At 50.4% G+C, this 60,948-nt stretch overlaps 1 protein-coding gene, 2 non-coding genes and 2 pseudogenes across 3 annotated transcripts; 4 read left to right on the top strand and 1 right to left on the bottom strand.

Annotated features, from left to right (window-relative positions):
• The first annotated feature begins 3,286 nt into the window (after positions 1-3,286).
• Positions 3,287-3,477, top strand: LOC147121287 (U2 spliceosomal RNA). Its single transcript, XR_015077795.1, has one exon. It is a non-coding gene; the product is annotated as a U2 spliceosomal RNA (small nuclear RNA).
• A 7,656-nt stretch (positions 3,478-11,133) lies between these two features.
• On the top strand, positions 11,134-11,324 carry LOC147121286 (U2 spliceosomal RNA). Its single transcript, XR_015077794.1, has one exon. It is a non-coding gene; the product is annotated as a U2 spliceosomal RNA (small nuclear RNA).
• Positions 11,325-23,355: 12,031 nt separating this feature from the next.
• Positions 23,356-24,417, top strand: LOC147121285 (uncharacterized). The gene has a single exon (XM_085977744.1). It carries the CDS (start codon positions 23,356-23,358, stop codon positions 24,415-24,417), a length of 1,062 nt encoding a protein of 353 aa, XP_085833870.1.
• Positions 24,418-24,875: 458 nt separating this feature from the next.
• On the top strand, positions 24,876-25,050 carry LOC147121284 (U2 spliceosomal RNA; annotated as a pseudogene).
• A 34,337-nt stretch (positions 25,051-59,387) lies between these two features.
• On the bottom strand, positions 59,388-59,516 carry LOC147121283 (U2 spliceosomal RNA; annotated as a pseudogene).
• Between the last annotated feature and the right edge of the window lie 1,432 nt (positions 59,517-60,948).

Below are 60,948 nucleotides of genomic sequence, written 5' to 3'. Positions count from 1 at the left end.
CCCGAGGATAGAAGATATTTTCGCCTCACTATCTGGAGGGAAGCGTTTTACAAAAATTGACCTAGCACAAGCATATTTGCAGATGGAGGTTGAAGAATCCTCTAGGAAGTATCTCACGATAAACGCTCACAAAGGTCTTTACCAGTATAATCGACTGGTATTCGGAGTAGCATCAGCTCCGGCGATATGGCAAAGAGCGATGGAACAAGTCCTGCAAGGGATTCCGGGGACTCAGTGTTACTTGGACGACATCCTAGTGACAGGTGAAGATGACAGTGAACACCTTGCCAACCTAGAGCAGGTGCTCACTAGACTAAGAGAACATGGGCTACGAGCCAATCGCCCCAAGTGCGAGTTTTTTAAGAAACAGATATCGTATTGTGGCCACGTGATTGATGAAGAGGGGTTACATAAGTCCCCATACAAAATTGAAGCGGTAGTTAAGGCTCCAGCGCCTGAAAATGTGTCGCAACTGAGGTCATTCCTCGGATTGGTGAATTACCACCATAAGTTTTTGCCGAATTTGTCCACAATTCTGCACCCACTGAACGCCCTACTACAAACTGGAGTAGCATGGAAATGGAGCGATGAATGTAAGCGGGCCTTTCAGAAGAGTAAAGACCTAATCACTTCAAGAGAAGTATTGGCTCACTACAACCCATCATTACCGATAAGACTGGCGTGTGATGCGTCTCCCTACGGCATTGGAGCGGTACTGTCACGTAAATTCCTTGATGGTTCAGAGAGGCCGATAGCTTTTGCGTCACGCTCGTTAACTTCAGCCGAGCGTAACTACGCCCAGATTGACAGAGAGGCCCTCAGCCTGGTGTGGGGGGTGAAGAAGTTCAATCACTACCTGCATGGTCAGAAATTTACTTTACTAACTGATCATCAACCTCTTGTCTCCATTTTCAACCCTCAGAAGGGCGTCCCGATAATGGCAGCACAACGGCTACAGAGGTGGTTCCTTTTCCTAGGGGCACACCAATATGACATCGAGTACAAAGGAACTAAACAGCATGGGAATGCTGATGGATTGTCGCGCCTACCGTTGCCGACGGTGGAAGAAGCACCTGCAGTGGATCCTGTGGAGATATTCCACTCGACCATAGTCGAATGTCTACCTGTGACGAATGCAAACATAGAAAAGGAAACACAAAATGACCCGACACTCTCCAGGGTCTATGATTTAACGGTGAAGGGATGGCCAGCACATGGCGAACCACTGTTGCCAGCATTCTCGCCGAGAAGAGAACAGCTGTCGGTGTGCAGAGGAACCTTGATGTGTGGATCCAGAGTAGTAATTCCACCCAAATTGAAGGATAGAGTGCTCAATGAGCTTCATGAGGGTCACCTGGGAGGGGTAAAAATGAAGAACTTAGCCAGAGCGTTTGTGTGGTGGCCGGGAATCGATAGAGAAATCGAAGAGATGACCAAGAGCTGTACAGGATGCCAGAAGGTCCAAAACGCCCCACCACAAGCCCCTCTACATCCATGGGAGTGGCCCTCATCTCCATGGCAAAGGGTGCACATTGATTTTGCTGGTCCATTTATGGACTCAATGTTTTTAATTGCGGTGGATGCACATTCAAAGTGGCCAGAGGTAATAAAAATGTCCTCAACCACCACAGAAAAAACTATCACAGTCTTACGAACCATATTCGCCAGAAATGGGCTGCCTGAATAGATTTGCTCCGACAATGGACCGCAGTTTGTGTTTGAAGAGTTCCGGAGGTTCTTAAAGAACAATGGTGTTAAGCATTACACATCCGCCCCATATCATCCAGCCACCAATGGATTGGCTGAGAGGTTCGTTCAAACATTCAAGAAGGCTATCAAGGCAATGTGTAATGAAGACATACCCCTACAACACAAGGTGGATAACTTCTTGTTTGCCTCCGGAATGCGACACATGCGGTTACCAACCAAACTCCAGCCATGATGTTCTTCAATCGAAGACCACGATGCCGCTTGGATTTGGTTAAGCCAAACATCAGAAGAGATGTGGAGAACAGGCAGTTTCAGAATATGAATGAAAGGCCGACCAGGAGTTTTAAGATAGGTCAACCAGTTTTGGCCCGGGACTACCGCACAGAGAAATGGCAGCCAGGAACGATCTGCACACGGCAAGGACCTCTAATGTATACCGTGGATGTTGGAGAGAGCATTGTAAGACGCCATGCTGACCAGATTCTAGAGTCGCTGGAAAACGTCAATTCCACACCACGATCCGATACACCTGGTGATGAAACCGAAGTACCAATTGCATCTACCTCAGAATCGGTGATATTGGAAGCAGACGAACAAAACAACGACGTTGATTCTGAATCAACTTTGCCAGAAGAACCTGATACCCCAAAGAGGCGTTATCCAGACAGAATCAGGAAGCCTCCTCAAAGACTGAACTTATAATTGCTTAACTTCAGCTAATGTATAGCGACTGTAATTGTAAATATGTTATTTAGTTATTAATCGAATGTTATGTACTGTTTAGCTAAAAGGGGAGGAATTGTAGTGTATGTACTTTGCAGAAGGAACTATATTCTGCAGCCCCTGTATACTGCAGTACCGGTAGTGACCACCCCTGTATATAAGCCTGTGTGGTAACTTTGCATAGTAGTTCCAGTGTTGTCTCCACTCAGTAAACATCTGTTGTAACCAACTCCTGTAGTCCGTGTCTCAATTACACACGGACATAATAGGTTCCATGACGTATTGTTCTAGGAAACTGTCCCGAATGCATTCCATGAAGTCGTCCTCCAGGCTACCTTTGCCAATTTGATTTGTCCAGTCTATGAGAAGATTAAAGTCCCCCACGATTATTGCATTACCTTTGTTACAAGCTCCTACTATTTCTTGATTAATATTCTGTCCAACGGTATAGCTACTGTTAGGGGGCCTATATACTACTTGATTCAAAAGCTCTTCAACATAGGTAAGTGTGCAGTTATGCACCCAGATCACCTCAGCACTTTGTCAGTTGGTTGTTGCATTGTCACTCACGCAACTGGTGTAAAACGTTTTTGTTGCACAGCAGCCTCTGACAGTGACGTACATGCGGACAGGCACAACCCTCTCCCATCTGATTGGTGGAATACTGTCAATTTACATATCTATGAAGCAGTTTCACTGAAAAAGGAAAAAAGGCAACTTCTGTAAACTAATCTTCTGTTAGAAAATATCCCAACAGTGAAAACATCAGCAGTTATACGTCTTTGGGCACAGTCAGCCTGACTTAACAGAGGGAGGGCAAACAGGAGCTGAGAACAGTTTGGGCCGCGCGGGTATCGCTTCTCGGCCTTTTGGCTAAGATCAAGTGTAGTATCTGTTCTTATCAGTTTAATATCTGATACGTCCCCTATCTGGGGACCATATATTAAATTGATTTTTGGAACAGGGAGATGGAATAGGGGCTTGCTCCGTCCACTCCACGCATCGACCTGGTATTGCAGTGCCTCTGGGAACGGTGCACCTCCCTCTCGGGAGATTTTCAAAAATTAAAAACAGCTTCATGAAAAACATCCACTTTCTTTTCTTTACTTTTTTTCCCCACCACGTGTACATTTCAAAATCTAACACACCAAGGAACAATTTCAAAACAAACACAGGCGACCGCTCTGTACATTCGCTCTCAAATTTAAAACCACTAAATGCTGCTGACAAACCTTGCATGCTGCTACGCTCACACTCTCAGCTCAGTCTACATTCCAAATACCAAAAGTCATTTCACTTGCAAATACAGCTCACAACTTGTCTTTCAGCAGAAATAACAACAGAAAATGCTGGAAAAACTCAGCAGGTCAGGCAACATCCGTGGAGAGAAATTTGAGTTGACGTTTCGGGTCGAAACCCTTCTTCAAAACTGGAAAGAAAAGAAAATAGATCGAAGGCAAGACTGCGATCGAACAAAAGAAGAAAAAGGAGACAATAAAAGGTATTCGAAGCCAGACGAGATGGTAATAGGCCCGTGGAGACAAAAGGCAGCTGAGATTAGGTGTGAAGTGTACTGGCAGGTAAGAGACAGCTGCCAGGTGAGAGAGAGAAACAAAAGGAAACGCGGGGGTGGGCAGGGGGGGGGAAACGAGGACCCAAAACAAAGGGGTGGAAAAAATTATAAGTAAAAAAGTAATAGGGGCCGAGGTTCTGGTGACATTTCAAAGCAGCTCTCTGCTGCTGCCGCTGCTCTGCTCTGCTCTTAAAAGTACAACAACCCATACAACAATGGGCTCAAAGCTGCCACAGTTTACAGCTAGTCACAAATGTGTAAATCCACAAGATCATACATACTCTGCAAATGATTGAAAGGTCAAAGACTCAACAATCAAAAGTAGCCATCACTGGTCACATTCATGTATTTCCACACCCAAAACTTACGCAGAAAACTCCGTCCAAACCAATTAAAGGCATTTAACCTGCAGCCAAGCACAAAGAGAGGCAGAGTATAAGGGAATAAACCAACAATTCTCGGCCTTTTGGCTAAGATCAAGTGTTAACTGCTTGATTCTAATGCTAATTGACCTTGAGTTGCGATACTGGTTTGGCTGCACTTTCATGCTGGCTTCGGCTTAGACCCAATCAGAGCTCAGTGGGAGCACTCTCTCTCTCTCTGTCCCAGTGGGAGCACTCTCTCTGTGTCTCAGTGGGAGCACTCTCTCTCTCTCTCTTTCTCTCTCTGTCCCAGTGGGAGCACTCTCTCTGTGTCTCAGTGGGAGCACTCTCTCTCTCTCTCTCTCTCTCTCTCTGTCATTTCATATTCCCCATAATAATTTCTCCTGTCTCAGCCTCTAAGGGACCAATGTTTACTTTTGCTACTCTCTTCCTTTTTACATAATTGTAGAAGCTCTTAAAATCTGCTTTTCTATTTCTTGCTAGTTTTCTCTCATTCTATTTTTTCCCTTTTTATCAATTTTTTGGTCATCCTTTGCTGGTTTCTGAAACTCTCCCAATCCTCAGGCTTACTACTATTCTTCGCAACATTATAAGCTTCTTCTTTCAATCTAATGCTATCCTTAACTTCTTTAGTTAGCCACGGTTGGATTACTTTTCCCGTGGAGTTTTTGTTTCTGAATGGAATGTATTTTTGTTGAGAATTATGAAATATTTATTTAAATGCTAGCCACCATAACTACCACCATAACTTTTAATCTATTTTTCCAATCTACCTTAGCCAACTCGCCCCTCATACCTATGCAATTGGCTTTATTTAAGTATAAGACTCTAGTTTCGGACTTAGGCAAGTCACTCTCAAACTGAATGTGAAATTCTATCATATTATGATCACTCTGCCCCAGAGGATCCTTTACTATGAGGTTGCTAATTAACCCTGTCTCATTACAAAATACAAGATCTAAAATAGCCTGTTCCCTGGTTGGTTCTGCAGTGTATGTGCTTTGCAGAAAGAACTATATTCTGCAGCCCCTGTATACTGCAGTACTGGTAGTGACCACCCCCGTATATAAGCCTGTGTAGTAACTTTGCATAGTAGTTCCAGTGTTGTCTCCACTCAGTAAACATCTGTTGTAACCAACTCCTGTAGTCCGTGTCTCAATTACACACGGACATAATACTGGCGACGAGCAGATCCGAACTTACCTACAGTTCTGCATCACCTCATGGGTATCCATCCCTGAAGCGAAGTTGTTAGAGGTCGAGGCCAGAAGGAAGAAAGAAAAAAAAACAAACAGAAGAAACGGGCGTCGACCGTGGGCAACCGCCTCTGATTCATCGGAGTTGAAGATTTGCAGGAGAGGCTGTCGAGAGCGGGGCTTGGTTATCCTGTCTATGGTGTTCCAGCTAATCGGGCTGGTGGCAGGTAGTACACTGATCCTTCCTGGGCTGCGGCGGGCTAGAGCTCGATCAGGTGGCTTTTCAACGGGGCCGAGCAGCGTTGTCGGGAAGAGGAGAGAGAGAGAGAGGGTGGAGCACACAGGGCGCGGCCGCTGCTACGAAGCCGGGCAGCGTACAGACCCGAGAAGAGGGAGGAAAGTGTCCCGTAGGGTTTGCTCTGATGACGGGAAAATAAAAGAAATTAGAAGTGCAGAAAGCCGCGAGGAGCTGCAGTTTGCCACGGGGACCGCGGAGAGCGGCGTTAGCAGCAGCGCGGGGGGGAAGTGCGCAAAGAACATAGGGCGTCGCCATCAAGGCATAAAAACGCCAGCAGCAGCGCTAGCAGCAGCGGAGAAGACAGAAAGCGCGGGAGGCGCCATCTTAATCCAGTGGGGAAGAAGGCAAAGCGCGGGAGGCGCCATTTTGTTCAATCGGGGAAGAAGGCAAAGCGCGGGAGGCGCCATCTTAGATTTCCAAGATGCCGAAGACTGGCAATATCACTGCCTTTGATAATGCAATAGAAGACTGGACCACGTATGTGGAAAGAGTCGAAGTATATTGCAAGGCAAACGAAGTAGCCGATGAGAAAAAGGCATCGGTACTACTAAACTTAATGGGCGCAAGAACGTACGGCCTATTGTGGAACCTGATTACTCCAGCCAAACCGATGGCGAAGAGTTTTAACGAAATTGTTGATATCCTACAGGAACACCTAAATCCTACACCGCTGCTGATAGCAGAAAGATTTAAATTCCACAAGAGAAATCAGCATAAAGATGAGAGCAATGCTGATTACCTTACGGAACTACGCAAGCTATCAAAGCACTGCCAGTTCGGAGCAGGACTGGCAGATACCCTACGGGACAAATTTGTCTGTGGACTCCTGAGTGAAGGAACCCAGAAGAGGGTGCTCTCAGAGAAAGAGCTGACGCTAGATAAGGCTTTCAGCGTGGCAGTATCGTACGAAGCAGCAGCAAGGGGAGCTGCGGAAATACAGCAAAAGCCACAGGAATACGGCACCCATGAAATGACACGGGAATTTGAAAAATTTTATCGCTGCGGCAGAACAACCCATGACCAGAAGGACTGCTGGTCCAAGGACAAAATATGCAGGCAATGCGGAAAGATGGGACACATTGCACGAGTTTGCAGGTCTGGGAAGAAGACTAACGACAACAAAAAGGCTACTAAGGAACAGTACAGGAAAGTACAAAAGATGACGGACAGTAGTTCCGAAGACCAGAAGAGCGATAGTGACTCCGGGAACAAGAGACTAAGCTGTCTCAAACTTCACAACGTAATCGCAAAAGAGGATCACCGAACCATTTGGGTCACCCTCACGATAGCAGGGTCCCAAGTCAAAATGGAATTGGATACAGGATCAGCCCTGACCGTCATGAATCGACGAGACTACGAGCGGCTATTCTCACACATACCCTTGAAAGAGACATCCATTGTATTGAAGACGTATACGGGACAGAAAGTATACCCCAGAGGGAAAATAAGGGTGCCTGTCGAATACAACGGCAAGGAAATACAGAAATTGTATCTGTACATACTGCAAGATGGTGGACCACCGTTATTGGGACGTGAATGGATCAGAAAGATAAGTTTAGACTGGCACTCCATTCAGGCACTGACTGTGGCTGGTAAAAAGGATGACGACGTCACACCTGGACGATTGTCAAAAATCTTAGCTACCGCCAAAGAGGTATTTCAACAAGAACTGGGAACTCTTAAAGGCGTAACGGCCTCGATAAAAATAGAAGAGAATGCAATTCCCAAGTTTTTCAAAGCAAGACCGGTACCGTATGCAATTCGCCCAGCCATCGAGGCAGAGCTGGAGAATCTGGAGAATGCAGGCGTGTTATCTAAGGTGGACTGGAGCGAGTGGGCGACACCCATCGTTCCTGTCATGAAGAAAACGTTAAACAATACGTCTGAGGAACCAAGGAAGGTTCGCATCTGTGGGGACTTCAAGGTGACGGTGAACCCAGTCCTTCACACAGCACAGTATCCTCTCCCGAGGATAGAAGATATTTTCACCTCACTATCTGGAGGGAAGCGTTTTACAAAAATTGACCTAGCACAAGCATATTTGCAGATGGAGGTTGAAGAATCCTCTAGGAAGTATCTCACGATAAACGCTCACAAAGGTCTTTACCAGTATAATCGACTGGTATTCGGAGTAGCATCAGCTCCGGCGATATGGCAAAGAGCGATGGAACAAGTCCTGCAAGGGATTCCGGGGACTCAGTGTTACTTGGACGACATCCTAGTGACAGGTGAAGATGACAGTGAACACCTTGCCAACCTAGAGCAGGTGCTCACTAGACTAAGAGAACATGGGCTACGAGCCAATCGCCCCAAGTGCGAGTTTTTTAAGAAACAGATATCGTATTGTGGCCACGTGATTGATGAAGAGGGGTTACATAAGTCCCCATACAAAATTGAAACGGTAGTTAAGGCTCCAGCGCCTGAAAATGTGTCGCAACTGAGGTCATTCCTCGGATTGGTGAATTACCACCATAAGTTTTTGCCGAATTTGTCCACAATTCTGCACCCACTGAACGCCCTACTACAAACTGGAGTAGCATGGAAATGGAGCGATGAATGTAAGCGGGCCTTTCAGAAGAGTAAAGACCTAATCACTTCAAGAGAAGTATTGGCTCACTACAACCCATCATTACCGATAAGACTGGCGTGTGATGCGTCTCCCTACGGCATTGGAGCGGTACTGTCACGTAAATTCCTTGATGGTTCAGAGAGGCCGATAGCTTTTGCGTCACGCTCGTTAACTTCAGCCGAGCGTAACTACGCCCAGATTGACAGAGAGGCCCTCAGCCTGGTGTGGGGGGTGAAGAAGTTCAATCACTACCTGCATGGTCAGAAATTTACTTTACTAACTGATCATCAACCTCTTGTCTCCATTTTCAACCCTCAGAAGGGCATCCCGATAATGGCAGCACAACGGCTACAGAGGTGGTTCCTTTTCCTAGGGGCACACCAATATGACATCGAGTACAAAGGAACTAAACAGCATGGGAATGCTGATGGATTGTCGCGCCTACCGTTGCCGACGGTGGAAGAAGCACCTGCAGTGGATCCTGTGGAGATATTCCACTCGACCATAGTCGAATGTCTACCTGTGATGAATGCAAACATAGAAAAGGAAACACAAAATGACCCGACACTCTCCAGGGTCTATGATTTAACGGTGAAGGGATGGCCAGCACATGGCGAACCACTGTTGCCAGCATTCTCGCCGAGAAGAGAACGGCTGTCGGTGTGCAGAGGAACCTTGATGTGTGGATCCAGAGTAGTAATTCCACCCAAATTGAAGGATAGAGTGCTCAATGAGCTTCATGAGGGTCACCTGGGAGGGGTAAAAATGAAGAACTTAGCCAGAGCGTTTGTGTGGTGGCCGGGAATCGATAGAGAAATCGAAGAGATGACCAAGAGCTGTACAGGATGCCAGAAGGTCCAAAACGCCCCACCACAAGCCCCTCTACATCCATGGGAGTGGCCCTCATCTCCATGGCAAAGGGTGCACATTGATTTTGCTGGTCCATTTATGGACTCAATGTTTTTAATTGCGGTGGATGCACATTCAAAGTGGCCAGAGGTAATAAAAATGTCCTCAACCACCACAGAAAAAACTATCACAGTCTTACGAACCATATTCGCCAGAAATGGGCTGCCTGAATAGATTTGCTCCGACAATGGACCGCAGTTTGTGTCTGAAGAGTTCCGGAGGTTCTTAAAGAACAATGGTGTTAAGCATTACACATCCGCCCCATATCATCCAGCCACCAATGGATTGGCTGAGAGGTTCGTTCAAACATTCAAGAAGGCTATCAAGGCAATGTGTAATGAAGACATACCCCTACAACACAAGGTGGATAACTTCTTGTTTGCCTCCGGAATGCGACACATGCGGTTACCAACCAAACTCCAGCCATGATGTTCTTCAATCGAAGACCACGATGCCGCTTGGATTTGGTTAAGCCAAACATCAGAAGAGATGTGGAGAACAGGCAGTTTCAGAATATGAATGAAAGGCCGACCAGGAGTTTTAAGATAGGTCAACCAGTTTTGGCCCAGGCTACCGCACAGAGAAATGGCAGCCAGGAACGATCTGCACACGGCAAGGACCTCTAATGTATACCGTGGATGTTGGAGAGAGCATTGTAAGACGCCATGCTGACCAGATTCTAGAGTCGCTGGAAAACGTTAATTCCACACCACGATCCGATACACCTGGTGATGAAACCGAAGTACCAATTGCATCTACCTCAGAATCGGTGATATTGGAAGCAGACGAACAAAACAACGACGTTAATTCTGAATCAACTTTGCCAGAAGAACCTGATGCCCCAAAGAGGCGTTATCCAGACAGAATCAGGAAGCCTCCTCAAAGACTGAACTTATAATTGCTTAACTTCAGCTAATGTGTAGCGACTGTAATTGTAAATATGTTATTTAGTTATTAATCGAATGTTATGTACTGTTTAGCTAAAAGGGGAGGAATTGTAGTGTATGTACTTTGCAGAAGGAACTATATTCTGCAGCCCCTGTATACAGCAGTGCCGGTAGTGACCACCCCTGTATATAAGCCTGTGTAGTAACTTTGCATAGTAGTTCCAGTGTTGTCTCCACTCAGTAAACATCTGTTGTAACCAACTCCTGTAGTCCGTGTCTCAATTACACACGGACATAATAGGTTCCATGACGTATTGTTCCAGGAAACTGTCCCGAATGCATTCCATGAAGTCGTCCTCCAGGCTACCTTTGCCAATTTGATTTGTCCAGTCTATGAGAAGATTAAAGTCCCCCACGATTATTGCATTACCTTTGTTACAAGCTCCTACTATTTCTTGATTAATATTCTGTCCAACGGTATAGCTACTGTTAGGGGGCCTATATACTACTTGATTCAAAAGCTCTTCAACGTAGGTAAGTGTGCAGTTATGCACCCAGATCACCTCAGCACTTTGTCAGTTGGTTGTTGCATTGTCACTCACGCAACTGGTGTAAAACGTTTTTGTTGCACAGCAGCCTCTGACAGTGACGTACGTGTGGACAGGCACAACCCTCTCCCATCTGATTGGTGGAATACTGTCAATTTACATATCTATGAAGCAGTTTCACTGAAAAAGGAAAAAAGGCAACTTCTGTAAACTAATCTTCTGTTAGAAAATATCCCAACAGTGAAAACATCAGCAGTTATACGTCTTTGGGCACAGTCAGCCTGACTTAACAGAGGGAGGGCAAACGGGAGCTGAGAACAGTTTAGGCCGCGCGGGTATCGCTTCTCGGCCTTTTGGCTAAGATCAAGTGTAGTATCTGTTCTTATCAGTTTAATATCTGATACGTCCCCTATCTGGGGACCATATATTAAATTGATTTTTGGAACAGGGAGATGGAATAGGGGCTTGCTCCGTCCACTCCACGCATCGACCTGGTATTGCAGTGCCTCTGGGAACGGTGCACCTCCCTCTCGGGAGATTTTCAAAAATTAAAAACAGCTTCATGAAAAACATCCACTTTCTTTTCTTTTCTTTACTTTTTTTCCCCACCACGTGTACATTTCAAAATCTAACACACCAAGGAACAACTTCAAAACAAACACAGGCAACCGCTCTGTACATTCGCTCTCAAATTTAAAACCACTAAATGCTGCTGACAAACCTTGCATGCTGCTGGCATGCTGCTACGCTCACACTCTCAGCTCAGTCTACATTCCAAATACCAAAAGTCATTTCACTTGCAAATACAGCTCACAACTTGTCTTTCAGCAGAAATAACAACAGAAAATGCTGGAAAAACTCAGCAGGTCAGGCAACATCCGTGGAGAGAAATTTGAGTTGACGTTTCGGGTCGAAACCCTTCTTCAAAACTGGAAAAAGAAAATAGATCGAAGGCAAGACTGCGATCGAACAAAAGAAGAAAAAGGAGACAATAAAAGGTATTCGAAGCCAGACGAGATGGTAATAGGCCCGTGGAGACAAAAGGCAGCTGAGATTAGGTGTGAAGTGTACTGGCAGGTAAGAGACAGCTGCCAGGTGAGAGAGAAAAACAAAACGAAACGTGGGGGGGGGGGAACGAGGACTCAAAACAAAGGGGTGGAAAAAATTATAAGTAAAAAAGTAATAGGGGCCGAGGTTCTGGTGACATTTCAAAGCAGCTCTCTGCTGCTGCCGCTGCTCTGCTCTGCTCTTAAAAGTACAACAACCCATACAACAATGGGCGCAAAGCTGCCACAGCTTACAGCTAGTCACAAATGTGTAAATCCACAAGATCATACATACTCTGCAAATGATTGAAAGGTCAAAGACTCAACAGTCAAAAGTAGCCATCACTGGTCACATTCATGTATTTCCACACCCAAAACTTACGCAGAAAACTCCGCCCAAACCAATTAAAGGCATTTAACCTGCAGCCAAGCACAAAGAGAGGCAGAGTATAAGGGAATAAGCCAACAATTCTCGGCCTTTTGGCTAAGATCAGGTGTTAACTGCTTGACTCTAATGCTAATTGACCTTGAATCGCGATACTGGTTTGGCTGCATTTTCATGCTGGCTTCGGCCTAGACCCAATCAGAGCAGAGCGATCTGCATAGATGGCGTCCAACGGAGCAGCGAGCGAGGGAACCCAAGAAAAGAGCTATCGGGAGCCGAGGCCAGGGCCAACGGAGGAGGAGCGATTTCGGGAGTCCGGAGCGGAGAGTGACCGGCAGGGCGAGGTGTCGGCCAAGAGGGAGCTCGAGAGCCTGGAGCGGAGAGCGATCAGCAGACGAGGGGGCGGCCAACCGAGCAGCGAGCTCGAGAGCCTGGAGCGGAGAGCGATTGGCAGGTGCGACGGCGGCCAATGAAGGAGCGAGCTCGGGAGTCCAGGGCGGAGAGCGATTGGCAGGCGCGACGGCGGTCAATGAAGGAGCGAGCTCGGGACTCCGGAGCGGAGAATGATTGGCAGGCGTGACGGCGGCCAATGAAGAAGCGAGCCTGGGAGTCCAGGGCGGAGAGCGATTGGGAGGCGAGACGGTGGCCAACGGAACAGCGAGCTCAAGAGCCTGGAGCTTAGGGCGACCCGCAAGCGAGATTGCAGCAAATCGAGGAGCAAGACAGGGAGTCCGGAACACTGTCCGAGTCACAGTGAAGAAGGTGGAGGGACAATCGCTGATCGATCGCTCCCTTTTCGTGAAGAGGATCTTGACTGGATGCTGCGGATTCCAAGTTGCGGACATCTTCGCTCTGCAGGATTTCCCCAGCAGTGGTTAATTCGATGTTGAAAGGATTCGCAAATTTCATGCCTCCCCCGAAGATTTACTTTTGGCTTATTGAAGAAACCCTGGCTGGACTGAGTTTAAAATCCAGGGCTCAACAAGATGGCTGCGGTCAACCTCATGGCCAAGGCCTGTAAGTTTCAGTTTGGACTGACAAAGAAGGAACTTTCCAGAAATTAGAATGCAGACAGACCTTCTGCAGTTATGCATGAGAAGCAAACCCAGTGGCATTCGGGCCTCTGATTAAAGCCCATCAGGGTTGTTTGCACAAGCAATCAAGAGCAAGCCAGGCCTATTCAATATGTAATGGGACAAGCTTAGACCTTCGTTAGAGAACATCGACACTGTTTACAAACGATCAACGGGGCATTCAAACTGGAATGGCCCCATCACGAAACCAGTTGGACAAAGGGGAACACTGATGAGACGTTTAAAACCGATTAACCGGCCATCCAGGTCGATGGGCCCAGATCGGTTTCCTTTGTATAAGCTTCAACACGTCCAGGTCAGACAAAGAAATGAGCTGATCTGGCGTGGGATAAGGGCTACCGGGAGGGATATAACTAGTCCCTCAGGAAGCCATCTCTCTCTCTCTCTCTCTCGCCTCGCCTCCAGTGCCCTGCCGTATCATCAACCCAGCGAGAGGATCGTCGACGAAGAGCCCGTCCAGGGAAGTAGGACACCTGCAGTTACGTTTGAATTACTGGGGTATCTCTGCTCTGAGGCGGTGAAAACCTAAAAACATCAACAGGCAACAGGGCACGGAGCAGGCGTTTCAACATCCTAGCCTGGTGAGCATCAATTTTCTGGCCCATCACAAGACAACCTAGATGGGTGTAAAAGGGTGGGAGTTAAGGGGAATTGTGTCATTTTAGTCATTTTCCCTCGATGTGTCCGTTTCTCCTCCCCTGTTAAGTGTAATTGTGTTGCATCCATAGTGATTTGTCTCTGTATAGTAATTGTTTCTCTATTTTAATAAACATTGGTTTTATTTGCACCGAACCACTGGTCTCGTTTGTCTATATCGCTACTTGTAAATAAGTCCGGTGGTCAGAACCAAAGGGGAAGCGATTCGAACCGCACGGGGCTGGAGCAGCTCAGATACGACTGACTGGCCAGACACAAACCCCAAACCAAAACCCCCTACAATGTGACATTCAGGAACATCGCAGCATGCCTGAAATTTCTGCAGGCAGTCAAAGAAAAGGGGTGTGAAGCGCTGCTTTCAGTTATGACTGCAGAGCCTCTATTCACTCGCCCAACACAAAGAAACCGGATTGTCACTGTACACATGTACAACCCGCACATCCCTGTTGTTGATGTGCTGACGTTCCTCGGCAGATACGTCGATAGCGTCGGGCACAGCATTGACATCAATGACCTGTTTGGGATCTGGACCAGCAAACGCCAGATCAAAGTAACCCTGAAAGTGGATGCCAAAGGAGCCATCCAGCACCTCCCTCCAGCTTTGCCATCGGTGGAAGCCGGGGCTACATGGTGTATGTGGGACAACCCAGGGTGTGTCGAACCTGCGGGAGATCCGGGCACGTGGCGGCGACTTGCACGGTCACCATCTGTCGGAACTGCAAGCAGGAAGGCCACCAGATGAAGGACTGTGTCATAAATCGCAACTTCTACAAGAAGTAACTCAGGAAGTACTATTGAACGGCCAGCTCAGGGCGCCGCCCAAGGAGTATAAATACTCAGGCGTGGGCCCAACTTGGCCAGAGACAGTCTGGAAACAGGAAGCTAGTGACTACTAACTAGACCTCCATGTTTTGTTACAAGTCGACTAAAGCCTTGCTTTATGTACAACCAAGTGCATAGTGAGTCTTTATTACGTCAATTTAATCGACTTGTTATCGTCTCCACGCCTTGGGTGATTCGGAACAACCAGTTGCAACTCGAACTGCAGAAAGGGACCTGGGCAAGAAACTGATCCATCATGGAAAAACTCCTTAGACCTGCTCGTCTCGACCTGGACCCGAATGCACCTGCGGCAGCGAAGGTATGGAAGCATTGGTTTTGTACCTTTAGCAACTTTCTTGAAGAATGTGGGGCGGGTGCCTCTAATAAGTTACGAATGCTTATTAACTACGTATCCCCTCATGTGTATGATTATATTGAGGACTGTATAGACTACGGCGCTGCTATCGAAATTTTACAGCAGCTATGGGCCAGTAATTCCTGTCCCAACGCGTGAGTACGGACGGGGTACTCACGCGTGGGCCCGGAGGAATTGCCGGTTTTCAGCATGCACAGCGCATGCGGGGAAAACCGGCATTTCCTCTCCTCTGACCCAAGGGGTTAAGAGGCAGAACGCGTGCAATGTTTCAGGTAGCGCGTGCGCGCTGAACTTCCCTTTTTTTAATTAGAGTTGCCCGTGGGGAAAAGACTCCGGTTTTTACGCGTGGAAAAAGCAGCCGTAAGTACTTACTTTTAACAGGTAAGTGGTCTATTAAGTAAAATTAGAAAAATTTTCCACAGGTTCATTTTTTTTGAAGACTTTACTGTAAGGTAAGTGTATTTTTAGCCCCGATTTTTTATATAATAATTTTTTTCAAAATTTAAAATTATTATTTAAAATAGTTTTTTTACAGTTATTTATAGTTTATTTAAGTAGTGCGATGTTTTTTTAAATTTTCTTTCAAGTTTAATTAGTGTTTTGGGGCCAGGAGTTTTCATGAGTTTGACAGTTCTTACTATCAATCTCATGAATGAACTTTTGCAACCTCCCATTGGTTGCCCAGTGCTCACGTGATCCCAGCCAGCTCATCGCACTAAGTACGCCGCTGGGTCACGCACACACAGCGCGGCAGGACCTGAAGCGGGCCAGTGACAGGAAATGCAATGCGGGCCAGGATTGAAATGTCAGCGCGCCGGGTAAGTGCACATCGGGGGTTTGAACGCGCGGCAAGCCCCCGAACCTAATTTCTGGCCCTATATGTCAAGTCCCCGAATGAAATCTTTGCTCGACACCTACTGGCCACAACTCGGCAGCAGCCTGGGGAATCACTCGATGAATTCCTCCAGAAACTTCGCAGGCTCAGCAAAGATTGTAAACTTAAAGCGGTTACAGCTGAACAGTATCAAGAGGAACTAATCCGCGATTCCTTTGTCAATGGGATTGCGTCCCCTTTTATACGTCAGTGCCTGCTGGAAAATAAAACCCTCAATTTACGGGCTGCTTATGACCAGGCGTGTTCCCTGGACTTGGCCAAGAAGAATGCAGACACTTATCTCCCACCACGTGCACGGGCGGCAGCTATCACCCTTAATAAGTCTTTCAATAGGTCTCGGGTGGATGCCCCCACTGATGATGACTCTACTCTAACGGACGATGACCCTACCCTAGAGGCCTTTGCTGATGACGACCCCGCCCTAGCAGCATCCTGGTAATCAGGAAGAAAGTGTTTCTTTTGTGGAGGTACGTTCCATTACAGAAAATTTTGCCCGGCTCGTAATGCGACCTGCAATCATTGCAGCAAGGACACTTTTCCAAGGTATGCCAGTCACGGGCCTCTGCTAACAAGGCTGCTCCTCTAAAATATACCGGTCGAGAGCTCCTGTTAGCTTCACATCTGCTATCTATGGAGCTGCTCCTCCCCCAAGAACCACTGCTAAGGCTACAGCTGCCGAAGGAAAAATTACCCCTCCTCCCATCACAGCTGTTTTTCCCCAAAGTTTGTCCCATGCAGCTACGAAGGTTTCAGTAAATGGGCACACTCTAAGCGCGCTAATCGACTCCTGCAGCTCTGACAGCTTCATTAGTAAGCGGGCTGTCAGCAGGTTAAAACTGCGCATTTATCCCTCGGACAGGGAGATTGCAATGGCTCTGATGACTCTGACCACCAATTCTTCTGGCTTCTGTCTTGTCAACCTCATCCTCAATGGTCGCACGTATCCCTCCACCTGGCTCGGAGTACTCGAAAACTTATGTAGCGATGTGCTTCTGGGACAGGACTTCCAGAAGCAGCTCAAAAGACTCACTTTTGAGTTTGGAGGGTCGAAGCTGGAGCTTACCATTTCTGAGGTGCCATTTTGTGCGCTCTTGGCGGCCTTACTCGTTGAGCCCTCCCTGTTGCCAATCTCTCCCCCTGCTGTAAACCCATAGCCACCAAATCACGGCACTTTAGCCAAGACGAATGAGCATTTATCGAGGCAGAAATCTCTCGCCTTTTAGCTGACGGTATTATCGAGCCGTGTTTATCCCCCTGGCGGGCTCAAGTCATCATTGTGAAAAACCCTTTAAAACAACATAAGAAATGTCTGTGTATTGATTATTCGCAGACTATTAATCAATATACCGATCTGGATACTTACCCGCTACCACGCATAGATGACATGGTCAACAACCTTGCCAAATACAAGGTATTTTCAACCTTCGATTTAAAGAGCGCATACCATCAGGTACCGCTGAAAGACTCTGACAAAAAGTATACGGCCTTTGAAGCCAATGGTCGGCTTTATCAGTTTCGTCGCCTTCCATTTGGGGGTCACCAATGGGGTGGCCGTCTTCCAACGGGCGATGGATGGCCTAGTCCGGCAAGAGAACTTGACGGATACCTTTCCGTATTTAGACAATATCACTATTGCCGGCCATGATCAAAAGGAGCATGACGCCAATCTTCAGAGATTTTTTGACGTTCTCCGTCGTCGCCACTTAACGTTAAACGAATCCAAATCGGTGAAATCGGTGCCATCAGTGAACATTCTCGGCTACTGAGTGGGCAACGGTGTTATTAAACCGGACCCAGAGCGACTTCGTCCACTTCATGAGCTCCCTCCCCCTACAAATCTCGGCTCTCTTCGTCGGGCACTTGGCATGTTTGCTTATTACGTAAAGTGGATACCTCACTTCTCCGATAAAATACAGCCCCTGCTTCATGCACAGTCTTTTCCATTAGAAGCAACGGCTATTTCTGCCTTCAACCTCCTCAAACGACAGCTGGAGAAAGCCACGCTTCGCTCCACTGACAAAAACCTTCCTTTTGTGGTCGAATGCGATGCATCGGAGGTGGCGATCTTGGCTACCTTGAATCAAGGTGGTCGGCCCGTGGCATTCCTATCCAGAACCTTACAGGGTAGCGAGCTCCATTACCCCCCCGTCGAGAAGGAGGCTACAGCCATCATCGAGGCTGTACGCCACTGGAGTCATTTTCTTGCTCGACGTCATTTCATGCTGATAACCGACCAGCGCTCCGTGGCCTTCATGTTGGATAACCGGAAGCGCACGAAAATCAAAAATAATAAAATTCAACTCTGGAGGATGGAGCTGGCCGCCTTTGGATATACTATCCGTTACCGACCCGGCAAACAGAGTGTGGCCCCAGATACCTTCACACGGGCATTTTGCTCTTCAATGTCAACGTCGACTCTGGCGGATCTGCATATGGACTTATGCCATCCTGGCGTTACCCGTATGTTGCACTTGGTGCGCTCCAAAAATCTACCATTCTCAACGGAGGACGTAAAGAAAACATGCTCCTCCTGTAGGATTTGTGCAGAATTGAAACCACAATTCTTCCGCCCATCAGATGGCTTACTCATACATGCAATGCAGCCTATGCAGAGGCTAAGCATAGACTTTAAAGGGCCATTGCCTTCGTCGACACGGAACACCTACCTACTTACGATGGTAGACGAGTATTCACGCTTTCCCTTTGCCTTCCCCTGTCCTAATATGTTTACCTCTATGGTAATTAAATGCCTCGATCAGGTCTTTTCCCTTTGCGGGACGGCCAATTTTATCCACACGGATCAGGGTCCCTCCTTTATGTCGAGTGAACTTAAAAGTTATCTCTCCCAACGGGGAATCGCCTCGAGTAAGACGACACCATATCACCCAATCGGCAATGGACAGGTTGAACGATACAATGCCATCATCTGGAACGCTGTTCGTCTGGCACTGAGGTCACGCAACCTACCAGACCAGCAGTGGGAAACTGTGCTCCCCGACGTGTTACACCCTATCAGATCTCTTCTCTCCACATCCACTAATGTCACACCTCATGAGCGATTCTTCAAGTTCCGGTGTCGCTCTACACATGGGACATCTCTACCGTCATGGTTGGTGGCTCCAGGCCCTGTGCTACTCCGGAGGTTCGTCCGGTCGGCCAAGAAGGACCCTCTCGTTGACGAGGTGGAGTTAACGGAGGTAAACCCCACGTATGCGCATGTGCAGTACCCCGATGGCCGGGAGTCCACCATCTCGCTCAGAGATCTGGCACCCTGCCCAACCGGTCACACGGGCCCGAATGATGTAGGGTCCCACGATGATGATGTCAACACTCCGCACCCCTATGAAGATGACGCCCTACCTGGGACATCGAGGGATCTGCCGGCAGTGCTACCGGATCAACTCAGGGAGCCGAACGCTCCCCGTAGGATGGCCACCCGAAATCAGGACGCCGGACAATCTCTGGCTACGACCCAGGATGAGGCCAGCTCTGCGCCTGTGGGGACCCGCACCCGGAGTCATGATATTCCCAGGCCTCCACAGGACAATCAAGACGACATGGACTCCACCGACTTACCGGTACGGACCAAGCGACCCAGGGACCAGGACACAGTCCAGGGCGACGTGCCTTCCAGTCACAAGCAGAAAGCTAAACGACTACGGCTATTTTTGGTCCGCCTAGTCCGTTAAAGGAAGACTGGACTTCCAAACCTTTTAGGGAGGAAGAATGTCATAAATCGCAACTTCTACAAGAAGTAACTCAGGAAGTACTATTGAACGGCCAGCTCAGGGCGACGCCCGAGGAGTATAAATACTCAGGCGTGGGCCCAACTTGGCCAGGGACAGTCTGGAAACAGGAAGCTACTGACTACTAACTAGACCTCCATGTTTTGTTACAAGTCGATTAAAGCCTTGCTTTATGTACAACCAAGTGCGTAGTGAGTCTTTATTATGTCAGACTGTAAGGAGTGCAAGTGCTGCAACTTGCGTGGGGAGACAGGCCATCTTTACAAGGCCCAAAGCGCAGCAGCAGCTATGCGCAGGCAATTAAAGGACCTGTCAACAAGGCCGCCTCAAAGGAGACCAACACCGCTCCCACCGCAGAGGCCCTCAGTGGAAACGACCAAACCCCGGCAACCAGCACTCAGCCTCCTCCCCAACAGCCAGAGCTGATGGAAGAGGAGGCAGCAGGGGAACAACCGGGAGAGTGGCAGGAGGTCAAACGAAAGACCAAGAAAAAAAGCCTCACACAAAGAAGAGAGATGCTGCCAAAACCCAGGCCTGTGGAAAAAAGACGGCACACGTCCCAAACGGGCAACAGCAGCAGCTGCTCATCTGATGAGGAAGGGCAAGAAAAGAACAGCCACCACCAACAGAAAAAGCGGCCAAGCGCAAGGAAAGAGACAGAAACGACCACCACGTCCCAGAACACCGGAGACAACGAAGGGCACAACGCAGCCAATCTCCAGACCACCGGGAGCGGCCAAGTGCCCGACGCACCCCAGCTCCAGACCACCGGGAGCGGCCAAGTGCCCAACACACCCCAGCTCCAGACCACCGGGAGCAGCGGAGCGTCCAGCACACCCCAGCTCCGGGAAACCGGGTGCAACAAAGCGTCCGACGCACCCCAGCTCCGGGAAACCGGGAGCAACGAAGCGTCCGACGCACACCAGCTCCGGGGAACCGGGAGCAGCAATACCACAGGCGACAGGCTGAGGGAAGAACCACCCACGAATGAGGAAAACTTCTTCACACCACCATCATCACCCCATCGGTACAGCACCCCCTCAAGAGACCAGGTCGAGTTCCTCAGCCCAGGGCAAGTACAGACTTTCTTTGACATTGTGGGTATGCAGGTACAGCCCCAAGGGCTGGAAACAGCATAAAGGACTGCTTGTTAAAATGGGACTTGAACTCTATTTAAATTTTAAAATGGGTTTAAAAATTGCAAGCATAAACGTGCGTAGCATCAAGAGCACTACGCGATGTGTTTCCACCTTGGGGTACCTCGCCAAGGTCAAGGCCGACCTGTTGTTCCTGCAGGAGTGCGGCCTACCGCACTTCAGCAACTACAGGCAGTGGTCGCGATGGTGGTCCCATGGCCAGTCGATCTGGTCAGGAGGCAACGATTGCCGTGCCTCCGGCCTGGGTATTCTGCTGCGGGGAGGCGACTTCACCATCACCGAAGTTAAGGAGGTGGTGGGAGGCCGCCTCCTCGTAGCAGACGTGTTGTACAAGAACGCCCCACTCAGGCTGATCAATGTGTACGCCCCGGCTCTCAAGAACGAGCGGCTGGCCGTTTTCCAGCAGCTGCCGCTGCTGCTGGCGACGTCCAGGCCGGTTATTCTGGGCGGTGACTTCAACTGCATCATCGATGCGGCTGGATGATCCGGCAGAGCCGACAACAAACTGGACGCCACGTCCAGACTCTTGATGGAAGCGGTAAAAGATACCAAACTGCACGACGTCTTCAGCAACCCTGCAGACAGAGCGCCGCGCAGATACACCTGGTCCAGACCAGATGGATCCGTCCGTTCCAGAATAGACTTCCTGTTTGTGTCCCAAACACTCACGGTCAGATCCACCGACGTCACGCCGGTGTTCTTCTCTGACCACTGCCTCTTACTGGCCGACTGTCACCCACAGGAAGACCAGAAAGTTGGCAGAGGGATATGGAAGCTGAACGTGAAACTGTTGACCCCAGAAAACATTGAGGAACTCAAAAGGGATTACAAAGCTTGGAGAACCGTGAAACCCCTCTTTGATTCCCTGGCGCACTGGTGGGAAACGATCAAGACGAACATCAAGAGGTTCTTCATCCTCAAAGGTGTTCAGAAGGCGAGAGAGAGACAGAGGGAAATGTCCCGACTCCAGAAAAGTATGCAGAATCTGCTCCTGCTACAGTCGATGGGGGTCGATGTCGGGGAGGGGGTCAATGTCGGGGAGGAACTCCAAGAGGTGAAGGGCCAGCAAGCCTCGCTCTATGCCTCAGAGTCCTCCAAGATCATCTTCCGCTCCAGAGTCCACTCCGTGGAGCAGGATGAGACGGCTCGCGTTTCTTCTTCCAAAAGATACACAGAGTGAGCTCTGTGATCGACAGCCTGTAGGAAGAAGACGGTTCTGTGACGTCCTCGCAGCCTGACATACGAAGGATCAGCAAATCCTTTTATGCCGGGCTGTACGACGCGAAGCCCACAGACAGCGCAGCCTCCCAGTCTTTCCTGTCGTCTATCTCGGAGGTGCTAGACGACAGCAAGCGGGAGAGTCTGGATCACCCGCTAACTCTGGACGAGCTGACAAAGGCCGTCTGGTTCTTCGAGATGAGTAAAACTCCCGGAAGCAACGGCTTACCGGTCGAGTTGTATTCGGCTCTGTGGGACTGGATGGGCCCAGACCTGCTGGAAGTGTATGGGGGTATGCTTCTGGCCGGCAGCATGTCAGAATCGATGAGGAAAGGCATCATCACCCTCATTTACAAGCAGAAGGGGGAGAGGGAAGAAATCAGAAACTGGCGGCCCATTTCGCTGCTTAATGTGGACTACAAGATTCTGTCCAAGGTCATCACCAACAGGGTCAAGACTGCTCTGGAGCTGGTGATCCACCTGGATCAGACCTGCGCCGTACCCGGCAGGAAGATCGCTGATAGCCTCGCGCTACTCAGGGATACGATCGCCTACGTGCGGGACAGGAGGATGGACACTTGCTTAATCAGCTTGGACCAGAAGGCTTTCGATAGAATATCGCACACGTACATGATGGACGTGCTCTCCAAAATGGGATTTGGGGAGGGAATCTGCAATTGGATCCAACTGCTCTACACAGACATCAGTAGCGCAGTTCTAATCAACGGGTGGGAATCAGAAAGCTTTCGGATTAAATCTGGAGTCAGGCAGGGCTGTCCTCTCTCCTCTGTCTTGTTCGTATCGAACCCTTTGCCGAGTCAATCAGGAGGGATTCGGGCATAAGAGGGGTGACGATCCCAGTCAGCGGAGGCACTCAGGTTAAGGCCTCCCTGTACATGGACGATGTCGCCGTCTTTTGCTCGGACCCGCTGTCAGTCCGCAGACTGCTGAGCATCTGTGACCAGTTTGAACTGGCCTCGGGAGCGAAAGTTAATCGCAGCAAAAGCGAGGCCATGTTCTTTGGGAACTGGGCCGACCGATCCTTTGTTCCCTTCACCGTCAGGTCAGATTACCTGAAGGTGCTGGGAATATGGTTCGGAGCGGCCGGGGCGTGCACCAAAAACTGGGAGGAGCGTGTCTCCAAGGTATGACAGAAACTGGGAATGTGGGAGCAGCACTCCCTGTCGATCGTGGGCAAGAACCTGGTCATCAGGTGCGAGGTGCTGTCGGTATTGCTGTACGTGGCACAGGTGTGGCCCAAACCCCGACCATGTGCCGCCGCAGTCACCCGAGCCATCTTCCACTTTATCTGGAGATCGAAAATGGACCGTGTCCGGAGGGACACGATGTACAAATCTCCAAAGAAAGGGGGAAAGAACGTACTCAACGTCACCCTCATCCTGATGGCCAACTTTGTGTGCGGCTGCATCAAACTGTGCACAGACCCTCGGTATGCAAACACCAAGTGTCACTATGTGCTGAGGTTCTACCTGTCCCCGATGTTGCGAAGGGTGGGTCTGGCTACGCTGCTGCGGAACGCTCCATCCAGTTGGACCGTGCCAGACCACCTGTCCTTCGTGGAAAAGTTTGTACAGGGAAACACCTTTGACCACAAGGCCGTCAAGCAGTGGTCAGCACGTATCGTCCTCAAGACCCTACGAGAAAAGGAGATGGTGGATCCTGTCGGATGGTTCCCCGAGCAGACTGTCGAAGTCATCTGGCAGAATGCCTCATCGCCAGAACTTACAAAGAAGCACCAAGACATAACTTGGCTGGTGGTGAGAAGGGCCCTCCCCGTCAGATCCTTTATGCACTCCCGATGTCTCTGCTCCACCGCACGCTGTCCGCGAGGAGGCTGCGCTTGGGACGAGACCGTCATCCATCTCCTTCTGGAATGTGCCTTTGCAAAGAAGGTCTGGAAAGAGATGCAGTGGTCTTTGTCGAGGTTCATCCCGAGCAGCTCCGTAACACAGGACTCTGTGCTCTATGGACTGTTCCCAGGGACGCACACCGAGACAAACATCAACTGCTGCTGGAAGATCATCAACTCGGTGAAAGACGCTCTTTGGTTTGCCCGAAACTTGCTGGTCTTCCAGAGCAAGGAGATGTCCACGACCGAGTGTTGCAGACTGGCACATTCCAAGGTCCAGGAGTACGTGCTGAGGGACGCACTAAAGGTTGGTGCCGCCGCCGCAAAGGCACGATGGGGAAGGGCCACAGTTTAAGGCCCTCCCGCCAGTGCACGCCGAGGGGCTGAAACCAGTAGAAAACCCCCCCTTGGGCCGTATGATGTACAAGTGTGTTAATTGTAAAGCACTTGTAACCTGTTGATGTAAATAGAGTACCATGTACTGCATTCATGTGTATTATGCCATATGTAATATGATTGATGGATTGTAATGTCATGTATTTTGACAAGTGTTGGAATGTATCTTGGCCCCCCTCGGGCTGTATGACTTATAAAATGTGTAATGAAAATGCACCTGTTTTTGTAAAGAGAGTACCATGTACTGCTTTCATCTGTAATATGATTTGTGGAGTGCATTGCAACAAGCTTTGATATATGTAATGATAAATGTAATGTAATTTGTAAATTGAGTGCCATGTACTGAAGTTAATTTGTATTGTACCAGATGTGGACTGTATTGTCATGTACGTGAACAAAGATTTTTATGAATAAAGTATATATTTTTGAAAAAAACAAATCTGTTCTTATCAGTTTAATATCTGATACGTCCCCTATCTGGGGACCATATATTAAATTGATTTTTGGAACAGGGAGATGGAATAGGGGCTTGCTCCGTCCACTCCACGCATCGACCTGGTATTGCAGTGCCTCTGAGAATGGTGCACCTCCCTCTCAGGAGATTTTCAAAAATTAAAAACAGCTTCATGAAAAACATCCACTTTCTTTTCTTTACTTTTTTTCCCCACCACGTGTACATTTCAAAATCTAACACACCAAGGAACAACTTCAAAACAAACACAGGCGACCGCTCTGGACATTCGCTCTCAAATTTAAAACCACTAAATGCTGCTGACAAACCTTGCATGCTGCTGGCATGCTGCTACGCTCACACTCTCAGCTCAGTCTACATTCCAAATACCAAAAGTCATTTCACTTGCAAATACAGCTCACAACTTATCTTTCAGCAACATTTTAAAGCAGCTCTCTGCTGCTGCTGCTCTGCTCTGTTCTTAAAAGTACAACAACCCATACAACAATGGGCTCAAAGCTGCCACAGTTTACAGCTAGTCACAAATGTGTAAATCCACAAGATCATACATACTCTGCAAATGATTGAAAGGTCAAAGACTCAACAATCAAAAGTAGCCATCACTGGTCACATTCATGTATTTCCACACCCAAAACTTACGCAGAAAACTCCGCACAAACCAATTAAAGGCATTTAACCTGCAGCCAAGCACAAAGAGATGCAGAGTATAAGGGAATAAACCAACAATTCTCGGCCTTTTGGCTAAGATCAAGTGTTAACTGCTTGATTCTAATGCTAATTGACCTTGAGTCGCGATACTGGTTTGGCTGCATTTTCATGCTGGCTTCGGCTTAGACCCAATCAGAGCAGAGCGATCTGCATAGATGGCGTCCAACGGAGCAGCGAGCGAGGGAACCCGAGAAAAGAGCTATCGGGAGCCGAGACCGGGGCTAACGGGGGAGGAGCAATTTCCAGACTCCGGAGCGGAGAGCGACCGGCAGGGCGAGGTGTCGGCCTACCGAGGAGGGAGCTCGAGAGCCTGGATCGGAGAGCGATCAGCAGACGAGGGGGCGGCCAATGAAGGAGCGAGCTCGGGAGTCCAGGGCGGAGAGCGATTGGCAGGCGCGACGGCGGCCAATAAAGGAGCAAGCTCGGGACTCCGGAGCGGAAAGCGATTGGCAGGCGTGACGGCGGCCAATGAAGAAGCGAGCCCGGGAGTCCAGGGCAGAAAGCGATTGGCAGGCGTGACGGCGGCCAATGAAGAAGCGAGCCCGGGAGTCCAGGGCGGAGAGCGATTGGCTGGCGTGACAACGGCCAATGAAGAAGCAAGCTCGGCAGCCCGGGGCGGAGAGCGATTGGCAGGCGAGACAGCGGTCAACGGAACAGCGAGCTCGAGAGCCTGGAGCGAAGGGCGACCCGCAAGCGAGATTGCAGCAAATCGAGGAGCAAGACAGGGAGTCCGGAACACTGTCCGAGTCACAGTGAAGAAGGTGGAGGGACAATCGCTGATCGATCGCTCCCTTTTCGTGACGAGGATCTTGACTGGATGCTGCGGATTCCAAGTTGCGGACATCTTCACTGCAGGATTTCCCTAGCAGTGGATAATTCGATGTGACGTTCAGGAACATCGCGGCATGCCTGAAATTTCTGCAGGCAGTCAAGGAAAAGGGGAGTGAAGCGCTGCTTTCAGTTATGACTGCGGAGCCTCTATTCACTCTCCCAACACTAAGAAACCAGATTGTCATAGTACACATGTACAACCCGCACATCCCTGTTGTCGATGTGCTGACGTTCCTCGGCAGACACGTCGATAGCGTCGGGAACAGCGTTGACATCAATGACCTGTTTGGGATCTGGACCAGCAAACGCCAGATCAAAGTAACCCTGAAAGTGGATGCCAAAGGAGCCATCCAGCACCTCCCCTCCAGCTTTGCCATCGGTGGAAGCCGGGGCTACATGGTGTACATGGGACAACCCAGGGTGTGCCGAACCTGCGGGAGATCCGGGCACGTGGCGGCGACCTGCACTGTCACCATCTGTCGGAACTGCAAGCAGGAAGTCCACCAGACGAAGGACTGTAAGGAGAGCATGTGCTGCAACTTGTGCGGGGAGACAGGCCATCTCTACAAGGCCTGCCCAAAGCGCAGCAGCAGCTATGCGCAGGCAATTAAAGGACCTGCCAACAAGGCCGCCACAAAGGAGACCAACACCGCTCCCACCGCAGAGGCCCTCAGTGGAAACGACCAAACCCCGGCAACCAGCACTCAGCCTCCTCCCCAATAGCCAGAGCCGATGGAAGAGGAGGCAGCAGGGGAACAACCGGGAGAATGGCAGGAGGTCAAACGAAAGACCAAGAAAAAAAGCCTCACACAAAGAAGAGAGATGCCGCCAAAACCCAGGCCTGTGGAAAAAAGGCAGCACACGTCCCAAACGGGCAACAGCAGCAGCTGCTCATCTGATGAGGAAGGGCAAGAAAAGAACAGCCACCACCAACAGAAAAAGCGGCCAAGCGCAAGGAAAGAGACAGAAACGACCACCACGCCCCAGAACACCGGAGGCAATGAAGGGCACAACGCAGCCAATCTCCAGACCACCGGGAGCGGCCAAGTACCCGACGCACCCCAGCTTCAGACCACCGGGAGCGGCCAAGTGCCCGACGCACCCCAGCTCCAGACCACCGGGAGCGGCCAAGTGCCCGACGCACCCCAGCTCCAGACCACCGGGAGCAGCGGAGCGTCCAGCACACCTCAGCTCCGGGAAACCGGGAGCAACAAAGCATCCGACGCACCCCAGCTCCGGGAAACCGGGAGCAACGAATCGTCCGACACACACCAGCTCCGGGAAACCGGGAGCAGCAATACCACAGGCGACAGGCTGAGGGAAGAACCACCCAAGAATGAGGAAAACTTCTTCTCACCGCCCTCATCACCCCATCGGCACAGCACCCCCTCAAGAGACCAGGTCGAGTTCCTCAGCCCAGGGCAAGTACAGACTTTCTTTGACATCGTGGGTATGCAGGAACATTCCCAAGGGCTGGAAACAGCAAAAAGGACTGCTTGTTAAAATGGGTCTTTGGACTCTATTTAAATTTTAAAATGGGTTTAAAAATTGCAAGCATAAATGTGCGTAGCATCAAGAGCACTACGCGATGTGTTTCCACCTTGGGGTACCTCGCCAAGGTCAAGGCCGACCTGTTGTTCCTGCAGGAGTGCGGCCTACCGCACTTCAGCAACTACAGGCAGTGGTCGCGATGGTGGTATTCTGCTGCGGGGAGGCGACTTCACCATCACCGAAGTTAAGGAGCTGGTGGGTGGTCGCCTCCTCATAGCAGACGGTTATGATGGGATGAAGTTCAGTTGTAGACAGGGTGGAGGCAGCTTGGAGAAGGAGAGAGGTTTGGAGTCACCAGAGGAGAGATGTTGGATTGAGGAGCTGTCGGAGGAGCAGAGAATCAGCTGCTGTGCTGCAGGAGTCAAAGCAGGAAACTCCAATGGATTCATAAAGCCAAAGAGGAAAGGAAAATTGACCGGCGGAGGGTGATCCTGGGGTCCAGCGGAAGTGTAGAGTGACCTCAGGTGTTAACAGCGGACCTGCTAGGATAGTGGAGAAGCATGGAGCAGTGGGCATGAAACCCAGGGACTGAGAACAGCAAAGATTAGGGATCCAGGGGAGGTGAAGGGTAAAACCAACAGTTCAGTTCAGATGAAGATGGGCCGAAGAACAGCTGTTAGGCAACGAGGAGCACGCAACACCGAGAGCTGCAGGAGGAGCCGAGGAGCCAGTCCATCCAGCGCAGGGCAAGTTCTGAAAGCAGAATGGAGTGGGGAAAAATCCATGGCCAGCGAAGCAAGCATATAGCAGCGAGGGAGTGGACCTTGAGCAGCAGGACAGCAACACCCCGTGTGGTATGGGAGTCAGCCCAGCAGTGAGCAGAGAGAAACAGCAAAAATTGTCCCTTTGTCAACTATGAGAGTCGCAGAGGAGCAGAAACTGAATTGTTAAAAGTGAGTGAGGAAAATTCTCACGCCCCGACCAATCTGAAAAGCTTTTTAATCCTAAATGCAGAAATGTGACGGTCATGTCAATGCAATCTGATTAAAATTCATTTCTAATCTGGTCTTCACAGGGTGGGGGTGGTGGGAATGTTAACACCCGCTGCCTGTCGGAAACTCGGTGGTGGGGGGGGGTGGGTTAAAGTGGAGCAGGAGTCTTGCCAATTTGGCAATACGCTTGGCTGGCCTCTTCTTCTGAGTGCTCTGTGATAGATCAGCTCTCTGTCTTCTTTCTGTAAAATCCAAGTAGAACCTAAAATGCTGCTGCTTTGCCTGTATGAATCGTCTTCAGGTTGGGTTTGAGGAAGCATTTCTGGCTCCAGCCCCCTGCTGACACAGACAGGTCTCAGCTAGAGAGATGAGGACCATGACCCCTCCCCCGAGTCCTGCCCATTGCACAACAGACAGCAGGTCGTCTGAGCAGAAATAAGTGGTCAGAGGACTGAATCTGGCTTCACAGTGGGCCACAAGAGAATGAGGGAAGTTTACAAATTATAATTTCTTGGCTTTTAGTTAAGATCAAGTACAACATTCTTAACAAAGTACTATCTGTTGGAACACAGATGGAATAGGGGCTTGCTCTGCTATTACACTGCCCACAGGAAAGTGTGGTGCGCTGATCTGTGCTCTTAAAATCTGAGCAGTTATGACCAGTGGCAGTGCAGGCACCAGAGCACCAGACCCTGAGAGGCTAAAACAAACAGAGAGAAAAATGAGAAAAGTCACGGCAAAATCAGCGCACAGGCAAGAGCCCAAGGACTTACAGCTAAATTATTAATTTATTTAATTATTTATTCACACCCTAATTTAAATTAACAAATAGACTTTCTGGGATACATAGAATGATACAGCACAGTAGGCCATTTGGCCCATCGTGTCTGTGCTGGCTCTTTGAAAGCGCTATCCAATTAGTCCCATTCCCCCGCTCCTTCCCCAAGCCCTGTCATTTTTTTCTCCTTAAGGATTTATCCAATTTTCTTTTGAATGTTACTATTGAATCTGCTTCCGTCACCCTGTCAGGCAGTGCATTCCAAATCCTAGCCACTCTTTGCGTAAAAACGGATTTCCTCATGTCACCTCTGGCTCTTTTGTCAATCACCTTAAATCTTCACCCAGTGGAAATTTTCTCTTTATTTACTCTATCCAAACCCTACATGATTTTAAACACCTCCATCAATTCTCCTCTTAGCCTTCTCTGCTCTAAGGAGAACAACCCCAGCTTCTCCAGTCTATCCAGATAACTGAAGTCCCTCATCGAAGGTACCATTCCAGTAAATCTCTCTGCACCCTCTGAGGCCTTGACATACTTCCTAAAGTGTGGTGCCCAGAACTGAACACAATATTTCAGCTGAGGCCTAACCACTGTTTTTTAAAGGTTTAGCAGAATTTCCTTGCTTTTGTACTCTATTCCTCTATTAATAAAGCCAAGGATCGCATATGCTTTTTTAACAGCCTTCTCAGCTTGTCCTGCCACCTTCAAATATTTGTGTTCATATACCCCCAGGTTTACCTGTTCCTGCACCCCCTTTAAGATTGTGCAATTTAGTTCATTTTGCATCTCCTCATTCTTCCTACCAAAATGCAATCACTTCACACTTCTCTGCGTTAAATTTCATCTGCCATGTGTCAGCCCATTTCACCAGTCTGCCTACGTCCTCCTGAATTCTGTTACTATCATCCTCGTTGTTTACTATCTTTGAGTTTCGTGTCATCTGCAAACTTTGAAATAAGGCCTTCAAAATTTTCCCCACCACCTACATTAGGCTGACTGGCCCGTAGTTCCCGGTTTATCTTTCTCCCCTTTTTTTAAACACAGGTGTAACATTTACAATCCTCCAGTCCTCTGGCACCACTCCCATATCTAAGGAGGATTGGAAGATTGTGGCCAGAGTGTGTGCAATCCAGTTAGTCCTACTCCCCCCGCTCTTTCCCTGTATCCCTGCAAATTTTTTTCTCCAAGTATTTATCCAATTCCCCTTTGATGACTACGATTCAACCTGTATCCACCACCCAATTAGGCAGTGCATTCTAAATCCTAGCCACTCGTTGCGTAAAAATGACCATTCAGCCATTGGAAACAGTTTCTCTTTATTTACTCTATCTAAACCCTACATGATTTTAAACAACTCCATCAATTCTCCTCTTAGCCTTCTCTGCTCTAAGTAGAACAACCCCAGCTACTCCAGCCTATCCACGTAACTGTAATCCCTCATCCCTGGAACCATTTTAGTAAATCTCTTCTGTACCCTGTCCAACGCCTTCATTTTCTTCCTAAAGTGTAGTGGCCAGAATTGGACACAATACTGAAGCTGGGGTCGAACTAGTGTTTCATATAAGTTTAGCAAAACTTCCTGGCTTTTGTACTCTATGGGCTAGAATTTCCCATGGCCGTGGAGGCGGGAATGGAGGCGTATGGGGTGTTAAAATTGCAAAAAGTGGCAGCAGGCCCAACCCCGCCCCCATCCAATTTTCCAGAAATCGTGGTTACTGTTCCCGTCTCCGTCCCGCTTCCAAGAGGCGGGATAGGCCCTTAAGAAGCACTAAATTGCCTCTATTATCCCATTTTGAAAGGCCTTTGTGATTTTAACCCTTTTCCCATGTGACGCACGCCTGCTCTGAAACACGATGGTGAAACCTGGCGGTAGCACAATTGGATTGCTGACTATCGGCTGCAGCTCCACCATTAAATAGGATATTTCATCAGCCATCATTTGCAGGTGGCAGGACTTTGTTGTCTCAGGTCTGGGGGAACTTTTAGAAGGCATAACCACAGCTGTGGAAGTTTGGAGCCTGACACCCATCTCCAGTGTGACCTCCTGGGAAACCCCTCTCGCCACCTTGACTGAGCGCTTCCTCAACTGAGGCATATACCAGAAGTATGGGAGCCATTTATTTCCTTCCCTTCTGGACATCAGATGAGGATGAAGACCATCCGCGGCACCAGCAGAACCATGAACAACAGCAGCACCAACAGCAGCAGCAACAACAGGAGCGCCAAGCTGCTGCTCACCCACCTGAAGCTGCACAGGCCAGAAGGGGCCAGCGCATGGAAGCCCGTCGGCGCAGGAGATACCCCCCAAACAGGGTCTACAGACACAGGGTCAGCTACCTCAACATGTCTGAGCAGCAGTGCCAAAGGCGGCTCCGACTTTCGCGAGAGGTAGTGGGTGACATCTGCACAATGCTGCAACAAGACCTGGAGCCCAGAGGACCAGGTGGACACCCTTTACCAGTGGCCTTAAAAGTCACCACCGCACTCAACTTTTTTGCCTCCGGCTCATTCCAGGGATCAGCAGCAGACATCAGCGGCATCTCCCAGGCGGCTGCACACACTTGCATCATGCAGGTAACCGATGCCCTCTTTGCCATCGAGCACAATCACATCCATTTCACTAAGGATCAAGCAAGTGTCACGGTGCGTGCGGTTGGATTAGCTAATCTGGCAGGCTTTCCAAGGGTGCAGGACGTCGTTGACTGCACACAGGTGGCGCTTAAGGCACCCCATCGCAATCCAGGTATTTTTGTCAAACGCAAGGGCTTCCACTCCCTCAACGTTCAGCTGGTGTGTGACCACAAGAAGGACATTTTGCATGTTTGTGCCAAGTACCCTGGAAGTTGCCATGACTCCTTCATACTGCGCCAGTCTAGTGTGCCTCTGCTATTCAGTCCGCCAGACCAACTTAACGGATGGCTACTTGGAGACAAGGGCTATCCCCTGAAGACGTGGCTAATGACGCCGTTGAGGAGGCCATCCAACGAAGCTGAGGAGAGCTACAACTCCTGCCACAATTCCACCAGAGCCATAGCCGAGCAAACCATCGGTTTGCTGAAGATGCGCTTCAGATGCCTGGATAGATCAGGTGGAGCCCTGCAGTACTCAGCAGCCAGGGTCTCCAGAATCGTCGTAGTTTGCTGTGCACTTCACAACATGGTACAGCGTCGTGGCTTGCAGATTCCTGAGGACCAAGTGGCTCCTCACATATCCTCCTCAGATGAGGAGGAGGAGGAGGAGGAGGAGGAGAAGGTGGAGGAGGAGGTGGAGGAGGAGGAGGATGAGGAGAGCGAAAACGAACATCTTGCAGAGGCCCATCAACCAGCGGCAGCAGTACGCAAGAACACTGCTGCCGGGGATGCAAGGAACGCACTCATCTTGGCCAGATTTGCTTAGCCTAGCCAATCAAGCACTTTTGCCTCGCAGCTTCTTACCAGAGCTTTGACAATGGCCAAGAACCAGCGGATTCCTAATAATTTGACCACCGTACTGACAATTGCAAGTAATCCTAAGCCCTCAATGTGAAAGTCCCATTAGCGAAATTACACATGCCACAACTGCAACAGTCGCCATCAGATTTTTTATTTACAGTAACCATCTGATGGCTTTTTAACATTAAACATCAAATTTCACCCAAGTGACTACCCTTGTGACTATTTGTGCGGTATCTTTCTCTTACGCGTGCTCCTACGTGGTGCTTCCCCTGTGGCTTCAGCAGATGTGGAGGCCCCTTGCTCAATGTATTGCTGCTCCTGCCTCAACACCTTTAGCGAGCGTCCTCTGGGGTTGCGAACCTGTGAGGGCTCGCAAGAAGTCTGCTGCTCCTGCAGCTGTGCAGGTGTTGAGACGCCGATCTCAGTTGGGTGGGGACTCTGGTGGGGCTCTGACCGAGGACTTGTCAGTGGCATGGAAGTGTGAGCGCTTGGAGAGGTGCCCCCACTTCTTTGTTCTCTGCCACCATCATCCCTCTCATGGGTCAGGTCCACCTCAGTGTTTGCAAGTGGCTTGAGAGCACCTTGCTGCACATCAGGGGGGCCATGGGGACCCGTATCTGCACTGGCAGTCCTACTCAGAAGGACTTCCATGAAGGTCTGGTTTCTCTGTTCAATAGATGACCATCACTCCTCCAGAGATGTCATTCTATTCAGAACACTCACCATGTTTTCTGCACTCTGGCGACTTATCACCTCCATGGAGGTTGCCATCCTTTCCATGGTGATGCATTCATGTGCCAATGACTCCACAAAGGCTCTGCTCATGTTCGCAATGGACTCCTCCATTCGCTCCACACTTGCAGCAACCCTGGAGACAAAACCTGCCAGAGACTCCTGCATCTGTTCCTGGGGTTCCAGCACCGCTGATCTTGTGGATGGACCCAGAGGCAGAGGGTCGACATGCAGCTGAGCCGGGCTGGGAGAGACCTGCGCCCTCCAACTAGGACTCTCCACTGCTGTCCCTGTCTGCACAATCTGCTGATGCTCACTTGTGAGCTGTGATACACCAAGTGACAACACTACTCTATCTCATGATGTTCCCTCCGAGGTGTGAGTGTCTGCGCTGGTGCTGGGTGCGCTGAATTCTGCTGACGCTGTGCCCTCAGAGATTGCAGCTTCCTCTGAGGAGTCTTGATGCTCAGGTTCTTCCTCCTGGCAAGTGGAGACGGGTGCTTGCGATGGTCCTGTGGGGGAGTAAAGGAAAGAGTCAGAGGTGTGATGCCAAGGTTACATGCACATTGCATATTGCAGATAATCATAAGTCCATCTGTTAGAGCTTCAGAATCATTATCAGTGACTCATGCAATGTCAATGAGAGAGATGGAAAACTATTCTGTCACCAGCTTGCTGTGATGCACCTGTCTGTCCGTCCCCCACTTGCGCATCGTCCTCCACTCCCACGATCTCCAGGACCGCATCCTCCCAGGGTGTGAGCTGGGCGCTGAGGGTGGCCCTCCTCCTGTCCTCGCTCTTTCCCTCTTATTGTGAGCTCTCTTTTCCTGCAATGAGAGAGACAAGTGGAGTTTGAGTGAGAATTAAGGAGTGAGTGTAGAGAATCCATAGCATAGATGCTTAGAAGGGGACAAAGATGGAGTGAGGTGGCAAGACCAAGGGCCCTCCCTGTGTGTTGTAAGTTGTTTTCATAGCATCACAGTGATAGGGAGTGCGAGGGCTGCAGTCGAATAGTTAGGTGAATGTGACCATAGAGAGAGAGGGAATGGGTAAGGGTGTATGGATGTCAGTGTCAAGTGGGATGTGGAGGAAGAGATTGCTAAAGCTGAGTGCTGGCGAGGAGAGGCAATGGGGATCAGATTGAGGGTGATGGGAAAGTCATACTCAATTTTCCAGTGCACAGGTCATGAAACCTCTTCCTGCACTGAAGCCAGGTTCTGCGGGTTGTCGACAAAGAGTTGACTTCTTGGGCCACCTGGATCCACACAGCCTTGGTCTGCTGGGGAGGCTTCTTCCTCCCTGAAGAAGGGAAGAGCATCACTTTATTGGCTCCTGCTCCCTCCACTAAAGTTTGCAGGGCAACGTCATCAAACCTGGGAGCAGACCTAGGTCTCTCGCTGGTCATTCTGCCTCCAGGTCCCTCTAACTTGAAAGGCCAAAAGGTTGGCAGTCTGCAGAAGAAGCAAGGCTTGTTGCAGACCTTAAATGCAGCAGCAATGATGACGTCATCGGAGGCGACTTTCAGACTGGAAAAACTCATTGGGCCATGGGTTCCCACACGCTGGAACTCAATTGCCCACTTAAGTTAAAATCGCATCTTTCTCCCACATCGATTTAGAATCGGGTGCCTAACACGAAAAGCGGATTACACGACCCCAGCCTGCCCCAGTGACAAAATCCAGCCCTATAACTCTATTTATAAAGCCCAGGATCCCATATGCTTCATTACCTGCTTTGTTAACCTGTCCTGGCACCTTCAAAGATTTGTGCACAAACACCCCCAGGTCTTTCTGTTCTTGCACTCCCTTTAAAATTGTACCATTTAGCTTGTATTGTCTCTTCTTATGTGGCTCAGTGTCAAATTATGTTTAGTAGCACTCCAGTGACACGTCTTGGGACGTTTTACTACGTTAAAGGCGCTGTATGCAGCGAGTTGTTATGATCTGGAACGCACTGCCTGAAAGCGTGGTGGAGGCAGATTCAATAGTAACTTTCAAAAGGGAGTTCGATATATACTTGAAAAAGAAAAATTTCTAGGGCTATGGAGAAAATGTGTAGGGGAGTGGGACCAGAGTTCCCACTAAGGTGTGCACAAGCGCGGCCGTGCAGTGGTCTGAGGTCCCGCACAGGCTGCTCATCGGCATTTACATTGTAGATTCCGCGCATGCACAAAAATTTGAATGGACCATGCGTGGGGGGTGGAGGTGGGGGGGGAGGGAGGATGCGCAGCAGGTAGTGCAGCCTATGGAGGACATTGAGTGGGACATTTGGTTAGCTCTTTCGAAGAGTATGATAGGGTAGATGTAGAGAAATTGTTTCCACTTGTGGGGGAGACCAAAACTAGAGGCCATAAATATAAAATGGTCACTAATAAATTCAGGAGTAACTTCTTTACCCAGAGTGGTAAGAATGTAGAACGTGCTACCACAAGGAGTAGTTGAGGCAAAAGCATAGATGCATTCAAGGGCAAGCCTGATACGCACATGGGGGACAAAGGAATCAGAAGGGGTATGCTGACAGAGTTAGATGAAGAGGGGTGGGAGGAAGCACGTGTGGAGCATAAGCGCCGGCATAGACAACTTGGGCCGAACGGCCTGTTTCTCTGTTGTAGACACAATGTAGTGGCCTCTTTCTCTGCTGTATGATTCTATTGGCTAACACAGTTCCCCAGGAAAGTGACAGTAGGTAAGAAAAGGCTCTATTTATGTCAACCATCGAGTAACTTTATCTGGTTGTGATGTGCAATAAAGCAAAGGCCATCAATTCTTCACGTGTGAACCCCGAACCTGTCAAATACCTCCAATCTTTTGAGCTTCATGAAAAACATCTACTTTCTTTCTTTACTTTTTTTTCAACACGTGTACATTTGAAAACCTCAGACACTCACAGCTACACCCAAGGAACAACTTCAAAACAAACACAGGCAGGGTCTGTACATTCGCTCTCAAATTTAAAACCACTAAATGCTGACAAACCTTGCATGTCATAGAGTCATAGAGTCATAGAGTAATACAGCACGGATAGAGGCCCTTCGGCCCATCGTGTCCGCGCCGGCCATCAAGCCCTGTCTAATCTAATCCCATATTCCAGCATTTGGCCCGTAGCCTTGTATGCTATGGCATTTCAAGTGCACATCCAAATGCTTCTTAAATGTTGTGAGGGTTTCTGCCTCCACAACCCTTTCAGGCAGTGAGTTCCAGACTCCAACCACCCTCTGGGTGAAAAAGTTATTTCTCAAATCCCCTCTAAACCTCCCGCCCTTTACCTTGAATCTATGCCCCCTAGTTATCGACCCCTCTACTAAGGGAAAAAGCTCCTCAGCATCCATCCTATCTATGCCCCTCATAATTTTGTACACCTCAATCATGTCCCCCCTCAGCCTCCTCAGCTCCAAGGAAAACAAACCCAACCTGCCCAGTCTCTCTTCATAGCTGAAGCGCTCCAGCCCTGGTAACATCCTGGTGAACCTCCTCTGCACCCTCTCTAACGCGATCACATCCTTCCTGTAGTGTGGCGACCAGAACTGCACACAATATTCCAGCTGTGGCCTAACCAGTGTTTTATACAGCTCCATCATAACCTCCTTGCTCCTATATTCAATGCCTCGGCTAATGAAGGCAAGTATCCCATATGCCTTTTTTACCACCTTATCCACCTGTTCCGCCGCCTTCAGGGATCTGTGTACTTGCACACCCAGATCCCTCTGACCCTCCGTCTTGCCTAGGGTCTTTCCATTCATTGTGTATTCCTTTGCCTTGTTAGTCCCCCCAAAGTGCATCACCTCGCACTTTTCCGGGTTAAATTCCATTTGCCACTGTTCCGCCCATCTGACCAACCCATCTATATCGTCCTGCAGACTGAGGCTACCCTCCTCGCTATTTACCACCCTACCAATTTTTGTATCATCCGCGAACTTACTGATCATACCCTTTACATTCATATCCAAGTCATTAATGTAGACCACAAACAGCAAGGGACCCAGCACCGATCCCTGTGGTACCCCACTGGCCACAGGCTTCCAGTCACAAAAACAACCTTCGACCATCACCCTCTGCCTTCTGCCACTAAGCCAGTTTTGTATCCAATGTGCCAAGGCACCCTGGATTCCATGGGATGCTGCTACGCTCACACTCTCAGCTGACAGTCTACATTCCAAATACCAAAAGTAATTTCACTTGCAAAAATACAGCTTACAACTAGTGTTTCAGCAACATTTTAAAGCAGCTCTCTGCTGCTGCCGCTGCTCTTAAATGTACAAGAACCTATACAACAATTGGCACAGTTTACAGCTCGTCACAAATGTGTAAATCCACAAATGATTGAAAGGTCAATGACTCAACAATCAAAAGTAGCCATCACTGGTCACATTCATGTATTTCCATATATTTAAGTCACCTTCGTAACCGAGGGACTGCCTAAGAGGAGAGATTTCCACACCCAAAACTTACGCATAATAGAGCTTGCAAAGGAAACTCCGTCGAAACCAACTAAAGGCATTTAACCTGCAGTCAAGCACAAAGGGAGGCAAGGTATAAGGGAATAAACCAACAATTAGCCCAAAAGGAGACCTAACGCAGCACAGCCAGCACCTCCTGAGAATTTGGTGCCAGTGAATGATTTTAATCACAAAAAGAAATAGAGGTGTGAATTGGTTGTAATTCACTCAACAGTTAGAAAAGCAGCTATCTTAAGGTCTTACACCATTGTTGGCTCAGCAATTACATGGTATGAGATTTTTTTTAAATCTTTTCTTCCATTCTCAAAGACTAATTTCTTTAGAATTTTAGGAATTTTTCAGCCCCAACCCAGTTGAACGCAAGCTAAACTTTGCAGCAAAACCACATGCACACAACACAGAATCTGCCAGCCTGCACGGATTTCCTCTCTCCTTTCTTTTAATCATCTTTTCAAACTTCAATCGGTCCCTCTTGCAGTAGGCAACCCAAGTGGGGAGCGAGGGCAGAAAGAAACCACCATGCAGATGTATGACCTTATCGGAAGGGAACAGGCGTATCCTAGCTAGTGAAAACTATCCATACTGTAAAAAACGTCTGGCACAAAACATTGAACTTGAACTACAAAATAGCACACTTACCTGTACGTGTGTCACAGACTTTCCTCCGTTTCTCACCCAGCTGTTATCTTTTTTTCTGCCCTTTCTTGTGCTGACTGCAGCTTTCAAGCTCCTCCTGGCAATATGCTTGGCTGGCCTCTTCTTGTGAGTGCTCCGTGATAAATCAGCTCCCTGTATTCTTTCTGTCATCAGTAGTGGCTGCTAAAGGGAAATATTTGATTCTTTCAATCACCCCTTGCCTTAGTAAAATCCAAGTGAACCTAAAATGTTGCTGTTTTGTCCACGCACAAACCTGCATGTCTGCATGTCCTGTCCTCAGGTTGGGTTTGAGGAAGCATTTCGGGCTCCAGCACCCCCCCCCCCCCCACTGTCACAGACAGGTCTCAGTTATAGAGATGAGCTCCATGACCCCCCCCCCCCCCCGAGTCCTGCCCATTACACAACAGACAGCATGTCGTATGAGCAGAAATAAGTGGTCAGAGAACTGAATCTGGCTTCACAATGGACCACAAAAGAATGAGGGAATTTACAAATTATAATTTCTAGGCTTTTAGTTAAGATAAAGTACAACACTCTTAACAAAATACTATCTGTTACGTCTTCTATCTAAGGACAATATATTAAATTTTGGAATACAGATGGAATAGGGGCTCCAGTGCCTGCAGGAAAATGTGCTGCTCTGATTTGCGCTCATAAAATCTGAGCAGGTATGACCAGCAGCAGAGCATCGTAGGAGAGATCCCGAGAGACTAAAGTAAACAGAGGGAAAAATTAGAAAAGCAACGGCAAAATCAGCGCAGAGGCAGGTGCCCGAGGACTTACAGCTAAATGATTAATTTATTATTTAATTATTTATTCATACCCTAATTGAAATTAACAAGGAGTCGGCATAGCACAATGGGCCAAATTAATCATAGAATGAAATAGCACAGAAGGAGGCCATTCGGCCCATCATGCCTGTGCCTCTTTGGTAGAGCTATCCAATTAGTCCCACTCCCCTGCTCCCTCCCCATAGCCCTATAATTTCTGACCGCTTCAAGGATTTATCCAATTTTCTTTTTTGAATGTTACTATTGAATCTGCTTCTGTCACCCTTTCAGGCAGTGCATTCCAGATCACAACAACTCGCTGCATAAAAAATATTTCCTCATGTTGCCTCTGGTTCTTTTGCAAATCACCTTAAACCTGTGTCCTGTGGTTAGCGGCCCTTCTGCCACTGGAAACAGTTTCTCCTTATTTATTCGATCAAAATCGCTCATGAGTTTGAACACCTCAATTAAATCTCCTCTTAACCTTCTCTGCTCTAAGGAGAAAACCCCCAGCTTCTCCAGATAACTGTAATCTCTCATCCCTGGTCCCATTCCAGTAAATCTCTCTGCACCCTCTCCGAGGCCTTGACATCCTTCCTAAAGTGTGGTGCCCAGAACTGAACACAATATTCCAGCTGAGGCCTAACCAGTTTTATAAAGATTTAGCAGAATTTCCTTGCTTCTGTACTCTATTCCTCTATTAATAAAGCCAAGGATCACATATGCTTTTTTAACAGCCTTCTCAACTTGTCCTGCCACCTTCAAAGATTTGTGTTCATACACCCTCAGGTTTCCCTGTTCCTACACCCCCTTTAAAATTGTGCCATTTAGTTCATTTTGCATCTCCTCATTCTTCCTACCAAAACGCATCACTTCACACTGCTCTGCATTAAATTTCGTCTGCCATGTTTAATGAATTGGCCTCCACTGCCTTCTGTGGTAGAGAATTTCACAGGTTCACCACTCTCTGGGTGAAGAAATTCCTCATCTCTGTCCTAAATGGCTGACCCCTTATCCTTAGACTGTGACCCCTGGTTCTGGACTCCCCGGCCATCGGGAACATCCTTCCTGCATCCAGTCTGTCCAGTCCTGTTAGAATTTTATAAGTTTCAATGAGATCCCCTCTCATTCTTCTAAACTCCAGCGAGTACAAGCCCAATCGACCCAATCTCTCCTCATACGTCATTCCTGCCATCCCAGGTATCAGTCTGGTGAATCTTCGCTGCACTCCCTCCATGGCAAAAACATCCTTCCTCAGATAAGGCGACCAAAACTGCACACAATACTCAAGGTGTGGTCTCACCAAGGCCCTGTACAACTGCAGCAAGACATCCTTGTTCTTGTACTCGAACCCTCTCGCTACGAATTTGCCTTCTTAACCGCCTGCTGCACCTGCATGCTTACCTTCAGCGACTGGTGCACAAGGACACCCAGGTCTCGTTGCACTTCCCCTTCTCCCAATCTATTGCCGTTCAGATAATAATCTGCCTTCCTGTTTTTGCCACCAAAGTGGATAACCTCGCATTTATCCACATTGTACTGCATCTGCCATGCTTCTGCCCAATCACCCAACCAGTCCAAATCATACTGGAGTTTCTCGGCACCCTCCTCACAGCACACACGCCCACCCAGCTTTGTGTCGTCTGAAAACTCGTCTAGATCATTAATATATATTGTGAATAGCTGGAGTCCTAGGACCGATCGCTGCGGTACCCCACTAGTCACTGCCTGTCACTCGGAAAAAGAGCCGTTTATTCCAACTCTTTGCTTCCTGTCTGCCAACCAGTTCTTTATCCAAGTCAGTGTCGGACAAGCAGTCTGAAGGTATGGAGACAGTGCAGGATTTGAGAGAGGTGGAGGAGAGGTCGTGCTGGATATCATCAACGTACATGTGAAAACTCACTTTGTGTCGCCAGATGATGTCACCGAGGGACAGCATGTATCCGTCTTGGATAAGCCGACACTTTTCCTCTGTGCCTCTCTTGGCAACCTCCGTAGGGCTCATCGAGGCACTTGCCGCTGCCCCCTTACGACCACCAATCCCAACTGCGCCATACTACTCTCTCAATGTCCTTGCAAACTAGCACGCCCGCTGGGGCTAATCTTGTCAACCTCCTTCCCATCCCATTCACCCCTCCCAGGGCTGAACCTGTGGACTCTACCAACAGATCAGTTATCAGCACCCCTCTCCGCATCTCCCTTCAGAATGTCCGTTCACTTGTGAACAAAGCCCTTCCCATCCATGAGCTCATTGTGGATGATTGCATTGACTACATGGCCTTGGCGGAAACTTGGCTCACAAGTGATGACACCACCCTCCTTAAAGAAGCCTCCCCACCAGTCTATACCTTGCACCACTTTCCCCATCCAAACCGCCGCGGTTGCTGTGTGGCTCTCATCAGCAGATCACACCTTGGTCTGTCCCCCTACTCCTCTGGCACCTTCCCCTACATTGAGCATCTCACGCCTCTCACCTCTCCTTTGAATTCCTCGATCTCTACCGCCCACCCAGGTACCATGCCAAGATTCCCACTGAGATATCTTCACTGCTTTTTCTCCCTCAGAGTCTGCACCAAGCGACTTCTCATCATTGGTGATTTCAATTTCCATCGCAACTTATCATGCCCTCTTTTCTCTGAATTCACTGCCCTCCCTTAACCTCTCTCTCCATATAAACTTGCCTACCCATATTCACGACCACTGGCTTGACCATGCCATTTCACATGATCTCTCCTTCCTGATCGTGTCAATCACAGATATGGCCATCTTCGATCACTTCCTTGTTTCCTTCTCCATTCACATCCCCTTTCCCCCTCACAACCCCTTCTGTGTCCACTGCTGGCAAAAACTCTCCCCCAAGTCACTTACAATGGCACTTTCAAATTCCCAACAGTCCTGCCTTCAGTCCTCCATTCGCCATGACATTTCTGCAGCTACCGATCTACTTAATCACACCCTCAGCTGCATCTTTGATGCCCTTGACTGCAGTAAAACCCATCCTCTCGCTCTCACCCCGATCGTACCCCCTGGACAGCCCCCACCTCTGTTCCCTTAAATCCAAGAGGCGCCGACTTAAACATAAATGCCACACAACTGGTTGAGCCATTCATTGCCAGATCTGACTGGACAACATAAAGCATTATCTCCATCAGCAAGACTGCTTATTCCACCTCCGTAACATCGCGCGTCTCCGGCTCTGCCTCAGCTTTCTGAAACCTTCTGCTGAAAACTTCATCCATGCTTTTGTTACCTCCAGCCTCAACTATTGCAATGCTCTCCTAGCCAGCCTCCCACCTGGCAATCTCCATAAACTTGAGCTCCTCCAAAACTCTGCTGCCCATATCCTAAATCGCACCAAGTTCCATTCACCCATCACCCTTGAGCTGGCTGACCTACATTGGCTCCCGGTCCGGCAATCCCTTGATTTCAAAATACTTATCCTTGTTTTCAAATCCTTCCAGCTCTACAAGCCTGTGAGATCTCTGTACTCCACAAATTCTCGGATCTTGCACACCTCCGATTTTCATTGCTCCATCAAAGCACTGATCCTAGTGGCACTCCACTAGTTGCACTCTGCCATCATGAATATGACCCGTTTATTCCTACTCTCTGTTTTCCGTCCATTAACCAATCCTCAATCCGTGCGGATATATTACCCCCAATCCCATGAGCCCTAATCTTGTGTAAGAACCTCCTGTGTGGCACCTTATCGAATGCCTTCTGAAAATCCAAATATACTACATCCACGGATTCCTCCTTATCTACCCTACTCGTTATCGGACAATATCCACATGAAGCATGGACAGGCTGCCGGGAGCACTTCCTGTCTGGGGAGTATTTAAGTGGTTGTGCGGGCTTTTTAAGCACTTGTTTTGCCATGATGTAAATTAAAGCAGTTGTGTTCCATCAACTCTGGTCTCGACTCCCACGTTTGCCAGGGTACCTCAACACTGGTGACCCCGACGCTCAGGACGAATCCTAAGCTAGCATGGCTGATACAAATGCAGTCACGGTTAAACTACCGGACTTTTGGGAGTGATGCGCTATCAATTACTGAGAAAGACTGGAAGTTAAGAGAGTAACAAACAGGCTTTTATTAGCTAAAGAACGAAGGCATGCCTCTAGTGGTCGACCGGTCCTGAATGCCTGGGGAACTGCAGAGCAGCCACCTTTATACCAGGGCATATGGGTGGAGCCAGGGGCGGAGCCAGCTGAGGCATGCACAGACAGGTACAACAATGGGCAAGAGTGAACAACAGTGAAGTGAACAACAGTGAACAACAGTGGAGTGAACAACAGTGGTTTACCACATTCACCCCTTGCTTAAAATATGAGTCCGACGGGGTGAAGTGTATTAAAAGTTCGTATAATTAAGTCTTTCTGGGGGTCTTGTATGCTGTCGTGATCGTCGTGGCGACGGCTGAGGTGGTGCAGCTTCCGACGCCGAGTCCCACGTGAACCGGAGCACTGGCGTGTCGTCCTCATGGGTGTTGAGTTGGTTGGTGATCAATGACAGGTCACGGGGCCACGGCGTGCCATCTACAGGGGTTAGGTATGGGTCCGTTGCCGCCGGTGCATTGTGGGTAGCGGTGAAGGGCAATGGTAGTGGGTAGTGGGTGATGTTGGTTTCAGGGGCCCCCGAGGGTGCGAGGTCTCGTATGGAGACTGTGTCCTCCCGCCCGTCCGGGTACGCAACGTAGGCATACTGAGGGTTGGCGTGGAGGAGGTTGACCCTCTCAACCAGGGGGGCCGTTTTATGGGTCCTCACGTGCTTCCGAAGTAGGACGGGCCCTGGAGACATCAGCCATGGTGGTAGCGAGGTCCCCGATGTGGACTTCCTAGGGAAGACGAACATCTTTTCGTGAGGGGTGGCGTTAGTGGCAGTACAGAGCAGTGACCGAATGGAGTGGAGCGCATCGGGGAGGACATCCTGCCAGCGGGAGGTTGGAAGGCCCTTAGATTTTAAGGCTAGCAGGGCGGCCTTCCAAACTGTCGCGTTCTCTCTTTCTACCTGTCCGTTCCCCCGGGGGTTGTAGCTGGTGGTCCTGCTCGTGGCAATACCTCTCACGAGCAGGTACTGGCGGAGTTCGTCGCTCATAAACGATGAGCCCCGGTCGCTATGGATATAGCTGGGGAAACCGAACAAGGCGAAGAGGTCGTTCAGGCATTTAATGACCGTAGCACTGGTCATGTCTGGGCAGGGGATGGCAAATGGAAAACGGGAGTACTCGTCGATGATAGTGAGGAAGTACGCATTGCGGTCAGAGGAGGGGAGGGGCCCTTTAAAATCGACGCTCAGGCGCTCAAAGGGGCGAGTGGCTTTTATCAGGTGTGCTCTGTCTGGCCTATAAAAGTGCGGTTTGCACTCGGCACAGACTTGGCAGTTCCTGGTCATGGTCCTGACCTCCTCGATGGAGTAAGGCAGGTTGCGGGCCTTGATGAAATGGAAGAACCTGGTGACCCCCGGGTGGCAGAGGTCATTGTGGAGGGCCCGCAGTCTATCAACCTGTGCGTTGGCACATGTACCTCGCGATAGAGCATCCGGGGGCTCATTGAGTTTCCCGGGCCGGTACAAGATATCGTAATTGTAGGTGGAAAGTTCAATTCTCCACCTCAAAATCTTGTCATTTTTGATTTTGCCCCTCTGCTTGTTGTTAAACATAAAAGCAACTGAACGCTGGTCAGTGAGTAGGGTGAATCGTTTTCCGGCCAGGTAATGCCTCCAATGTCGCACAGCTTCCACAATGGCCTGGGCCTCCTTTTCGACAGAGGAGTGTCTGATTTCGGAGCCTTGGAGGGTTCGTGAAAAGAAGGCCACGGGCCTTCCCGCCTGGTTAAGGGTAGCGGCCAGGGCAAAGTCGGACGCATCGCTCTCCACCTGGAAAGGGATGGACTCGTCCACTGCGTGCATGGTGGCTTTAGCAATGTCCTCTTTGATACGGTGGAAGGCTAAGCGGGCCTCTGCCGCCAGGGGAAAAGAGGTGGACTTGATAAGTGGACGGGCTTTGTCCGCATAATTAGGGACCCACTGGCCGTAGTAGGAGAAAAACCCCAGGCATCTCTTCAGGGCCTTGAGGCAGTGGGGCAGGGGAAGGTCCATAAGGGGACGCATCCGGTCGGGGTTGGGGCCGATGACTCCGTGTTCCACAACACAGCCAAGGATAGCGAGGCGGGTTGTGCGGAATATGCACTTCTCCTTGTTATACGTAAGGTTTAGGAGTTGGGCAGTGCGGAGGAATTTGTCGAGGTTGGCGTCATGGTCCTGCAGGTCATGGCCGCAGATGGTCACATTGTCCAGGTAGGGAAAAGTGGCCTGCAACGCATTCTGGTCGACCATCCGGTCCATCTCCCTTTGGAAAACGGAGACCCCGTTGGTGACGCCGAAGGGAACCCGAAGGAAGTGGTAGAGGCGGCCGTTTGCCTCGAAGGCAGTATACTGGCGGTCCTCATAGCGGATAGGGAGTTGGTGATATGCTGACTTAAGGTCAATGGTGGAGAATATGCGGTATTGTGCGATCTGATTGACCATATCAGATATGCGGGGGAGGGGGTATGCGTCCAGTTGGGTATATCGATTAATTGTTTGGCTGTAGTCAATGACCAGGTGCTGCTTCTCGCCGGTCTTGACGACCACAACCTGGGCTCGCCAGGGGCTTGTGCTAGCTTCAATAATCCCCTCCTTCAGGAGCTGCTCCACCTCAGATTTAATAAAAACTCTGTCACCAGCGCTGTATCGCCTGCTTTTGGTGGCGATGGGCTTACAGTCGTGGGCGAGGTTAGCGAACAACGGGGGGGGCGGTGGCTTTAAGCATGGAGAGGCTGCAAAAGGTGCGCGGCGGGGAATTTGAAAACTGCTGGTTGCAGACTGTGAGTGGGGGAAGGGGTCCGCCGTACGCCATCGTGACACTCTTAAGGTGGCACTGAAAATCCAACACCAGTAGAACGGCAGTGCAGAGATGGGGCAGGACAAGCAGTTTAAAGTTTCTGTACTCTGTGCCCCTCACCGAAAGGGTCACCATGCAGTAGCCGCTGAATGGGACTTGGAGGCCATAGAGACCCGGTGGCGCGCTGGCAGGACCGGGAGAGAGTAACGCCGCACCGTGTCGGGGTGGATAAAGCTCTCCGTGCTCCCGCAGTCGAAAAGGCAGGTCGTGGCGCGGCCGTTTACCTTAATGTCCATCATGGACCTGGATAGTTGGTGAGGTCTAGATTGGTCCAGTGTAACGGAGGCCAGCGTAGGGTCAGGCGTGTCGCTGCAGTCATCAGGTGAGGCGGTGGGTGAGTCGGGGGCCCGTTGCAAAAATGGCGGCCGGAACGAATCACCCAGGGTCAAAGGCGTCCAAGATGGCGTCCAAGATGGCGGCGCACATGATCCACGCGCGGCTGGAGGCGTACAAGATGGCGTCGTCCAAGATGGCGGCCCGCTCGGCCCACACGCGGCACTGCTGGAGTTTGGGGTAGGTTTAGCCTTGCAGACGCTGGCGTAGTGCCCTTTCTTCCCACAACCAGAGCAAGTAGCGTTTTTCGCCGGGCAGCGCGCTCTGGGGTGTTTGGCTTGGCCACAGAAGTAACACTTCAGGCCCCGGGACATCGCTGCAGAAGTTGGGCCGTTGGCGGGATGTGATGGGGGTGGCGCGGCGCAGGGTGGCGGTCCTACCGTGTCCCAGGATGGCGGTGCCCGCGCCATCCACGATGCGGCCGCGCAGTCAGGGGAGTAGGCGTCCATATTCCGGTGGGCCACGTCTAGCAAGAGTGCGAGGGCCGTGGCCTTCTTCAGGTCGAGTTCGCCCTGCTCCAACAGTCTCTGCCGGGTGTAGTTGGAGCTGAGGCCCGCGACGAAGGCGTCCCGGACAAGTTCCTCCGTATACACCGCGGCCGACACCTCTTTACATTTGCAGGCCCGGCCGAGCACCTTCAGCGCCCGTAGGTATACCTCCATCGATTCCCCAGGTTGCTGTTTGCGGGACCCCAGGAGGTGTCTGGCGTAAACCTCATTTACCGGGCGTGCGTACTGTTCTTTAAGGAGGTCGAGAGCACCCTTGTAGGTAGTCGCATCTTGGATGAGCGAATAAGCTTGGTGGTTCACCTTGGAGGTCAGAATTTTTAGTTTGTCGCCATCGTTTTGAACAGTTTCGACGGAGGCTTCTAGGAAAAATTCGAAGCATCGCAGCCAGTGTGCGAACTTGGTAGATGAATCCGCCTCTTGAGGGTCTAGTTCCAGGCGTGCTGGTTTGAGGATTTGCTCCATCGAAAAAAAAGTTTAGCTAATAAAATTGATGCGCTATCAATTACTGAGAAAGACTGGAAGTTAAGAGAGTAACAAACAGGCTTTTATTAGCTAAAGAACAAAGGCATGCCTCTAGTGGTCGACCGGTCCTGAATGCCTGGGGAACTGCAGAGCAGCCGCCTTTATACCAGGGCATATGGGTGGAGCCAGGGGCGGAGCCAGCTGAGGCATGCACAGACAGGTACAACAATGGGCAAGAGTGAACAACAGTGAAGTGAACAACAGTGAACAACACTGGAGTGAACAACAGTGGTTTACCACAGGGAGAACCTGGCCGAGGCCTGGTTCGTTCAAGCCGAGTCCAGATTCCGGCTGAGAAGCATTACAGTCGACGCCACGAAGTACGACTACCTCGTCGCCTCTCTCACCTGCGCCACAGTCCCTAAGGTTTGGGCAGCGCTGCAGGATCCACCAGAGGAAGGCAAGTACGAACATCTGAAGGCCGCGCTCCTTAAAAAATTTCAGGCGTCCTCCTACCAGCGCAACTGCCAACTCCTCGACCTCCCAGGCCTTGGTGACGCTTCACCATCAGACCTGCTTTCCCACATGCTGTCCCTCTCGGACGACAAAAAACCCGGCGCCCTCTTTCGCACGCTTTTCATTCGGCAGCTCCCCGCCAGCATCCACCCGCTCATTGTGGAGTCTGGCTCCATGGACCTGAACGAGATAGCCGAAAAGGCCGACCGGCTGCTCTCCGCGCAGACTGCCCGCGACGTCGCGCCCGACCTCACGGCAACGACCACGCAGTCCCCCCAGCTCACTAGGCCCGACCGCCCTTCCACTCCGGGTCACTGCTACTACCACACCCGTTTTGGCACTAGGGCCCAACGCTGCACGCCACCGTGCACTTTCAAACCCCTCCCCGCACTGGCCCCCACGATGGCCGCGGGGCAAAAGGGGCCCCTACTGTAAGTCACCGACGACAGTACCAACCGCCGATTCCTGTGCGACACAGGAGCCCAGCACAGCATCACCCCCGCCTCCGCCCTCGAAATCCAACGCGGTGCACGGGGTGTTACGCTGGCTGCAGCCAATGGCTCTGACATCCGCACATACGGCACCCGCATGGTCACGCTCGACCTCGCAGGCCGCCGCTACCGCTGGGAGTTCCTCACAGCAAAGGTCCTCTGCCCACTCATCGGCGCCGACTTCCTACGCGCCCACGGCCTCCTTGTCGACATTCCGAGGCACCGCCTCGTCGACATCAACACTATGGCCCCCATCCCTGGCGCAGTCACCCCGGCCCGTTCGGCCGGCCTGACGACCTACTGCCTCGCCAGAGTCACGGACGACTACTCGGCACTACTAGCCGAGTTTCCCGCCCTCACTAACCCGACCTTTTCGGCCAAAGCCGCCAAACACGGTGTGGAGCACTATATCCCCACCACCGGCCCCCCGGTCGCTGCCCATGCCCGCAGACTTGACCCGGCCAAGCTGGAAATCGCGCGGGCCGAGTTCACCACCATGGAGCAACATGGCATCATCCGCCGCTCCAGCAGCCCTTGGGCCTCGCCCCTCCACATCGCCCCCAAGCCCGGCAGAGGCTGGCACCCCTGCGGGGACTACCGCCGCCTCAACGATGCCACCACCCCCGACCGATACCTGGTGCCGCACATCCAGGACTTCTCGGCCCGATTGGCCGGACGAACCGTCTTCTCCAAGGTCGACCAGGTGCGCGGTTACCACCAAGTCCCCGTACACCCCGCGGACATCCCCAAAACGGCCGTCATCACCCCATTCGGCCTGTTCAAGTTCCTGAGGATGCCCTTCAGCCTCAAGAATGCAGCCCAGGCTTTTCAGCGCCTTATGGACTCAGTCCTCCGGGACCTGAACTTTCTATTCGTCTATCTAGACGACATTCTCGTGGCCAGCTCCTCCAAACAGGAACACCTCGAACACCTTCGCATTCTGTTCGGGCGCTTAGCCCAACACGGGCTTATCCTCAGCCCGGCGAAGTGCCAATTTGGCCTAGCCGAGATCGATTTTCTCGGCCACCACATCACTCCTGTTGGGGCCGTCCCCCTGCCCAACAAGGTGCAGGCTGTCCAGCAATTCCCCCGCCCTAAAACCATCAAGGACCTCCAGGAGTTCCTCGGGATGGTGAACTTTTACAACAGGTTCATCCCCAGAGCTGCAGCCCTCGTGAAGCCCCTATACGATTCCCTCCGAAGTAAATCCGGCAAGATGGCCGTAGCCTGGACCACTGACACGTCAGCCACCTTCGACGCCACCAAAAATGCGCTCACCGACGCCACCCTGCTCGCGCACCCGAGGGCTAATGCCCGGGTTGCGCTCACCACCGACGCCTCCGACCATGCGGTCGGAGCCGTGTTCGAGCAGTGGGTCAATGGCGCGTGGCAGCCACTTACCTTCTACAGCCGCCAACTGTGCCCCCCGGAGGTCAAATACTCTACTTTCGACCGCGAGCTCCTCGCGCTCCACCTGTCGGTCCGCCATTTCAGGTTCCTCCTGGAGGGCCGCCCCTTTACCGCGTACGTGGACCACAAGCCGCTCACATACGCGATGGCCAAGAACACCGACCCCTGGTCCGCTAGGCAGCAACGCCAGCTCACGGCCGTGTCCGAGTTTACCACGGACATCCAGCACGTCTCCGGTAGAGACAACGTTGTCGCCGACTGCCTTTCCCGTCCTGCCATCTGCGCGAAACACCTAGCGGTCGACTACGCGCAACTAGCAGCGGCCCAGCTCACGGACCCAGACCTCCTCTCGGCAGCTACCAGCCTGCCAGGGCTACGCCTAGCCAAGGTCGTGCACGGGCCCGAAGCCACGGCAGTCACTTGCGACGTCTCACTCGGCCAACCCAGGCCGGTCGTCCCTGCAACCTGGCGCCGCCGCATTTTCGACGCGCTCCACAGGCTCTCCCATCCGGGTTCCCGCGCATCCGTTAAACTCCTCTCCCAGCGCTTCGTCTGGCGCGGCCTCAGCAAAGGTGTTTGGACTTGGGCCAACTCCTGCCTCGCCTGCCAATGGGCTACGGTGCAGCTGCACACAAAAGCACCCCTGGGAGACTTCGAGGTACCCAGCCACCGCTTCGACCACGTACACGTCGACATCGTCGGTCCTCTGTCGCCATCGCAAGGCCAAACTTATCTTCTTACGATGGTTGACCGCTACACACGCTGGCCTGAGGCAGTGCCGCTGACTTCCACCACCACAGCCGACATCGCCAGGGCGTTCGTTAACACCTGGGTCGCGAGGTTCGGCGTACCGGCCGACATAACCTCCGACAGAGGCGCCCAGTTCACCTCCGAACTCTGGACGGCTACAGCACGCAACCTCGGGGTGACGCTCCACCGAACCACGGCGTACCACCTGCAGGCCAATGGGCTGTGTGAACGCTTCCACAGGTCACTCAAGGCCTCACTCCGCGCCAGCCTGCAGGACAGTACCTGGACTGACCGCCTACCGTGGGTGCTACTAGGCCTACGCACCGCAGTCAAGGAAGACCTCCAGTCCTCAGCAGCGGAGTTAGTCTACGGACAACCGCTGCGCGTACCAGGCGAATTCCTTCCGGAGGCTACCACGCCTTGGTCGGCCGAACAGCAGCGGCTCAACTCTTTCTCTTCTGCTCAACAGTTCGCCCCACTTCCGGTCAACCGACACGGCGAACTCGCACCTTACGTCCCGCCAAACTTGCAGCAGGCACGCTTCGTCTTCGTGCGACACGACGCACACCGCGGACCCCTGCGACCCCCGTACGACGGACCATGCGAGGTACTACAAACCGGGGACAAGGTCTTCAAGCTGCGACTCGGCGACAGGGTCGAAACGGTCTCCATCGACCGACTCAAACCAGCACACACAGAACCAGGGGAACAGGTCCCCGTGGCCCGACCTCCAACTAGAGGCCGTCCCGCCAGTAAGCTAGCACAGCCGTTGGCGAACCGCCCGGCCCCACCAACTAGACCGGCGGCCACTCAGAGCCACTTCGGCAGAACCATTAGACCACCGTCACGACTCGTCCACTCCTCCTAAGCGGATTCTGGGGGGAGCTCTGTGGTGACATGCCACCATTGGACATAATCCGCTCACGGCGGCACGGACAGTTTACGCAAGCGCACTGCCGGCAGCAGCCGCCCCCAGCCGTGGGCCCTTTCCTCCGGCAGCTTGTTTCCCGCAGGGACAGGCTGCCGGGAGCACTTCCTGTCTGGGGAGTATTTAAGTGGTTGCGCGGGCTTTTTAAGCACTTGTTTTGCCATGATGTAAATTAAAGCAGTTGTGTTCCATCAACTCTGGTCTCGACTCCCACGTTTGCCACGGTATCTCAACAATATACATCAACTGAAATAGTCATTTATAAGTTCAGTCTTTGAGGAGGCTTTCTGATCCGGACTGGATAGCGCCTTTCTCGAGTATCCTGTTCTGGCGGTGGAGTCAATTCTGGCTCATTGTCATTGGTTGGTTCGTCAGCTTCCAATACCCCTGCTTCTGAGGTAGACGCAATCTGTACTTCGGGCTCATTACCAGGTGCACATGCTTGTGGTACAGGTTTGGCTTGTTCCTGTGACTCTAGAATCTGGTCAGCATGGCGTCTCACGATGCTCTCTCCAACGCCCACTGTGTACATTAGTGGTCCCTGCTGTGTGCATATCGTGCCTGGCTGCCATTTTTCTGTTCGGTAGTCGCGGGCCAAGGCTGGTTGCCCTATCTTGAAGCTCCTGGTTGGCTTCTCATTTATGTGCTGGAACTGCTTATCCTCAACATCTTGTCTTATGTTTGGTTTGAGCAAATGCAAGCGATATCTTAGTCTCCGGTTGAAAAACAGTACGGCTGGAGTTTGGTTGGTTACTGCATGTGTCACATTCCGGTAAGCAAACAGGAAGTTATCCACCTTGTGTTGCAGTGGTATGTCGTCATTATACATTGCCTTTATGGCCTTTTTAAAGGTCTGAACAAACCTCTCAGCCAATCCATTTGTGGCTGGATGATATGGGGCAGATGTGTAATGTTTCACCCCATTATTCTTCAGGACCCTCCGGAAATCCTCAGACACAAAATGTGGGCCATTGTCGGAACAGATCTGTTCTGGCAACCCATTCCTTGCGAAGACGGTCCTTAGGACTGCAATAGTTTTTTCCGTGGTGGTGGAGGACATTTTAATGACCTCTGGCCATTTCGAATGGGCGTCCACAGCGATTAGAAACATTGAGTCCATAAATGGACCAGCGAAATCAATGTGTACCCGTTGCCATGGAGATGAGGGCCACTCCCATGGATGTAGCGGGGCCTGTGGTGGAGCATTTTGGACCTTCTGGCATCCTGTGCATCTCTTGGTCATATCCTCGATTTCTTTATCGATTCCCGGCCACCACACAAACGCCCTGGCTAGGCTCTTCATTTTTACCCCTCCCAGATGACCCTCGTGAAGCTCTTTGAGTACTCTATCTCTCAACTTGGGTGGAATTACCACTCGGGATCCACACATCAAGGTTCCCCGGCACACTGACAGCTGTTCCCTCCTTGGCGAGAATGCTGGCAACAGTGAGTCGCCATATGCTGGCCATCCCTTCACCGTCAAATCATCGACCTGAGAGAGTGTCGGGTCATTTCGGGTTTCCTTCTCAATACTTGCGTTTGTAACAGGCAAACATTCGACTATGGTCGCATGGAATATCTCCACCGGGTCCACTGCAGGTGCTTCTTCCGCCATAGGCAATGGTAGGCGCGACAGCCCATCCGCGTTTCCATGTTGTTTCGTACCTTTGTACTCTATGTCATACTGATGTGCCCCTAGAAAAAGTGACCATCTTTGCAGCCGTTGCGCCGTCATCACCGGAACGCCCTTCTTTGGGTTAAAAATTGAGACCAGGGGTTGATGATCAGTCAGTAGGGTGAATTTCTGCCCGTGCAGATAGTGATTGAACTTCTTCACCCCCCACACCAGGCTGAGGGCCTCCCTGTCAATCTGGGCGTAGTTACGCTCGGCTGAGTTTAGCGAGCGCGATGCAAAGGCTATTGGCCTCTCTGAACCATCACGGAATTTGTGTGACAGCACCGCTCCAATGCCGTAAGGTGACGCATCACATGCCAACCGAATCGGTAGTGTTGGGTTGTAGTGGGCCAATACTTCTTTTGAAGTGATTTGGCATTTACATTCCTGAAAGGCACGCTTACACTCATCACTCCATTTCCATGTTACACCAGTTTGAAGGATGGTGTTCAGTGGGTGCAGAATTGTAGATAAATTCGGCAAGAACTTATGGTTGTAGTTCACCAACCCGAGGAACGACCTCAGTTGCGACACATTTTCTGGTGCTGGAGCCTTGTGTGATGAAATATTCCATTCATCACTCATCAGTATTTCTCTGCCTGTGACTGTGGTTGGTTTCAGTTTCATTTCCATTGTATTGTACTGTGTGTAGGGCTCCGCCCATACCTGGCTCCTATGTAAGCTGGCCCAGCCTGCAGCACATCCAGTACGGCAGACCTCTGGATGGAAGATACATTCTCCTCTGTGTGTTACCTTCTAAGTCAATAAAAGCCTTGTTTTGTTTCGCTAACATCGAGTCTCGGATTTATTGAGGCACATCACCTTGACTACAGCCTCAATCTTGTCCGGCGACTTATGCAACCCTTCCTCATCAATCATGTGGCCACAATACGAGATTTGTCTCCTGAAGAACTCGCATTTGGGACGGTTGGCTCGTAGCCCATATTCCTGCAATCTCGTGAGCACCTGTTCCAGGTTGGCAAGGTGTTCATTGTCATTTTCGCCCGTAACCAGGATGTCGTCCAAATAACACTGGGTCCCTGGGATCACTTGCAGGAATTGTTCCATTGCCCTCTGCCACATAGCTGGGGCCGATGCTACCCCAAATACCAGTCGATTGTACTGGTAAAGGCCTTTGTGAGTGTTTATCGTGAGGTATTTCCTAGATGCTTCTTCCACCTCCATTTGTAGATACGCTTGAGCCAGGTCAATCTTTGTAAAACGTTTCCCTCCAGATAGTGAGGCAAAAATATTTTCTATCCGCGGAAGCGGATACTGTACTGTGTGCAGGACTGGGTTCACAGTCACCTTGAAGTCCCCACAGATGCGAACCTTCCTTGGCTCCCCAGGCGTGCTGCTCAATGCTTTCTTCATTACAGGAATGATGGGTGTGGCCCACTCACTCCAGTCCACCTTAGACAGCACCCCCGAACGCTCCAGACTCTCCAGTTCAGCTTCCACAGCTGGGCGTATCGCGTATGGCACCGGTCTGGCCTTGAAAAATTTTGGGGTTGCGTTATCCTCAATCTTGATGGCTGCCTTTACTCCTTTTAGAGTCCCAAGTCCTTGTTGGAACACCTCTTCCGCGTCAGATAGAATTTGTGACAGACGTCCAGGTGCGACGTCATCATCTTTTTTGTCAGTCACAGTTAGTGCCAGAATGGAATGCCAATCCAATTGTAGTCTTCGGATCCATTCACGTCCCAATAATGGTGGTCCTCCATCTCGTAGTATATACATGTATAGTTTCTGTGTTTCCTTTCCGTTATATTCAATTGGCACCCTTATTTTTCCTCTGGGGTAGACCTTTTGCCCCGTGTATGTCTTCAATACAATGGACGTGTCCTTTAAGGGTATGTGTGAGAATAGCCGCTCATAGTCTCGTCGATTCATGACAGTTAGGGCTGATCCTGTGTCCAATTCCATCTTCACTGGGTCCCTGCTATCATGACGGTGACCCAAATGGTTCGGTGATCTTCTTTTGCGATCACGTTGTGTAACTTTAAACAACTTAGTCACCTGCTCCCGGAGTCCTGATCACTCTCCTGATCTTCTGAACTACTATCTGTCAGTTTCTTTACTTTCCTGTACTGTTCCTTAGTAGTTCTTGTCGTGTTGGTCTTCTTTCCCGACCTGCAGACTCTTGCTATATGTCCCATTTTCCCGCATTGCCTGCATATTTTGTCTTTAAACCAGCAGTCCTTCTGCTCATGGGTTGTTCTGCCGCAGCGATAGCACTTTTCGGCTCCATACGCCATTTCGTTAGCGCTGTATTCTTGTGGTTTCTGTAGTATTTCCACAGCTCCCCGTGCTGCTGCTTCGTAGGATACTGCCACGCTGAAAGCCTGTTCTAGCGTCAGGTCCTTTTTTGAAAGTAGTCGTTTCTGGGTTCCTTCACTCTGGAGCCCGCAGACAAACTTATCCCGTAAGGTGTCTGCCAGTCCTGCTCCGAACTGGCAGTGCTTCGATAACTTGCGTAGTTCCGTAAGATAGTCAGCATTGCTCTCATCTTTGTGCTGGTTTCTTTTATGGAACTTGAATCTTTCTGCTATCAGCAGTGGTGTAGGGCTTAGATGTTCCTGTAAGATATGAACAATCTCCTCAAAACTTTTCTCCATTGGTTTAGCTGGGGTAATTAAATTCCGCAATAGGCCGTACGTACTCGCACCCATCAGATTTAATAATACCGACGCCCTCTTTCCTTCAGCCACCTCATTTGCCTTGCAGTACACTTCAATTCTTTCCACATACGTGGTCCAGTCTTCTACCTCGTTGTCGAAAGCAGTGATACTGCCACTTTTCAGCATCTTGGGCGATTTAAAATGGCGCCTCCCGCGCTTTTGCTTCTTCCCCAATGGAATAAAATGGCGCCTCCCGCGCTTTTGCTTCTTCCCCAACGGGATAAAATGGCGCCTCCCGCGCTTTTGCTTCTTCCCCTTACTGCCACGCTGCTCCTAGCGTTCTACGGGGTAATGGCGGCGACTCGCAGCTTCGGCGCGTCTCGCTTTCCTTCCCCCCCGTTTAGTTTCTCTCCGCTGTCCTGTTCTCGAGCACCGACTGCGCCCTGGGCGCGCCACCCTCTCTCTCTTGTTTTCTTTTCCCGGCGACGCCATTTGTAGAGCCGCTCGATCGAGCTTGAGCCCGCCGCAATCCGGAAGGGTCAGCGCGCTACCTGCTACCAGCACGATTCGCTGGAACCACAGTCTCTCCCGCAATTCTCCAAACATCGATGGATTCTTTGGGCGGTTGCCCTCGGTCGACGCCCATTGCTCAGACTACGACCTTCCAGGACCTTCCTTTCAGGCGAGATCCGCGTGAGATGATGCCACACTGCAGGTGAGTTCGAACTTACTCATCGCCACTGTAAAGTCCGCGCCTCAATAATACACGGACTTCGGGAGAACAGTTTAACAGGTACTTTACTGAACAAGAGGCAGCTTGAAACTGAAACTACAGAAGCCTGCTAGGGCCTTTTATACAGGGGTGGTCACTGCCGGTACTGCAGTCTAAGACCAGTTATTCCCTTAAAGGTACATACACAACAGCTGTGAGGACTGACTTCATGCAGTCCTTCAAGAAGGCGATGGGTGCATCTTGGAAAACTGTAAGATCAAGTCTGAAGGAATGGAAGATTCTGCATAATAACAATGCACTTATGGCCTCCTGACATTTGCCCGACCTCCATTGAGCAGTCAGAGGAATTTTTGACAGATGTTTCATGGATTGGCTGCGGAGGTGAGCCCATTAACGTGGGGCGAGCACGTGAGCCCAATAGCCTTTTCTCATCCTGAGTACATAGCAACATTATGGCTATTGACTACGTGTTACAAATACAGTCTACTTTTTCACTAAGCTTCTCAGAATTACCACCTTGAGTCTGTGAGATGACGTCTCTGTCCACTGAGCTGTCAATCTCAACGGGCTCCACAGAATCAAGGACCTGCCCCTTTCTTCCTAGGGCACAGAAATATGTCAACCACGATCATTACCCTGAGTTGAGAGCTACCCACCTACAAAAGGTGAATGGGATCTTGAGAGGAAAACATCAGTTTGTCCGTCAAAGACAAGGAACAATTAAAGCCAGCATCGGACCAACAGGTCGACAAACCCATGAGCAGCACAAATTTGCTGGACCAGTAAGGGGGAAGTACACGGGCGATCCCCGATCAGTGCTCGCTTTTCTATCTTCCCAATGTGTTCTGACTCCGCGATCGTGCTGCTCCCGACTTTCTGGAGCTGGTGTTCGCTTGCTGTGTTACTGCTCCCGGTGGTCCAGAGCTGGGGCATGCTGGGCGCTTCACTGCTCTCGGTGTTCCAGAGCTGGGGTGCGCTGGGCACATCGCTGTTTCTGCTGTTCCGGAGCGGGGGGGGTTTTCTCTGCATCACTATCTTCTTTGGCTTTTTGATGCTTTTTTGCTAACGATAGTGGCTTTTATTCTCTCGCTCTTCGCTGACAGACAAGGAGCAGCTGCGATTGCCTGTCTGGAACATTAGCTTCCTTTTGCCACTGGTCTCTGTGTTGGTGGCACCTCTTTCATTTTTCCAGGGCTTTCTCTTGCCATTTTTCATCTTCACCATCCGTCAGCCTCCCAGTTCGCCCACTGCTGGCTCCTTTTCCATTGACACTGTCTGCTGGGGGTGCAGGGGATGCTCAGGGCTGTGTCGGGGTTTGACAGCTTGTTGCAACACCCATTTCCTACTGCTTTTCTCTCTCTCTCTGTGCCTTCCTGTCTCACTGTGTTTTCACACGGTACTGAGGCGGCCGCGTTTGCTGTTTCTTCCTCCTGCACCACCTTGTTCCCTGCTGCCTGTGCATAGCTAAAGCTGCGCTCTGGGCAAGCCCTGTAAAGATGGCCCGCCTCATCGCAGGTTGTAGCACTTACATTTCTTGCAGTCCTTTGCCCGGTGGCCTTCCTGCTTGCAATTCCTGCAGATGATTGCAGTGCAGGGGGCTGCCACATGCCCCATTTTACCGCAGGTGCAACACACACTGGGATTACCCCGTGTATGTCATGTATCCTGAACTTCCCCCGATGGCAAAGCTGGAGGCGGGTAGGGTGGAAGATGGCAGCCGCATTCAGAGTGACCCTGATCTGCCTCTTGCTGGTCCAATCCCGAACAGGTCTTTCAGGTCAAGGCTTCCCCCAGTTCCCTTGACGTATCTGGCAAGGAACGTCAGGAACCTGCGGGTTATACACGTGTACAGTGAGTACACAGTTCCTTTGCATTGAGAGAGTGAACAGCGGCTTCACTGACAAGATGTGTAATGGAGCCTCACTCCTCTTTGCTTTAAACACCTCCAGAAACTTTACACACCACTTCATGCTCTTGCAGGTGCTGTCAAAGTAACCGCTTCTGGGGAAATCCTGCAAGCAGATTTCCTCCAGTTTGAAGCAACATCAATCAATCAGAATGTGCTTCACAACAAAGGTGCGACCGATGGTCGATAACACCTTCCACACTCTTGACTGTTACCCTGATGATGTTCCGCACCCCTTGGCCTGCTCCTTGGGTGTTTTTTCCCGCCATGGTGATGCATTTGATTCTAGGTTCTTCCTCTGCAACTGGTTTGAGGTCAAAGCCAGCATTGGGATCCACCAATCGCAGAGAAGATTGCAAATCACAAGGACATTAGACCGAAGGCAGCATTGAGACTAACAAAAACTGATATGAACAGATATTACAAATGATCTTAGCCAAAAGGCCGAGAAGCACTATGGCCTCCGGAATTTAGCGCACACTATACTGTCTGCCATTTTGGTGCATATTGCCTGAAAAATGTTTCAATGGGAATATGTATGTTTGTTTAATACAGTGGAGATGAATTCCCCACTCTGGTTCATGCTTCATGTATTGCCAATGGTTGCAGTGGTATGTGGATTTTGATTGGAACAGATAGATTTTTATTCAGAGGGGGCACTGGAGGCAGGATTAAATGATAGCTTGTGTAGAAAGGCTTATGTACTATCTTTAATTGTTTAAGGGGGTCTTGGATGTAGATCAGGGGAAGTTCTTGTCCCATCACATATTGTTGCTCCTCCAAGTGCCGTACTTGCAACTCTCAGATCAGAGCAAAATTATGCAGCAGCGCACCAAAATTCAGGAGACAAATGAAGAAGTATATTGCAAAGCCTGGCTGGACCTATTAAGGCATCTGAAGCAGGACATCAGCATGTCGATGGTATGACTCTAGTGGTTTCATGTACCTTGGTTTAGCACTCCTCGGCTGGGCTGCTGAGGAACCACAGAAGTGTCATCAACCAGTGTTAAAAGGGTATGCTTAGTCTCCAAGAATCCATTTGTTTGTTCCCACTTGTTTGTTTCTCACAAGGTCTGACTTGGTGACATTACTGGAGTTGGATGGGTCGTTGCACAGGGGCCAGCACTTCCCCTTTGTCAACTGCTTGCAACTGTGCTGGTGCTGCTCCTAGTTGGCTTATTATGAATGTCAGCTGTAGGAGGAGACCTCATTTGGTTTTGGGGGGCTCGTTTGCCATGCTTTCCTTCTGCACCAGCTTCTGTTTAGTGGCCTGCATGCAAGAAAAGCTGCATGTTGGGCAGGCCCTGTAGAGATGTCCTGCCTCGCCACACAGACTGTGTGCTCCACTTCTTGCCTGCAGTTCCTGCAAACAGCAGCAGTATAGGAGGCCACATGTCTCGTTATACTGCAGGTACGACACTCTGGGTTGCAGTACATATATCCTGTACCCACAACATCCCCCTGCAGCAAAGATGCGAGTGGCTTTACCTGCCTTTTGCTAGTATATATTTCAAAGAGCTCTCTTATATTAATCGTGGTGCATATAGGTACCAACTATATAGGTAAAAAACGGGATGAGCTCCTAAAACCTGAATATAGGGAGTTAAGGAGGTAAATTAAAAAATAGGACCTCAAAGGTAGTAATCTCAGGATTGCTACCAGTGCCACGTGCTAGTCAGAGTAGAAGTAGAAAGATATTTCAGATGAATACGTGGCTAGAGGAATGGTGCAAGGGGGAGGGATTCAAATTTCTGGGACATTGGAGCCGGTTCTGGGGGAGGTGGGACTAGTATAAAACGGACGGTTTGCACCTGGGCAGGGCCGGGACCGATGTCCTAGGGGGAATGTTTGCTAATGCTCTGGAAGAGGGTTTAAACTAAAATGGCGG

Source organism: Somniosus microcephalus, chromosome 3 (genome assembly GCF_052327205.1).
Source record: "Somniosus microcephalus isolate GS21.2 chromosome 3, FLI_Smic_1.0, whole genome shotgun sequence".
NCBI lineage: Eukaryota > Metazoa > Chordata > Chondrichthyes > Squaliformes > Somniosidae > Somniosus > Somniosus microcephalus.
The sequence above is the reverse complement of the archived record's forward strand: the minus strand, read 5'-3'. Positions and strand labels throughout refer to the sequence as shown.

What these genes read in the sequence shown, in the direction of transcription:
- LOC147121285 (XM_085977744.1), top strand. Translation starts at nt 23,356, where the DNA reads ATGTGGGAGCAGCACTCCCTGTCGATCGTGGGCAAGAACCTGGTCATC.